Here is a 58,662-nt window from a genome sequence, read left to right on the forward strand (position 1 = left end):
TTTTCTCTAATGCTGCGTACACGCGACCGGACTTTCCGGCAGACTAGGTCCGACGGGATTAGTCCGTCGGACAAGCCGATCATGTGTGAGATAATCCGTTCGTTTTTCTGGAAAGTAGTTTGCCGGAAAGTCCGGTCGTGTGTACGCGGCATTACTTGATGGGTTCTTACAAACCAATATGGACACAGATGGTCCTTTTCATTCTATGTGAGAGTACTATATTTTGAAAATTGGGTAAGTGTTCAGGGCATGTTCCAGGGTTGATTCAGCTAACTGCGTGTGCTTAAAGAGGAAGTAAACCCTGATGGGTTTACTTCCTCTTTCATTCCCTGCAAAGGCAAAGCATAATGGACTACTATGCATCGCATAATAGTCCATTATGTGTCACTTACCTGACACAGGAGCCAGCAAAGTCACCGCTGTCCCCTGTAGTCCGCCGCATCCATCTTCTTGGTAGGGTCTCGCAGCTCCGCCGCTGTCATTCGGCGAAGCCGCGATGACGTCACTACCGCGCAGGCAGCTCCGTCGTTGAGAATGCCGCACTCAGTGCGCCTGTGCGCCGCTGTCTACGGTGCATGCGCCGTAGACAGCGGTGCCTGTTTTCGGGCAAATATCTCCTAAACCATATAGGTTTAGGAGATATTTCTTGGACCTACAGGTAAGCCTTAATCTAGGCTTACCTGTAGGTCAAAGTGGTTTGTAAGGGTTTACAACCACTTTAATGTAAAATTAAAATTAAATGAAAATTCAAGTTTAATGTGCTATTATGTTGTATAGATTCTTATTTTATATTTTGTTTTGTATACAGTTTACTTTGCTCCTAAACTCCAGAAGAAGCCGCGGACTTGGCGAAACATGTTGAGAATGTAACATTTGTTTTAGCATGAAATATGTTTATTTAGTCATGCACTGTTAAATGAAACCAGAATATGGCTATTGGTTTTTAATCAGTTTTTAATGGAATAAGTAAAATAGATTATTCATTTTTAATCGTTTGTAGTAATTGAGCACCCAAAAAGTTAACCTTTTATGTTTATGTTCATATCATATTTTTCTTGTAGCACTGTTACATAAAATATACAAAATTAAAAAAATGTATATATTTTAGGTTTAACTATCTTCATGTGTAGAAGAATCTTAATGGAAATGTCTAAAAATAGAAATGTTGCAATACAATAAATAATTGTTCTTACGTTTAGATATGTTTTAACCACATGCCGACCGACGCATGATGATGTACATCAGCACAATGGCATGGCTGGGCAAACGCCCCCTTTAAATCGCGGCATTGTGGGCGTGTGCACGCGCCCCGTACTCCGTGACCTCGCCCGCGATCGTGACACAGAGCGGCAGAATGGAGAGATGACTATGTAAACAAGGCAATTCCCTGTTCTGCCTAGTGACATTATTATTATTATTATTCAGGATTTATATAACGCCAACAGTTTGCGCAGCACTTTACAATATGAGGGCAGACAGTACACTTACAATACAAATCAATACAGGAGGGATCAGAGTGACATGGTGACATGACAGGGATCTACTGCTCCCTGTCATCGGGTGCAGTGATCGCTGTCATGTCAGTGGTAGCCCATCCCCCCCACAGTTAGAATCACTCCCTAGGACACACTTAACCCCTTGATCGCCCCCTAGTGTTTAACCCCTTCCCTGCCAGTGTCATTTACACAGTAATCAGTACATTTTTATAGCACTGATCGCTGTATAAATGACAATTGTCCCAAAATAGTGTCAAAAGTGTCCACTATAATGTCGCAGTCACGTTAAATAACGCGAATCGCCGCGTTTTCTAAAAGTTAATAATAAAAATTCCATAAATCTATCCCCTATTTTGCAGACGCTATAACTTTTGCGCAAACCAATTTATATACGCTTATTGTAATTTTTTTTTGGTACCAAAAATATGTAGAAGAATACTAGGGCTGTGGAAATTAAAGATTAATTCCTCAATAAATTTTTTTGATCAATCAAAATTCTTTTGATTGGTACTCACCTCTGCTAGAAGAATACATATCGGCCTAAAGAGAAAGAAATTAGTTTTTTTATATATTTTTTTGGGGGATATTTATTATAGCAAAAAGTCAAAAATATTGCTTTTTTTTTCAAAATGATCGCTCTTTTTTTTTGTTTATACCGCACCTGTTTGGGTGCCGCGCAATTGTCAGTTAAAGCGACGCAGTGACGTATCGCAAAAAGTGCTCTGGTCAGGAAGGGGGTAAATCCTTCTGGGAGCTGGAGTGGTTAAAATACATAGAATTTTTTTTTTTTTGGGGGGGGGGGGTAAAAATACCACTAAGGAAAGCTTTGTTATGCACCTTTCCTCTTTTAAAAACTGTATGTAGTACTTTAGGTTCCAATTGCAAACCTTACATACCAGAATAAGGATCCTTTTTTTTTTTTTTTTTAAGTTGACAATTCTTTTTAGTTAACTTCAAAAAGATTTAAAAATTACAGTCACATGGCTAAAATAACGATCCTTATCCTGAGTTATTTCAAAATTCATACTTTTCAGTCTCACCTTAGTATTTAGTGTTTAACTGGTCATACAAAAGGTCAGGGAAATTTTTTTTCGACAGCACTTCCTTCTTGAAAAAAAAAGATCATCGGATGTTGCACTTTGATTTTTTTGCTAAATGTTAATTTCTTCAACTCAATTTTGAGGTTTAAAGACTGGGAAGGTGCTCCTTTATATTACAAACACATTATAGTCCCTGAGCGTGCCAACAAGTTGTTATTTTCCCAGATTCCCAACTGAACAGTCTTCTGGTGTTTAGTGATTATTCTAAACATCATATTCTCTTATGTTTTAATCTGTTTTAATAATTTTGATGTTGTTTTGATAATCATTTTCAAACTTTACACCTTCAGGAAATGTCCTAGTAAGAAAGCTTTTAAAATTAAACTTTGGCCAAATTGCTTGTTGGACATACCATTCCAAAACCATGGTCATTATTATAGTTGCCCCCGTTAGGCTTTAACCGCCTTCAAACTTCAGGGAAGGCTTTCCATAAGGTTTTGGAGAGTGTCTATGGGAATTTGTGTCCATTTAGTAAAAAAAAAAGGAATTTGTGAGGTCAGGGACCCATGTTGGATGAGAAGAGATGGCTCAAAATCAGCATTCCAATTAAAGAGTTAAGTAGGGGTTGAGGTCAGGATTTGTGTAGGCCATTCGAGTTTTTCCACACCATACTGGTCAAACCATGTCTTTATGGAGTTGGCTTTGGGTAACTGATCTTAATAAGTTAAAGTAGTACCAATATATATATATATATATATATATATATATATATATATATATATATATATATGTATATATTTTGCCATAAAATTTAGCATATTCACAATAGTAGACTGACAGGGCTCTGCAAAAGCAGTCAAAACCTGAATTTCTGTCGGTGGTTTGAATTCCAAAAATGGTACTACCTGTCTGGAGTTTGCATGTTTTCCCTGTGCCTGCGTGGGTTTCCTCTGGATACTCCGGCTTCCTCTGACACGCCAAAGACATGGTGGTAAAATGTAATTGTCTCCTCTCTAACTTGGCCCTAATATGTGTATTTATGTATGTGAGTTAAGGACCTTAGATTGTAAACTTCTTGAGGGCAGGGATTGATATAAATGTTCAATAAATATGTAAAGTGCTGCGTAAATTGACAGCACTATATAGGTACCTCTGTTATAAACAATAATAAAATAAATTTGTTAAATTTGACAATTTTGTGTTAAAAAAAATAAATAAATACATTTCTTCCTTTTCCCAAGAATTGTGGGGAAAAAAACTACAATTTCAAAAAACTCACCATGCCTCTTACTAAATACCTTGGAATGTCTACTTTCCAAAAAGAGGTAATTTGGGGGGTATTTGTACTGTCCTGGCATTTCAGGGCCTCAAGAAATTAGATAGGCAGTTTTTTGGGGGTATTTGTACTGTCCTGGCATTTCAGGGCCTCAAGAAATGAGATAGGCAGTCTTTTGGGGGTATTTGTACTGTCCTGGCATTTCAGGGCCTCAAGAAATGAGATAGGCAGTCTTTTGGGGGTATTTGTACTGTCCTGGCATTTCAGGGCCTCAAGAAATGTACACACCTGGTGTGATCAATTTTTAATGATTTGCACCATAGCTTGTAGACTCTATATAACGTTCACACAGACCAAACAATACACACTCATTTGGGTTATTTTTTACCAAAGATATGTAGTAGCATAAATTTTGGTCCAAATTTATTAACAAGTATTACTTATTTGTAAAATGCTATAATAGAAACTAAAAAAAGTGTTTTTATATATATAGCGGCCATAACCCTCAATGGGGCGGTCTTGACTTTTGGGCTTACCGGTTACCTCCACTTGGCTGGTTCTTCCACGTCTAGGGGTTCCCAGGGTTGGCACCCAACAACTTTGGACCCTGACACCATAAAAGTCCTTTAGAAAGGTTTTTATTTGCAGGGGTAACATCCAACAAACACAGTCTCATATGGGAACAGAGGGCAAGGGTGAAGAAACTCAGGCACCTTGAACTGCTAATCACTAGAAAGTCTCTAATACAACCCAGAGAGTAGCCACTCGCAGCTGGGCGCTTCAAGGCTGAACAAATCTCTACCCAGAGATTATGGCAGTCAGCACTTTAATCCAGAACTTGCAAGGTCTCTAACCTTGAACACATTGTATCCAAAAGTGAACGGGAACCTTTCTTCAGTACCTGGAACGTTCTCTGTCTACTTGGCAGTACTGGGAAAGCGTGGATCCGTTAGTGTCCTTGACAACTCAGTAACCAGGCACTTCTTGGGATGCCAGCTTGTTGGCCCGCCTCCGAAGAGTCCTCCCCTGATCGCTTACATGAGCTGTGGTGCCCCTCCAAGTTGAGAGCGCACCTGGACCCCTTGAATCCTCCCTCAGTTACTGCACCTCGGACCAGCCGGTTCCGAGACTCAGGAACAGATGGATCCTTACCCCAGACCATGCGGGTCTAATGGGGCTAGTCAAACTGACCATGTTGCGGGGCAGCACGCGCTCCCGTGACCGGGACCCCTCATGGGGCTACCCTGGTCCAGCTTCAGGAACAGGCCGCTTTGGCCTAACGAACGACACGTGACTCCAGCCTCTTAAGTACCCTTCCCCAGACTCCTCAGCGGGGCCAGACTCACCCACTGATTGGCTCCGAGGAACGCTGATACCCAAAGCATCCAACCAGGCCTGGTTCTGATCCTGTCATGTGTACCTAACTGTACACAGGACCAGGCAGAACCCTAACACAGCCCAGCCAAACTGAAGCCAAAGTTAAACCTACACAATCAACCCTCAGAACCCCTTTACTGTTCTGAGGAAAAAACTACATTTGCCCATAACGGACACTTTGTCAAAAGTGTAGCAGCTGCATATAGATACATACATATATATATATATATATATATATATATATATATATATATATATATATATATATATATATATATATATATATATATATATATATATATATATAAAGGGCAGCCATCAGAAATTGTGGGGCCCCTTACACAGCTTTAGGCCTGGGCCCAGCCTGACCACCAACATTCCCCAGGGTCCCACCCACCGGCCGCCCCCACAGAATCTGCCCACTAGCCCGCCCACCAAGTCCACCATGTACACAGAGAGACATGTACACTAGGGTTGCAACCTCATCCCTTTAAACATGAACAGATATGATTCACACAGGTTCTGTGGCTGATTAAGGTGGTAATGAAACTCACTTGGTGTCTTATCTGCATTGAATTAGCCTCAGAACCTGTGTAAATCATATGTGTTCAGGTTTAAAGGGATGAGGTGGCAACCCTAATGTACACATAGAGAGACATGTACACACAGAGACACATGTACACACACACACAGCCATGTACACACACATGCACACACACACACACAGAGACATGTATACACACACACACACACACACACACACAGACATGTATACACATGTACATACACACAGAGACATGTATACACACACACAAAGACATGTACATACAGAGACACATGTACACACAGACGTACATACAGAGACACATGTACACACTGAGACATGTACACATACAGAGACATGTGCACATAGAGAGACATGTACACACACAGAGAGACATACATACAGAGACACATGTACATACAGAGACATGTACACATAGGGAGACATGTACACATACACAGAGACATACATACAGAGACACATGTACATACAGAGACATGTACACATAGAGAGACATGTACACACACAGAGAGACATACATACAGAGACACATGTACATACAGATACATGTACACACGCAGAGAGACATGTACATACAGAGACATGTACACACACACAGAGACACGTACACACACAGAGACATGTACATACAGAGACACATGTACACACACAGAGACATGCACACACAGAAAGACATGTACACACAGAGACACATGTACACACACAGAGACATGTACACATAGAGAGACATGTACACACAGAGACATGTACACATAGAGAGACATGTACACAGACATGTACACACAGAGACACACACTCAGCTCATGACAGAGCAGCAGCCTGTGGCTCATCCCTATACAGGAGCTCCTCTGGAAGGTGCCCATCAGTGCAGCCTCATCAGCGCACATCAATGAAGGAGAAAAATTACCTGTTTGCAAAATTTTATAACAAAATATAAAAAAAAATGTTTTTTTCAATTCAGTCAATAATACCCCCAGTATTGGTGTCAGAGACCACAATTATCCTCAGGATTGATGTCAGTGTCTGCAATAATAACCTCCAGTATTAGTGGCACTGCTGTTACCCCCCCCCCCCCCCCCGCGCACTGGTGCTTAGTAAGAATGCTATACAACCTCCCTACTGGTGGTCAGTCATTTTTAATTCTACCCCTCCCCCAACTATTTGTGATCAGGGCAGTGGCACAGAAATGTAACCCCCCTACCCTAGGTGGTCAGTGCACTCAGCGGCAGTGAAAGGTCAGCGCAGTCAGTGGTTGTGAAATTTAACCGGAACACCACCTTCCTTGCATTGGTAGTCAGTGGCAGTAAAGTTTGTATCTGCAGAAAAAGGTTTAACCACTTCAATACCGGGCATTTTCACCCACTTCCTGCCCAGGCCAATTTTCAGCGCTGTCACACTTTGAATGACAATAGCGCAGTTATGCAACGCTGTACCCAAACTAATTTCTTATCATTTATTTGAGACAAATAGAGCTTTCCTTTGATGGTATTCAATCACCACCGTGTCTTTTATTTTTTGCTAAACTAACGAGAAAAGACCGAAAATTTCATGCAACTCTGTACCAAAATTACATTTTGATTGTTTTTTTCCCCCCCACAAATAGAGCTTTCTTTTGGTGGAATTTGAACAATTTTGAAGAAAAAATACAATATTTATTACTTTTTTCCATAATAAATATCCCATTTAAAAAAAAAGAAAAAACTATTTTTTCCTCAGTTTAGGCCGATACGTATTCTTTAGGGCTGTTACTGATAAAAATTTTCGTGTTCGATTCATCGTTTTTTTAATCGATTAAACGACTAATTTCAATTAATTATAAGGCACATACAGATCCAACTACTTTTAGCTGATCTCCTTGCATTGCAACTCTGCATTAGTCAGTGGTAAATGTGGTATACACTGTATACAATCACCTGACACTAGTTAGTTTCCACAATCCATGACTTAACTTCACAGTTCACACAAATACGTTTTAAATTCAAACTGTAGCACTGACATAAGTCATTTTTTGTTCCACAGTAGTGTGTCAATCCCTCCACCTCCGGTCTAACTAATCACTCTCACCTTATGGCATAGACCCCTGTGCAAACAGGTGGTCATGCAAGCGGGTATCAAAAGGGTTAACACAGGCCATAAACTTCTCTCACGTCTCTTTAGATCTCAGCAAGGATGCCAGGTCAAGGGTAGAGAGAAAAGATCTAAGTGCTCACCGCTTAAATATAAGATTTCATTTTTGTGTTCAAACACAAACTACTCACATAAATATGATAAAAACACAGCATATAAAGCCAACAATCGTGTTAGTTTCGTAGGGCAGCAGCGGGTGACCTCATGCGTAGCTCCTCCCCGTACGCGTTACGTCCAATCAGAACGTCGACGTCACCGGACTCCTCCCCCCTTCCCTTCGTTAGCAGACGGAGGCACTTGGGGAAGGGGGGAGGAGTCTGGTGACATCGATGTCTGTGACGTCACCGGATTTCTGATGGAACTCCCTGAAGACCCGGAAAGGTGAGAGAGGTGAGTATCGATCAAAATAATTTTGATCGATCAAAAAAATGTATCGATTAATCGAGGAATTAATCTTTAATTTCCACAGCCCTAGTATTCTTCTACATATTTTTGGTACCAAAAAAAATCCCAATAAGCATATATTAATTGCTTTGCGCAAAAGTTATAACGTCTACAAAATAGGGGATAGATTTGTAATTTTTATTGCTTATTTTTTTTTTTTACTACTAATGGCAGCGCTCTGCGATTTTTATCATGACTGTGACATTACGGCCTACAGATCGGACACTTTTGACACTATTTTGGGACCATTCACATTCATAAAGCGATCGGTGCTATAAAAAAGGCACCGATTACTGTATAAATATGACTGGCTGAAGGGGTTAAATGTGTGTTCTAGGAAGTGATTCTAACTGTGGTGGGAGGGGACTGATGAGGGCAGGAGGCTGGAACATAAGGAACATATGATCAGTTCTCCTCTCCCCTGACAGGACTTGGATCTGTGTGTTTGCACACACAGATCCACATCCCGGTGTTCTGCCAAAATCTGTCCCCCCATCGGATAGTGTCCGCAGTATGGAGGACAAGGAGACTCCGAAAGTCTCCGAAGATGAAAGGCGCCTGCGCACTGAGTGCAGGTTCAAGCCCCACCATCCAAGTAGACATACGGTGGCACTTAGTAACAGGGCCCCTCACGGGTTTGCTTTGCTCGCCGCGCTTCAGGCATGGCCCCGCTTTTTTATTCTAACTCTATGTCCACTTGGATGGTGGGGCTTGAACCTAGACTCAGTGCGCAGGTGCCGTTCATCTTCGGAGACCTTTGGCGTCTCCTTGTCCTCCATACTGCGCAAGTGCAGTACAGGATGGACACTATCCAAAGGGGGACAGTATCTGACACAACACCGACTCTGTTACCGGGCAATCATGGGTGCCCGGCGGACATCATGGCCACCGGGCATTGGCATCGGGTCCCCAGCGATGCGGCGCGTGCGCTCTCCACAGTGCCGGGAAGCAAAGGACGTCACATGACGTCCACCCGGAGGGAGGAACGATTCCTTCCGCCATCATTTTACAATACGGCGGTAGGGAACTGGTTAACCTCCGCACACAAAAATACTTCTTTAAAGTAAGAGCTGCAAATATGCGGAATAGACTTCCCAAGAAAATATTTTTAGCCAACTCAGTAACGGTGGAAATTGGTCCATACTGCATTTTTATATCTCTCTGGCGGGGAATTCTTCCTAATAGAGTTGCTGATTCTTATAAAAAAAATTCATATTATCAATAAATAACAGGCTCAGTACCATAATGAGGTCTGAGGGCTCCAAATGGAGGATGGAAGTCAGGTTGTACATGGTGTCACCCACATTCCTCTAAAATATGCCAATCTGCGATAAACCATCTGGATTTAATTCCATTACTTGTGCCAGACATTCTTTCTCTAACACCACAGTTTATAATGAACAAAATCATAGTGAATACCAAACCTATCAGCAGAGACTTTCAATTGAGCTTCAAAGGACATCAAAACATTGGATTTTTTGCAGTAAAATAAACAAGGCATATCAGCACTTAGCCAGAGTATTGAAAACCAGAGATGGTTAATCACGCATCTCTCCTGTTGCGAAAACCTTCCCTAATCTGATGTTTTGGTAATTAGTTATTTGGATGTCAAAAAGTCCGTCATCATAGACTTTAACCTCCTTGGCCTGAGTGTGGACCGGGGGTTCATTTTCAGTACCAAAAGGCTAAGAGCCGGTTCACACAGGGGCGACACGACTTTCAACACGACTTTTGGAGGCAACTTGTACACGACTTGGGCCCGACTTGGGGCGACTTACAACATGACTTTAAGTCGCCCCAGGCCAGGCGACTTTTGCCGTGGCCAATCAGAATGAGCTCTCAAGGGGGAACTCCACGCCAAATAATAAAATAAAAAAAACGGCATGGGTTATCCCTCCAAGAGCATACAAGGCCCTTAGGTCTGGTATGGATTTTAAGGGGAACCCCCTACGCCGAAAAAATGGCGTAGGGGTCCCCTCCATATCCATACCAGTCCCTTATCCGAGCACACTACCCGGCCGGCCAGGAAAGGGGGTGGGGACGAGCGAGCGGCAGCGACGAGGCAACATCTCCTGGAGAGAAGAACAGAAGACGGCGGCGACAGCGGCGGCAGCGACAGAAGACTGGGCCACCGCCTGTAAAAGAGCTAGAAGAAAGCGCGGTGGCCCGGCAAGAAGAACCGAAGATGGGGGACAAGACTCCTGAAGTCGGAAGAAGAGGGCGGCGACAAAGAAAGCCGGGCTCCTCCGCTAGTAAAAGAGCTAGCAGATGATAGTCTGGCGAGAAGACCCCCGAAGACGGAAGAAGACCCCCGGAGCTGTGCAATAAACTATTTTAACCCTTGTGTGTTGTGTTTTTTTTTACATTTTTTTCACAGGTGAATGGGTAGGGGTACATTGTACCCCATACTCATTCACATAGGGTGGAGGGCCGGGATCTGGGGGCCCCCTTATTAAAGGGGGCTCCCGGATTCCGATAAGCCCCCGCCCGCAGACCCCGACAACCAACGGCCAGGGTTGTCAGGAAGAGGCCCTTGTCCTCATCAACATGGGGACAAGGTGCTTTGTGTGTATATATATATATATATAGCGATCTGGTGGACGCTGTGGCTTTATCTGTATGAGAAGCGTGAGAACATATGCTAGTCTTAGCGGAGGCTGTTGCTTGAGCCTACTAGCAGGGAGAAACAGGAGACATGTCATAAAGGGTTGTGGATCCGGCTTCTCTATTAATTCTCTTTATAATGAAAATGATAGTTTAAACTCAGAGCACTTTGATTAGCGGGATTGGGATTCCCTCTGGCAAATAAATGAAAGTAATTATGATATATTCGCTGGATACTATGAGTACTGTGAATGTTAGCATATTATTAGAGATCTGACATCCCCGCATCGGTGTAGTGTGTGAGGGGAATAAGACTGTTTGTCCTTTTCTAGTTTTTAGTTTTGTTTTAAATTCTTCTGATTCTTTATTTTTTAATTCCTCTGAGAAATGAAGTGTGTTTTAAAAATAGCATTCGTAAAAGCCTCTGACAGGTGGCCTGCAAAGAGAGCTGCGTATAGAATATAGGTGGATTAATCACTATACACTTATATATGTCTATGAAGGGTTAATAGCATACGTATTAAAAAGTAGTCAGGACTGATTGCCTCCACCCTCAGATGATGTCAACACGACGAAACGCGTCAGGGTGGTAGTACACGCTAGCAGCATAGAGGAACTGACAGGAGGGAGGAAGAGACTCACAGCTTTAACCGTGAGCTATTATGTGGTGACGGCCAGTGGCGGCTGATGCTAATACTTCTCCCCGTACCTGACTGTGATAAAGAACTATGCACGTTGAGTGAAACAATGTTTTTAAAGGATTGTTTTTTGTGAGTGCAATATTTTTCATTGAAATAAATTGTGTTTTTACGAGACAGTATTACGCTATGTTTGTTTCCCGCAATTGCTTTTTTCCGAGATCTTGAATTACCCGGCACTCATGAAGAGGATGAGATCCAGCCGATGAGGAGTAATATCTGAGAGCCCGTGTAACCAGGCAGATCTGGTAAGAATATAACTAAAGGGGGTCGCCTCATGCCTGGGATTGCACCCCAGCAAATTTGGGAACACTGCATTTCACTGTTGGAAGTTTAATCACGTTAAGGAAGGATTGCATCGTATACCCCTTATGATCTGTGCCAGGATACTTTGTTTCAGTTTTGCTTCTTATTCTTTCTATGGACTGGAATAGATAATTCTGTTTCAGTTCCTCTTTCACTGAAACCATCTTGATTATTCAGTATAATCTGGACATATGGATAGTCATCATGGACAATAACTATTTTGTATGACTATATTTTGGAGTATATACATGTTTTCCGTAGAACAATAGTTTGCACTAGAACAAATAACATATATTTTTCTCTATAGAGTAATATGCGCTGTTGTTTCTACGGGTGAATTGATTTATTCATTTATCTTGTAGATGTCTGTTTGATGTTTTTTAGTGGTTTTATTTATTTAATGCCTTTTAAAACAGCTGCTTAAATTCCACAGCTCCCAGGTAGAAAGCACACCATTCAGTGTTAAGCGCCTTTTGTTTGCTTGGCTAACGGGTGGAGGTTACCCTAAGCAAAGGTGTATATTTATATAATAATATATATATATACAATTTTGCCAAGGTTCACCATCACTGTCCTATGCTGTAAGGAGGTGTTTTTCTTAGGAAAATGGTCAGAGACTCAACACTAGGGATGAGCCGAACACCCCCCAGTTCGGTTCACACCAGAACTTTCAAACAGACCGAAAATTTGTACAAATTTTAGAACCCCATTGAAGTCTATGGGACTCGAACGTTCAAAATAAAAAGTGATAATTTTAATGGCTAATATGCAAGATATTGTCCTAAAAAGGGTTTGGGGGCCAGGCTCCTGCCCCAGGGGACATGGATCAATGCCAAAAAATTATTTAAAAAGGGACGTTTTTCGGGAGCAATGATTTTAATGACGATTAAAGTGAAAAAAAAGTGAAATTTTCCCTTAAATATCATGCCTGGGGGTGTCTATCGTATGCCTGTGAAGTGGTACGTGTTTCCCGTGTTTAGAACAGTCCCTGCACAAAATGACATTTAACGGAAAAAAATTCATTTAAAACTGCTTACGGTTTTAATGTAATGTCAGGTTCCGGCAAAACGGATGAAAATCATTAAGAAAAAAATGGCATGGCCCATTACCAGCCCCTTTGGGTCTTGTACGGATATTACGGGGAAATCCGTACCCAAATTAAAAAAAGGAAAGACGTGGGCCCCCAGGCCCTATATACTCAGAACAGCAGTATACAAGCAGTGCAAACAAGACAGGGACTGTGTAGGTTTGTTGTGTTAAGCAGAAACTGTTTGTAATTTTGAACTGGTACATTTTTAAAGTGTAGCTCCAGTCAAAAAATCTATTTTTAAGCTTTTTGGATAACATAGGGAAGGGTTATCACCCCTGTATAATTTTTTGGCCCGTCCATCTTTTTCATCTCACTTCCTGTTTTCTCTTCCAATTGCAAGTAGGAGACGTTTGTAAGTTGGATGTTTGAAAGTAGGGGCCTGCCCTATATGCTCTGCAGAAATGTGGGCTTAAGGTGTTGGTGTTGCCACAACACTGTAAGCCCTCAAAGTGACTCTTGGTGGGCGCTGGAGCGCCCTGCTGTGAACGATTATATCAAGAATTGTAATTACATGCCCCTGTTAAACAGGGGCTGAAAAATTGGGCCTTAGGCACTGGTGCTGGTGCCACGACACTGCAACCTCTCCCATATATTCTAGTTGGAGTGCAGGAATGAGCCCTGCTGCAAAGCATTGCATCAAAATTGTAATTACATTCCCCTGTTAAACAGGGGCTGAAAAATTGGGCCTAAGGCACTGGTGCTGGTGCCACGACACTGCAACCTCTCCCAGATACTATAGTTGGAGTGCAGGAATGAGCCCTGCTGCAAAGCATTGCATCAAAAATTGTAATTACGGTACATGCCCCTGTTAAACAGGGGCTGAAAAATTGGGCCTTAGGCACTGGTCCTGGTGCCACAACACTGCAACCTCTCCTAGATACTCTAGCTGGAGTGCAGAAATGAGCCCTACTGCAAAGCATTGCATCAAAAATTATAATTACACGCCCCTGTTAAACACCACTCCTTCTGTGACTGACCGAAGCCTCAGCAACACGTTGTCCAGGACCAAGAGTTTGTAATCTCCCAGTCTCTGGGAACGCGTTGCACAGACCTTTCTGCAAGGCCTCCCGGAGATGTCTCATCCTCTGCTCCCTCTGCGACGGCAAGATAAGGTCCGCAACCTTACCCTTGGATGAAGGAGAGTGACCAGCCAGTAATGGTCCCTCTCCTTTATCCGAAGAATACGAGGATCCTTCCGCATGCTTTGCAGGATCAGGGAGGCCATGCAGCATAGGGTAGCTGAGGCATTTGGTCCGGAGTCTTCTGGATCACTAAGGACAACATGATCCGCAGCCACCTCCTCCCAGCCACGTACCAGTCCACGGGTTTCTTCGGACTGTAAATCATCCCTAAAAGACTGCTGCTGCTGATGCTGAGTGCCAGGTTCCACCTCCATGCTGACACAATCCTCCCCCTCCTCCTCAGCCTCTTCCTGTGGGGTGGGTAGGACAGCAGGAACACTGTCTGGATAAAGGGGGCCTTGCCTCTGTTCTGCCTCAAGTGCCCTGTACATTATTCCACGCAGCGTATGCTCCAACAGGTGGACAAGAGGTACAGTGTCACTGATGTATGCACTGTCACTGCTCACCATCCTCGTGGCCTCCTCAAATGGTGACAGGACAGTGCATGCATCCTTGATCATGCCCCACTGGCGTGGTGAAAAAAACGAGCTCCCTTGACCCTGTCCTGGTGCCGTAGTCGCACAGGTACTCATTGATGGCCGTGTACAGCCGCTGCAGCATGGCCAACATTGAGTTCCACCTGGTGGGCATGTCACATATAAGGCAGTTCTTGGGCAGGTTCAACTCCTTTTGGAGCTCAGCCAGCCGAGCACTGGCATTAAATGATCGGCGGAAATGCACACAGACTTTCCTGGTCTGCCTCAGGACATTCTGTAAGCCCGGGTACCTGCCCAAGAACCGCTGCACCACCAGGTTAAGGATGTGAGCCACACAGGGCCCATGGGTCAGTTGTCCCTGTCGGAGGGCAGAGAGGAGGTTGGTGCCATTGTCGCAAACCACCATTCCTGGCTTAAGCTGGCGTGGCGTCAACCACCTCTCGGCCTGCCCCTGCAGAGCTGACAAAATATCTGCCCCAGTGTGGCTCCTGTCACCCAAACAAAGCGCAAGCACGGCATGGCATCTTTTTACCTGCGTACTTGCATAGCCCATTGAACGCCTACGGAGCACCGCTGGTTTAGAGGACAAAGCACTGGAAGAGGCCATGGAGGAAGAAGAAGAGGAGGGGGTGGAGGAGAGAGGTGTGCCACAACCAGTAGTAGCATTTTGGAGGCGTGGTGGCGGAACAACCTCCAACACTACTGCACCTTGTCCTGCATCCTTCCCAGCTGCCAGAAGAGTGACCCAATGGGCCGTGAAAGATAGGTAACGTCCCTGTCCATGCCTGCTGGACCATGAGTCAGCGGTATAATGCACCTTACCGCTGATCGCCCTGTCCAGCGAGGTATGGACATTGCCTTCCACATGCCGGTAGAGAGCCAGAATCGCCTTCTGTGAGAAAAAGTGTGGTGTTTGGGGACCTGCCACTGAGGAACCGAACATTGCACAAACTCACGGAAGGGGGCCGAGTCTACCAACTGAAAAGGTAGCAGTTGAAGTGCTAGCAGTTTAGACAAGCTAGCATTCAACCGCTTGGCATGTGGATGGCTGGGAGTGAACTTCTTTCGACGGTCCAGCAGCTGGGGCAGGGAAATTTGCTTGGTGCAATCGGACGTCGGTGTACTGCTGTGACACACCTAATTCTACACCTTCATTCCTCTCAGTGCAGGTTTCAGAGAGGACTGAAGGTCTAGTGGGGTTGGAGATCCCAGCTGATGAGGAGCAAGGAGACAGGGGCGTACCTAGAGCATTTGGCACCCGTGGCGGATCCTATATCTGGCACCCCCCCCCCCCCACCATAAAATGTAAAAACACCCACCGTGTCCCCTGCATACCTCTGCATCCTTCAATATCTTTTTATCACTACTGTGTACCCCCCCTCTCCACAACTGCACCTCTGGACCCCTTTAAATTACACAGCACCCTGCACCTCTGGACCCCTTTACATTGCACAGGACCTTGCACCCAAGGACCTCTTTACATTACACAGCAGCCTACACCTCTGGACCCCTTTACATTACACAGCAGCCTACACCTCTGGACCCCTTTACATTACACAGCAGCCTGCACCTCTGAACCCCTTTACATTACACAGCAGCCTGCACCTCTGGACCCCTTTACATTACACAGCAGCCTGCACCTCTGGACCCCTTTACATTACACAGCTCTTGTACCTCTGGACCCCTTTACATAACATAGCACCCTGAACCTCCTGACCCCTTTACATTACACAGCGCCCTGCACCTCTGGACCCCTTTACATTACACAGCACCCTGTACCTCTGGACCCCTTTACATTACACAGGACCTGGCACCTAAGGACCTCTTTACATTACACAGCAGCCTGCACCTCTGGACCCCTTTACATTACACAGCTCTTGTACCTCTGGACCCCTTTACATAACATAGCACGCTGAACCTCCTGACCCCTTTACATTACACAGCCCTTGTACCTATGGATCTCTTTACATTACACAGCACCCTGAACCTCTGGACCCCTTTACATTACACAGCCCTTGTACCTCTGGACCCCTTTACATTACACAGCACCCTGCACCTCTGCACCCCTTTACATTACACAGCCCCTCACAGCTCTGGACCCTCTGCATGTTACACAGATCCCCTACAGTGCAGACCCCCATCTACAGTGTAGACCCCCCTACAGTACAGAATCCTCCCCTACAGTGCAGACCCTCCTACAGTACAGACCCCTCCACCCTATAGCGCAGACCCCCCCTACAGTGCAGACCCTCCTACAGTACAGACCCCTCCCCCTACAGCACAGACCCCCCTACAGTACAGACTCCCCTACAGACCCCCCTACTGTGCCGAATCTTCCCCTATAGTACAGACCCCCCTACAGTGCAGGACCCCTTCTACAGTGCAGGACCCCCCTACAGTGCAGGACCCCTACAGTGCAGACCCCCTACAGTGCAGGACCCCCCTACAGTGCAGACCCCCTACAGTGCAGGACCCCCCTACAGTGCAGGACCCCTTCTACAGTGCAGGACCCCTTCTACAGTGCAGGACCTCCCTACAGTGCAGGACCCCCCTACAGTGCAGGACCCCCCCTACAGTGCAGGACCCCTTCTACAGTGCAGGACCCCTACAGTGCAGGACCCTCTACAGTGCAGGACCTCCCCTACAGTGCAGACCCCCTACAGTGCAGACCCCCTACAGTGCAGGACCCCCCTACAGTGCAGAACCCCCCTACAGTGCAGGACCCCTTCTACAGTGCAAGACCTCCCTACAGTGCAGGACCCCCCTACAGTGCAGGACCCCTTCTACAGTGCAGACCCCCTACAGTGCAGGACCCCCTACAGTGCAGGACCCCCCCTACAGTGCAGACCCCCTACAGTGCAGGACCCCCCTACAGTGCAGAACCCCCCTACAGTGCAGGACCCCTTCTACAGTGCAGGACCCCCCTACAGTGCAGGACCCCCCTCACAGTGCAGGACCCCCCCTACAGTGCAGACCCCCCTACAGTGCAGGACCCACCACAGTAAAGAACCCCCCTACAGTGCACAGCCTCCCCTAAGGACCCATAGTGTACCTCGAGCCCAAGGCAGCGGCATTGCAGGGGGGAGGTGTGGGCAGCACCCGAGTGAAGTGTCACCTGTCGGCTCAGTGATCCGGGACCCAGCGCAATAATCCCCTTCTCTCTGTGGTCGCGTGACTCACGTCGCGCTGTTCTGATCAGTCTTGGGCAGCGGCTGTCACTCACAGCCGAGCAGAGTGAAGCCGCCTCCCCCTCCTTGTCTACACAGTGCTGTGCATAGAGGAGGGGGAGGCGGCTTCACTCTGCTCGGCTGTGAGTGACAGCCGCTGCCCAAGACTGATCAGAACAGCGCGACATGACCACAGAGAGAGAAGGGGATTATTGTGCCGGGTCACTGAGCCAGCTGATGTCACTCCACTCGGGTGGTGCTCGCACCCCCCCCCCTGCAATGCCGCCCACTGCCAGTGCCTCGGGCTCTCTCTATGTGGGCTGCGAACCTGAGGCACGGCGCTGTCTGACACTTCAGTTGCGGGTTGGGGGGGGGGGGCGCTGGCCTGACACCCCCCCAGTGTGTGGCACCCGGGGCGGGACGCACCCCCGCCCCCCCACTTAGTACGCCCCTGCAAGGAGAGGTCCGCTTTGTTCTTTGGTGGGGGTCTTTAAGGTATTGCCAATGAGCTGCATGGCAGGTCAACATATGTCTGGTCAAGCATGTGGTGCCTAAGCGGCTGATGTTTTGGCCATGCGATATACACTTGAGACATATGTTGCAGAGAGCAGCGGTGTGATCTGATGTACTCATCTCAAAAAAGGCCCACACTAAAGAACTTTTTGAATATCGCGCAGAGGCAGCGCCCTGCACAGTAGGAGCTCTGCGGTGTGATTCAGTCGGTGTGCTGCCCCTAAGCTGGCCCCCGGAGGGCATCCTTCCTCGTTGGAGATGTGCCTCCTCCTCCTCCTCTCTCCTATCAGGCACCCACGTGGAGTCGGTGACCTCATCGTCCCCTCCCTCACTGGAGCAAACCTGGCAGTATGTTGCAGCTGATGGAACATGACTGCCAGATTGCTGTTCTTCTTGAGCATCCTCTCTCTCTGCGCTCACGCCACTGCCTTCCTCTAGCTGGGTATCATCATCAGAGCATTCAAAACGCTGGGCATCCTCCTGGAGCATGTATCTAACACTGTGGTCAAACAGTTCGGGGGACTCCTCAGGAGGACATGGTGGGTCTAGGAAGGAGTGACTGATGACATTGAGACAAGGGAAGAGGATGCATTTGCAGCTGCTTTGCTAGTACCCTAGGCCTGGGTGAGAAAGGATGAGGAGGATGAGGAGGGCTTGGTCATCCACTCTACCAAGTCTTCAGCATGATGCGGCTCAACACGTCCAGCTGCCGAAAATAAGGACAGGCATGTCATATGGCCACGAGCTGATGATGATGCACTGCGTCCACAATCAGCACTGTTGTCTCTAGACACAGAGCCTGCTTGCCCTCTTTTATTGGCTCGTGACTGTCTGCTTCTCCTTTTTGGCCATTCAGACATAGTACTGGCCTGCAGGCAGATGGGAAAACCAGCAATTGGGTAGCTTTAGGTGCACACTGAGCAGATGACACAGTACACCGACTGTAATTACTGCAGCTGCCTGCGTTACAGAAACAGAACAACACCAGCAATAAAGGGTATCTTCAGGTGTATACTGTGCTGGAGGCACACAACACCCACTTTAACTGCTGCAGATGTCTGTATTACAGAACAACATCAATAAGGGGTATCTTCAGGTGTATACTGTGCTGGAGGCACACAACACCCACTTTAACTGCTGCAGATGTCTGTATTACAGAACAATAGCAATAAGGGGTATCTTCAGGTGTATACTGTGCTGGAGGCACACAACACCCAATTTAACTCCTGCAGATGCCTGTATAACAGAACACCAGCAATAAGGGGTAGCTTCAGGTGTATACTGTGCTGGAGGTGCACAACACCCACGTTAACTGCTGCAGATGCCTGTATTACAGAACACCAGTAATAAAGGGTAGCTTCAGGTGTATACTGTGCTGGAGGCACACAACACCCACTTTAACTGCTGCAGATGCCTGTATTACAAAACACCAGTAATAAAGGGTAGCTTCAGGTGTATACTGTGCTGGAGGCACACAACACCCACTTTAACTGCTGCAGATGCCTGTGTTACAGAACACCAGTAATAAAGGCTAGCTTCAGGTGTATACTGTGCTGGAGGCACACAACACCCACTTTAACAGCGCTAGGTTTTCAAGCCACAAAGACACTGTCCCTGCCTATCCTGCTCTTTCCCTGACCGCCGCAACACACTACACAAGGCCGCCACGCTGGCGGCCTTATATAGTGTGGGGCGTGTACTTAACCCCCCTGAGCTATAATTGGCCACAGGCCAATCAATGCAATTTGGTCCACCACAAAATGGCCGCCAGCCGGAGCCCCAATTACAAGGACATTTTGTTTAGAGTTGATGGGGAGGCTAAGAGCAAAAGCTGTTTGCAGAGACGTCTGCGGGGGACAGAGCAGAGTCGGTTTTCACAGCTTTTCCCCGCCGCACCGATCATTCTCGGGAGATCGGGAGGTGATTGTGGGTGCCGTCGCAGAAATGCGGGACTCTCCCACACCTCGCGGGAGACTTGAGATGTCTGAGGATGTCAACATACTATATTTATTTATATACGTTCCCTTTACTGCTAAAATTACTGTGAAATTCAAGAGGTAGCTGGAGTAGTAAGATGTCCGCTTCCTTCTTCTGACTGTAGGTGTTCTGTCAGATGAGAAAACCCGGTGGAACGCATGCGCAGCTGACGGAATGTCTCATCCGCTACCTAATCTGGTGTGTCACCGATTCTGACGGAACACTGGCCATAGGGACCTGGGGGGGAACCCAGAGATCAGCGGACCTGTCATGGGGGAGAAGCTGGAGGAGGTCTCCCCCGAGTGAGCTGTGACTCACAGCCTGTAGGAGACCCCATCTCTTGATCTTAGAACAGGTGACACCGACTGCCACTGCCTAACACCTGGAGGGAGTGATGATATCCCCCAAGGTAGGAGCCCCCCTCTCCTGTCCACTTGGCTTTGTCCCCCCCACCTTTCTGAACCCCCCTCCTGTACACCTGTCTTCACCCCCTCTCCTGTCCACCTGGCTGCACCCCCTCTCCTGTCCACCTGGCTTTGTCCCTCCCACCTTTCTGCACCCCCTCTCCTGTCCACCTGGTTTCACCCCCTCTCCTGTCCACCTGGCTGCATCCCTCTCTCCTGTCCACCTGGCTACACCCCCCTCCTGTCCACCTGGCTGCACCCCCTCTCCTGTCCACCTGGCTGCATCCCCCTTTTCTGTCCACCTGGCTGCACTCCCTCTCCTGTCCACCTGGCTGCATCCCCCTTTCCTGTCCACCTGGCTGTACCCCCCTCCTGTCCACCTGGCTGCACCCCCTCTCCTGTCCACCTGGCTACATCCCTCTTTCCTGTCCAAATGGCTGCACCCCCTCTCCTGTCCACCTGGCTTTGTCCCTCCCACCTTTCTGCACCCCCTCTCCTGTCCACCTGGTTTCACCCCCTCTCCTGTCCACCTGGCTGCATCCCTCTCTCCTGTCCACCTGGCTACACCCCCCTCCTGTCCACCTGGCTGCACCCCCTCTCCTGTCCACCTGGCTGCATCCCCCTTTTCTGTCCACCTGGCTGCACTCCCTCTCCTGTCCACCTGGCTGCATCCCCCTTTCCTGTCCACCTGGCTGCACCCCCCTTCCCTGTCCACCTGGCTGCACCCCCCCTCCTGTCCACCTGGCTGCACCCCCTCTCCTGTCCACCTGGCTGCACCCCCCCTTGTGTCCACCTGGCTGCACCCCTCTCCTGTCCACCTGGCTGCACCCCCCCCTCTCCTGTCCTGTGCAGCCAGGTCTCTTTATGACCACCCCATTGCAGATTTACTGCTACAAGGCAGCCTCTCTGTGCAGAATCACCTATATATACGTGATTCTGCATTTCTGGGTTTGGTGGCGCGGGTGTGCGTTGCCGACGGCTCGCTCCCACTGTGATTTTACACAGCGAGAGACGTGGACCTGATGTATGCCAGGACCGGCAGATCATTCAGTACTTTGACAGAATGACAGTCAAAGTAAACAAGGCAGACTATCATTCCGTGAGTACAGAAGACATGGATCCCGTGTTCCTGTGAAGCACAAACAACGATCTATGTCTGCCAGTAGTAAAAGCACCTCCCCCACAGTTAGTAAACACTCCCTAGGCGCACATTTAACCTTTTGTTCGCCCCTGATGGTAACTTCTAACCTGGCAGTGTCATGGGTACATTGAAAGTGTATATTTTTTTAGCACTGATCAATGGATTAGTGTCACTGATCCGCCGCCATTGCTTGGAATTTAAAAAAAATAATAATTAAGAAATAACTAGAAATATAGATACTATAACTTTTGCACAAACCAATCAATATACGCGCATTGGGATTTCTTTCACCAAAAACATGTAGTAGTAGTATACATATTGGTCTAAATTGATGAAGAAATTCGATTTTAAAATGTTTTTTTATTGGATGTGTTTTAGAGCAGAATGTAAAAATATATATACTTTTTTTAAACTTGTCAGTCGTTCTTTGTAAATGAAAACCGCGGAGGTGATCAAATACCACCAAAAGAAAACTATTTGTGGGGAAAAAAAGGACATAATTTTTTTTTGGTGGGATGATTCAGACTCCAGAAATATTTAATGATCATCTATGCAATGATGTCATGTAATGCAAATCAACATTTCGTTTTACATATTTTTTTCAGTTCGTATGTGTGTTCTTTTAACTGTGTTTTTGACATCCTTATTCCTCATACTGTAGACCATGGGGTTCAGCATTGGCGTTACTACCGTATATACAATGGACAGAGTTTTGTCTATTGCAGGAGAGTATATAGAACGGGGGCTCAGATATATAAAAAGAAGGGTGCCATAGTAGAGAACCACCACGGTTAGGTGGGAACCACATGTGGAGAAAGCTTTACTTCTTCCTTGTGAGGAACGGATCTTCAAGATGGTGGAAATTATTTGGACATATGAAATAACAGTCAGGCAGAACGAAGACATGCCAAGGATTCCTGCGGAGATGTACATGCCTATCTCATTAAGTAAAGTGTCTCTGCAGGCCATTCGAAGGAAAGGTGGCACCTCACAGAAAAAGTGGTTGACGTGGTGGGACTTGCAGTAGGGGAGTTGGAAGGTGAGGACAACATGGATGGCAGAGTTCAGAAAGCAAATACTCCATGACACTGCTGCTAATCTCACACACAACATCTTATTCATGATGGTGCTGTAGTGCAATGGTCTACAGATGGCAGCAAACCTGTCATATGCCATGACAGCTAGAATTATACACTCTGTTCCTCCTAAACCCAAATGAAAGAACATTTGCACTGCGCATTCCAACAATGAGATGCTTCTGTCCTTGACCAAAGTGTTTATGATAATTAGAGGAACAATAGTAGAGGAGAAACCAATGTCAATAACGGAGAGGTTGCTCAGGAAAAAGTACATGGGGGTCTGTAGCTTTGGGTTGATCCTCACCACAATGATCAGTAGAAAGTTTCCTGACAATGTGATTATGTACATCACCGAAAACAAAAGGACATAGATTGCTTGGAGAGATGGGATGTTAGATAGGCGAAGGAGGATGAAGTTTCCTGTAGAGGTTTGGTTGACTTCTTCCATAACATTCTAAGAGAAGAAAGAGATTAAGAATTCAGATGCATCTATATTGGTATTCTTTAAAGGGCCAATCCACCCAAAAGTGATATTTTGGTTGCCAATGGAGTGCATCAACCCCTGGTATCTTCTACTGTATCATGGGCGTCTGCAGGTGTGGACAAGGGGGGTCAAGTGCCCCCCCCCCCCCCCCCCCCCCCCCGGAAGTAGGTGCACTGCACCCAGGCGCCACAATCTGAGGCAATCTGAGGGGAGCTAAAGCAGTCAGTGCTTCTCGGCTCCTATTGCAGGATCTGCACACACACAGATCCTCTCTGTCTCCGGAAGCTTAAGGCAGCTCTGTGGGTGGGAGGGGCGCTGATGGCATCCCCCACAGCAGGAGCCCGGGAGGAAGAAGCTCTACCATCTTGCTAAAATGAAGTCAGTAAACAGAGGGGATTGTGCAGGAACTGCCCTTTGGGGGTGACATGATTGTACTGGGGGGCAGGCTGCTACTTCCCCCCACGTCATATGCAGTGCAGTGACCACCATGTGATCTATTGTACCCACCATATCATGTGCCTCTTTATCCGCTGATGAAGGCCCGTTTAGGACGATACGCATGCGGGAGGACCCTGGAATGTCACTGCAACCACCTTACTGCATTGTTTAAGTGAACTTCGTTCATCCATGCTTATAATCCAGCACTAGTTGTAGTGCTCTGTATGTGAGTACCTGTCTTTTGGCAATAAAATTCGTTTTTTTATCTATACGGTCTGCACTATATATATTTTTCTATTTTATAATGTCCATGTGGGGAGTTTGAGCCATCATTGATGACAACACTGTGATATCCAAGGAGCTGAGTTACACCTTTTTGATCCACCTGAATCCTGGTATATGACCACTGGCAGTGGTGAATGCTCCATTTGACCTATCTGTTCAGTCAGGGGTCAATTCTTTAAGGTGAGTGGTTTGGCTGTCTGGTGGTGGGAGCACCTGTTTTCTGGTGATTAAGGATATCTGTATACATTCTATCCACTGAGAAGAATGAAGGATTGTCGATCAGTACCATCATAGACTGTTCATTCACTTTGTATCATTTTCCTTTTCATGTTGTTGTTTATCTTGAGAGACTTTATATAGTACTAATAGGGGGGTTTGTTTCAGCGCTGCACTGCTCTGTTTATGATATCATGTGCTGTGCCTACCATGTAATACGGAGTGTGTGCCCTCTGTTTAATGTGCTGTACCCCCTCATGTCATCTGCTGTGCTGTACAGTGCCCACCATGTAATGCGGAGTAGTGTGCCCTCTGTGTAATGTGCTGTGCCCACCATGTCATCTTCTGTGCTGTACAGTGACTACCATGTAATGCAGAGTAGTGTGCCCTCTGTGTAACGTGCTGTGCCCACCATGTCATCTTCTGTGCTGTACAGTGACTACCATGTAATGCAGAGTAGTGTGCCCTCTGTGTAACGTGCTGTGCCCAACATGTCATCTTCTGTGCTGTACAGTGCCCACCATGTAATGCAGAGTAGTGTGCCCTCTGTGTAATATGTTGTGCCTACCATGTCATGTGCTGTGCTGTAAAGTGGCCACCATGTAATGCGAAGTAGTGTGCCCTCTGTGTAATGTGCTGTGCCCACCATGTCATGTGGAGTGGTGTACCCATATGTAATGTGATGTGCTGTGCCCACATGAGGTGTGGTGTGCCCACTGTGTAATGTACAGTGCCCACCGTGTAATGTCCTATGCCCACCATGTAATGCGGAGTGGTAAAAAAAAAAGTAAGAGTAAGAAGACTAAGTAAAGAGGGGTCTATTCTATGGTGGGACCTGGCCTGCTCTAAAGGGGGATCTATATGGGGAACCCTGGCCTGTGTTTTATGTAATAATGAATGACTAAGCCCCTCCCCTTCATGACATTGCCAAAAAGGGGCAGCGAATGGGTGACCTTAAAATGATGCCCCCGCCCTGATAAAAGTTCTGCGGATGCCCATGTACGGTACGTCTTTAAAACTTTCACCCTGTTCTTGTACACCTTTGTTTAAATTATTCCTGCCCACCAAAGATCAATTAGTTAATTAAGTTTGCCCTTTTATGTTTGTATGTTTTTACTTGATAACCTATTTGAGCCTACTGTATGTTTATTCCAGTGTTTAAAGAGGGATTCCACCAAAAGACAGCAGCTATAAATACTACAGCTGCTGACTTTTAATAAATGGACACTCACCTGTCCCGGGTTCCAGTGATGCCGGCAGCCGAGGCCGATCGATCGCTCGGCTCTCGGCTGCTGTCGCCACCATTCTAGGTGAGGGAATCAGGAAGTGAATCGGCTTCACTTCCCGGTTCCCTACTGCGCATGCGCGAGCCCGCCGCGCAATAGGAAATCTCTGCGCTGTCACTGGGACCCATGTGTGTCCCAGCAGACAGCGCGGCAGGGCAGGAAATGGCGTAGACTCCCACGGGAGTCTATGCCCGGAAGTGGGTGAAAATACCTGTCTTTGACAGGTATCTCCACCCCCCTCCCCCCTGAAAGGTGTCAATTGTGACACCGGAGGGGGGGAGGGATCCGATCAGTGGAGGTTCCACTTTAGGGTGGAATCCCGCTTTAAGTTAATTTATTACTTATTGACTCACTACCTCTGCTGGAAGTCTGTTCTAAGCATCATCTACTCTTTCAGAAAAATACTTTTTTAGTTTTGTTTTGAGTTTTCCCGCATTCTTGATCTCAGCTACATACTGAGAATACTGAACTTTATGGTATAATATTCATGACTTGCCCAACAATTTCCAGTATCTACCAAATTCTTTTGAAGAGTATCTAAACCAAGAAAATAACATTTTAATATTTTACATCTTATGAGTCCTTAACCGATTCAGCCCCGGAAGATATTACCCCCTTCCTGACCAGAGAACTTTTTACAATTTGGCACTAGCTTTAACTGACAATTGTGCGGTTGTTTGACGCTGTACCCAAACAAAATTGGCAAACACAGGGCGTGATAGGTTCCAGCGCCTATTGGCCTTTATAAGGACGGTAACCCTGTTCACTGGTTGCTGCATGATCGTCAGCCCTCCTGTGCTCCTGTGTATGCTGTTATTGGATTTCCTGTTACTGACCCAACTTGCCTTGGACCTGCCTTGTCTCCACTCCTGGCTCTGACCCAGCTTGATATACTGACTTTGCTACTGCCTGATTACCTGTGTATGACCTTGGCTTGTTCCTGACCCTGCAACCTGTCTCTGTTCCTGACTGACCTACCATGCATGACCCTTAGCCTTGCTCCTGAGTCTGCTTTCCATCTTGTTCTGTTGTCAAGACCCACCTGCTACTTCTGAGAGACATCTGCCCTGTAGTTATTCCTGCTCTGTCCTGCCCTCATCAGGTGATCATCATCTCAGCTCTTCAGGCTAGCACTGCTGGCAACCTGTGCTACTTTGGCCATAGCACCTCCTGTCCCAACCTTTAGGGATGCTCTGCACTCCGCTGAAAGGGAAGCCCTCTCAGCTCTTCGGCCTCCAACCAGGTACGTAAAACAGTGGAAGTTCCATGTTCCTGTGAATGCAGCAGAACTTTCATCAGTGGTCCTAGTAACCAATGGCAAGGATGATGACAGCTCAGCGAGAGGAACCTGTACTGGAGACTGCATGAGGAGGGTTTTGGTTGAAATTGAGACCAAAGAAAAGTTCTGCTGACCTGAATCCATTGCACACATTGAGGATGTGCCACTGATTCTGTTGGGTTCTTAATGCTATCTGTGTACCAGCTGGATAGATAAACCACCTCTATTACTTCTGCTTTCTTCAGGTTGTTAATCCAGAATGTCATCATTGCATGGGAAAAGAGGACCATTTTTCCAATTCCACCCCTGTTCCAGGGACAACTTTCTAAGTAAACAATGCCATTAACTTTCCAGACATTTTCTTTCATTTCCTTCCTCCATTTCCTTTTGTGTCCCCAGAACATTAGGTGAAGATAAAAAAACATTAGGACTATATATAAACTTGTAAAATTCATCAGTTTTCCTTTAAAATACATATTAAAGATAATTCTTTGAAAATAATAATACTATAAAAATAATACCTTAATTATTTACTATAAAAAAAGCAACACAGTTAGAATGTTGTTATCGGTATTAGAAAAGTTATTTCAAGTATCTGTATTTTATCTCAGCTTTCTAGATAGACATTGGCCATTGGTGAAGATAATATGCTCGGGAACATTAATCATTGGGCAGATTTGAATTTCTATCTTCTTTATATCCTTATTTCCATGACTATTGGAGAATTTTTCATTATTTATCAGTTTCCTTTAAACTTTATAACATGAAGGCGATAGATGAATTTAGTTGGGCACAAGGCAACTGGAAACAGGTAAGACGCAGCCTTATATAACACACATTTGGTCCCTCGGCTCTGATGTTGTATTCTTAGCTCCCCAGTTGAGTTGGTCCTTTGTGAATATCCAGAGTTTTAGCTGTTTGCTAAGTGTTGCAAGAAAACATTTTTCCATCTAAACTTTATTTTTTCTTAAATTTCTTACATTTTCTTAAATTCTTATTTTTTCTTATACATGATTTCTTTGTTTTAACTATCTTTGGGTTCTGAAACTCCAGCCAAAACTTTTTTTTTTTTTGTATTGGATAGAACAGGAAATAGGTAGAATATTAAATCCTAAACTTTATTCTCTAAACTCATTATTTGGACCAGTTCAATACAATACACAACAAAAAATTCCCCAAAACACTTAAAGGCTATGTTCACCTTGCCTCCGCTCTAATTCATCCCAAAGGTGTTCTATCAGGTTCAGGACTTTGTGCAGGCCAAGTCAAGTCAAGTTCCTCCACCCCAAACTCGCTCATCCATGTCTTTATGGACCTTACTTTGTTCACTGGTCCAAATCATTTGGTGGAGGGGGGATCACGGTATGGGGTTGTTTTTCAGGGGTTGGGCTCGGCCCCTTAATTCCAGTGAAGGGAACCCTTAAGACGTCAGCATACCAAGACATTTTGGACAATTACATGCTCCCAACTTTGTGGGAACAGTTTGGGGATGGCCCCTTCCTGTTCCAACATGACTGCGCACCAGTGCACAAAACAATGTCCCAATACTATTGGTAATATAGTGTATATTTCAATGTAAGAGCATTGGGGGGCATGGCTTGGTTGAAGTCCCGGCTGAGGTTGCAACTCCATTCACCTCTCTAGGACACCTTATATGTGCAACTTCCAGGGGCTGCCCCCTTTTTTTCTTGAACCCTTGCAGGAGCCAGGACAGTCTCCATCTCCTGTCAGCACTCTAACAGCAGCTGTGGATGTAGCTCTTGAAGTCATCTTTACAGGATGCCCACTCCTAGGGAGAGTAGCAGCAGTGCTGAACTTTCTCAATTTATAAACAATTTGTCTTACCGTGGACTGATGAACAGCAAGGCTTTTGGAGATACTTTTATAACCCTTTCCCTCTTTATACAAGTCAACAATTATTAATCATAGGTCTTCTGAGAGCTCTTTTGTGCGATGCATCATTCACATCAGGCAATGCTTCTTGTGAAAAGCAAACCCTGGTGTGTGTTTTTTATAGGGCAGGGCAGCTGTAACCAACACCTCCAATCTCATCTCATTGATTGGACTCCAGTTAGCTGAAACCTCTCTTCAATTAGCTCTTGGAGATCTCATTAGTCTAGGGGTTTACATACTTTTTCCACCTGCATTGTGAATGTTTATATGGTGTGTTCAATAAAAACATAGTAACATTTAATTATTTGTGTGTTATTAGTTTAAGCAGACTGTGATTGTCTATTGTTGTGACTTGGATGAAGATCAGATCACATTTTATGACCAATTTGTGCAGAAATCCATATCATTCCAAAAGGGTTCACATACTTTTTTTTTGCAACTGTATAATTTTTTCCCCACAATTTTTATTTTATATATACACTCACCAGTGCTGTACAGCATCATCATATGACTGGCATGCCGATGATAAGCGATACTGACTGGTGACAGTATGTAAAAAAAAATTATAATAATAATTTTTCAATAAAAATAATAATTAATCATTTTTGTCTTTTTTAAAAAACATTTTTTACTAATTTTTTTCTTTACAAATTTTTTTCCTACTTCATAGGAATCATGTGATTCCTGTGAAGCACAAAAAACGATCTATGTCTTCCAGTAGTGAAAGCACCTCTCCCACAGTTAGTAAACACTCCCTAGGCACACATTTAACATCTTGATTGCCCCTGATAATTGTATTAGTCTCACTGGTCCCCATAAAAATGTCAAACGTGTCAGGTGTCTGATTTGTCCGCCGCAATGTTGCAGTCCCGCTATAAGTCACTGATCGCCGACATTACTAAGAACATTATTATTATTATTTTTTTTTTTAAATAACTAAATATATACAGTACTATAGGAGAAAATATTTTTGCTTATCAACTAGCATAGATCCTACACCACATCCCTTGATAGATAAATATAAAGTTCAAAGAATATTTTCTATTTTTCTAAAAATTATTTTGTTGTAAAAACCCCAAAAATCCCAAGATATTCTTTGAACTGTATAAATATATCCCATAGCTTGTAGACACTATAACTTGTGAGCAAACCTAAAAAACAAAAAAATCAATCAATATACGCGTTTGGTATTTTTTTTTACCAAAAATATGTAGCAGAATACATATTGCTCTAAATTGATGAAGAAATTAGATTTTTAAATTTTTTTTTATTGGATGTGTTTTAGAACAAAAAGTAAAAAATATTGTCGTTATATATACAGTCGTTCTTTGTTCCTAGTGCAAAAAATAAAAACCTGCAGAGCTGATCAAATACCCTTCAAAGAAAGCTCTATATGTGGGGAAAAAAAGGACATCTTTATCAAATTTTATTTGGGTATAGCGTTAATTGTCAGTTAACCACTTCAATGCAGGGCACTTTCGCCCCCTTTCTTCCCAGTCCAATTTTCGGCTTTCATCGCTCTCGCACTTTCAATGACAATTGCGTGGTCATGCTACACTGTACCCAAATTAAATTTTTATCATTTTGTTCGCACAAACAGAGCTTTATTTTGGTGGTATTTATTCACGGCTCCGTTTTTTATTTTTTGCGATATAAGCAAAAAAACAATATTTTCTTTTTTCTATTTTAAAAGAAATCCAATAAAATCAAATTTTGTCCTAAATTTAAGCCAAAATGTATTCTGCTACATGTTTTTGGTAAAAAAAATTCCATTAAGTGTATAATAATTGGTTTGTGTGATCACGGACATATGTACGCAAACGATCATGTACAGATGTGTGCAGGTGATCACGTACATATGTGTGCAGATAATCATTGGAACATGTGATTTTAGTGGGACATATGTGGGGGACATGTGTTTTTTTATTTGGGGACATGTCTTTTTATTATTTGGGGACATGTGTGTTTTGGGAACATGTGTGGTGACATGTGTATTGTGGTGACATGTCTGTTTACACTGTAGGTTTATACTAGACTAGTGATCAGTGAGTAAAAAGCTGTAAAAACAGCTCATACTCACTGATCACCAGCCAGCTGCAGCGATCTGCTCTCCTCTCCTCAGCGACGACTTCCGTGTGAGGAGAGGAGAGCCGATTGCCTAGCAACCGGCTGTTTGTTTACATCACATGACGGCCGTGATTGGACACGGCCGTCATGTGATCAGGAGCGATCCCCCTCCTTCTGATGGACGTTCAGGAACGTCCATCAGAAGGAGGCGGCTCCCACCCAGCCGTATATGTACATTGGCCGGGTGGGAAGTGGTTAAAGCAACGCAGTGCCGTATCACAAAAAATGGTCTGGTCAAAAAGGGGGGTAAACCTTCCAGAGCTGAAGTGGTTATGGATGATACAGAACTCCAGAAACACTTAATGATCATCTATGCAATGATGTCAAGTAATGCAAATCAACATTTCGTTTTACATATTTTTAAAATTCTTATGTATGTTCTTTTAACTGTGTTTTTGACGTCCTCAATCCTTATACTATAGTGTAGACCATGGGGTTCAGCATTGGCGTTACTACCATATATATACAATGGAAAGAGTTTTGTCTTTTGCAGGAGAGTATATAGAACGGGGTCTCAGATATATAAAAAGAAAGGTCCCATAGTAGAGAACCACCACAGTTAGGTGGGAACCACATGTGGAGAAAGCTTTACATCTTCCTTGTGAGGAACGAACGGATCTTCAAGATGGTGGAAATTATTTGGGCGTTTGAGATAAGAGTCAGACAGAACAAAGACATGCCAAGGACTCCTGTACATGCCTATCTCTTTAAGTGAAGTGTCTCTGCAGGACATTCGAAGAAAAGGTGGCACCTCACAGAAGAAGTGGTTGACGTGGTGGGAGTAGGGGAGTTGGAAGGTGAGGACAACATGGATGGCAGAGCTCAGAAAGCAAATATTCCATGACCATGCTGCTAAACTAACACAACATCTTATTCATGATGGTCTACAGATGGCTGCAAACCTGTCATACGCCATGACAGCTAGAATTATATACTCTATTCATGATGGTGATGGTCATGATGGTGTAGTAGTGGAATGGTCTACAGATGGCAGCAAACCTGTCATTCGCCATGACAGCTAGAATTATACACTCTGTTCCTCCTAAACCCAAATGAAAGAACATTTGCACTGCACATCCGAACAAGGATATTTTTCTGTCCTTGACCAAAGTGTTTATGATAATTAGGGGAACAATGTTGATTTTTATTTTTTTATTTTTTTATTTTAACAATTGTAATTTTGTGAAATCATTACCATCATCAGCATTTTATGCCTGTGTGAAATTTTTTAGAACATCTCAGGAAAAACTGGAGAAATAGAATTCATACATATAAATTGTTGGTCTTTGCAGGAAAACACCCCAATTTTGCCACTCGATCCACTCTGGCACTGCGGTACCTTAAACTCGAACGAGGCCTCCAGCTGACATACTTGCTCGGAGACAACAAACCAATGATCGCAGTGCCCCCGTTAAGCAAAATTCCAGCTAAACCACCATTAGCTGGATTCCCACCAACGGGACCCATACCACCGATGGGTCCCGAACTCTTCCATATCTGGGGTCTCTTCCTTCACCCAACACCCCGCCTCTGCCATGACATCCACCGCTCTGTAAAAGCAAACTCATATGGGTTAACACCAAAAAAAAAACATACTCACCACAATCAGGGAGGGAGAGAAGTTCATTCCTACTTCCACACTGATCTGGGGAGGGACCCACACTTCCTAAATGAACTACGCTCCTCCCCATCCCATTTTCACCCAATCCTCATTCTTCTTACATCCTACCTGCATCCATTTCCCCCACTGTTAACCCTGTCATGTCTGCCCTTCGTCTATTTCTTTTATTTCTTTGACTCTGGGCTTCTCTTTACATGCTGGTCAAAGCCTGCTAATTGGGGAATGATGGAGTAGCAGTATACTTGATTGGGTACTCATGTGTGCTCTTCTCCTGTTAGCACGTTCACAGTGTGGCACACAAATGTTGGCCAACAATTGCGAACGTAGTGACGTACAAGACGTACATGATATCTCCAATGCCATCGCTAGTTTTACTGAGCACTTCTGGTTCGTACTTGATTCCGAGCATGCCTGGACTTTTGTCCAACGGACTTGTGTACATACGATTGGAAAGTCTGACAACAAACATTTGTTGGTGGAAAATTTGAGAACCTGCTAGCCAACATTTGTTGGCAGAACGTCCGACAACAAATGTTCGATGGAGCATACACGCGGTCGGACTTTCCGTCAACAAGCTCACATCCAACATTTGTTGTCGGTGTGTATGGGGCATTAGACAGACAGCTCTATGGGGGGATTTACTAAAATGGGTGCACACAGAAACTGGTGCAGCAGTGCATAGCAACCAATCAGCTTCTATCTTCAGCTTGTTCGATTCAGCATTCACAATAAAACCTGGAATCTGATTGGCTATCATGCACGCATGCATGATTGTGTGCACCAGTGATGGAGTAGAGCTCTAAATGGCTCAAAGTGTCAACCCTCCCTCGGCCTATCTGTGCTTTGCTGTAAAGGATATTACCAGAAAAAAAGAATTCAAGTATTTAAACTTATTGTATTTAAATTTTATTTAATGGTTTTTGAAGTGTATGCCTTTTTTTTTTTTTTTTTTACATTTGGGGTAAGTGGGGAAGGATTGAAACTCTTGTTAAGTTTTAACTGCTATCCAGGGGCTCAGTTAAAGAGATTTAGCCTCACTTCCTACTCTGCTGTCAACTGTTTAACCAGACAGGAAATAGAAGAAAATCTGTGACATGGACCTGGATGACAAAAAGAATTTGACAGAGGTTCTAGCCTTCCCCTGTCCATGTTGCTGTTGGAGACTTCTCCTCAGTTCTTGTCTTGTAAAACATTGTCAGCAGGACAGGAAGGCAAGGGAAATCTCTCCAATGGAGCCCGTCCATTAAGGGTGCATGGGCACTGCCCCCTCTCTCCAGCCACTCCCTATATGCAATGGATAGATTCATGCATAGCATGAATTTGTCTATGGCCACTGCTGCCACTCCCTATTCATGCGCCCTGCCCTTTTAGGACACCGGGCACCTGAATTACAGTGGCGGGGTGTTTTTTTGAAGCACCTGATTAGAGCCATAGGCTCTAATGGGCTTAAAAAAAGGTGGACTCGTGGCACAGAGCATAGCGCTTGGAGCCCACCCAGGTGTGTTAGAAAAGCAAATGATTATTCGCTTTTCTAACACTGAATTGCCTCTCCGCCAATCAAGAAGTATGGGCCTGTTAGCCGTTTACTGATTGGCTGAAAGGTCAGGCGCTCCTGTTGGATGTCTAGGAGGAGGGGCGGAGATGCATGGCGGAAGCCGCCATGATCTCAGAATGGAAAAGGACACAGAGCCGCCACAGCCTGTCTCCCTGCTACTCCCAAATACCTGCCGCAGCCTGTCTCCCTGCTACTCCTAGATACCTGCTGCAGCCTGTCTCCTTGCTACTCCCAGATACCCGCCACAGTCTGTCTCCCTGCTACTCCTAGATACCTGCCGCAGCCTGTCTCCCTGCTACTCCCAGATACCTGCTGTAGCCTGTCTCCCTGCTACTCCCAGATACCCACCGCAGCCTGTCTCCCTTCTACTCCCAGATACCTGCCGCAGCCTGTCTCCCTGCTACTCCCAGATACCTGCCGCAGCCTGTCTCCCTGCTACTCCTAGATACCTGCCGCAGCCTGTCTCCCTGCTACTCCCAGATACCTGCTGCAGCCTGTCTCCCTGCTACTCCCAGATACCCACTGCAGCCTGTCTCCCTTCTACTCCCAGATACCCACTGCAGCCTGTCTCCCTGCTACTCCCAGATACCCACCGCAGCCTGTCTCCCTGCTACTCCCATATACCCACCGCAGCCTGTCTCCCTGCTACTCCCAGATACCCACCACAGCCTGTCTCCCTGCTACTCCAAGATACCCGCCGCAGCCTGCCTTCCTTCTACTCCCAGATACCTGCTGCAGCCTGTCTCCCTGCTACTCCCAAATACCTGCCGCTGCCTGTCTTCCTGCTACTCCCATATACCCACCGCAGCCTGTCTCCCTGCTACTTCTAGATACCCGCCGCAGCCTGTCTCCCTGCTACTCCCAGATACCCGCCGCAGCCTGTCTCCTTGCTACTACCAGATACCAAATGCAGCCTGTCTCCCTGCTACTCCCAGATACCCGCTGCAGTCTGTCTCCCTGCTACTCCAAGATACCCGCCGCAGCCCCTTCTCCCTGCTACTCCCAGATACACGCCGCAGCCTGTCTCCCTGCTACTCCCAGATACCCGCCGCAGCCTGTCTCCCTGCTACTCCCAGATACCCGCCGCAGCCTGTCTCCCTGCTACTCCCAAATACCCGCTGCAGCCTGTCTCCCTGCTACTCCCAGATACCCGCCGCAGCCTGTCTCCCTGCTACTCCCAGATACCGCTGCAGCCTGTCTCCCTGCTACTCCCAAATACCCGTCGCAGCCTGTCTCCCTGCTACTCCCAGATACCCGCAGCAGCCTCTCTCCCTGTTACTCCGAGATATACACCGCATCATATCTCCCTACTACTCCTAGATACCCGCCGCAGCCTGTCTTACTGCTACTCCCAGAAACCCACCGCAGCCTGTCTCCCTGTCCAATGTGCCCGCCAATTGGGTAAGTGGTGGTTGACTAGCAGACAGTGGGGGGTTGAGGATCAGCGGAGGGGGGGTGGGTGGTTGTTTTCTGCCCCCCCAAACAAAAAACCACCAGCTGCCACTGACGGAGCACCAGATAGCAGTAAAAACCTTAAGGGGTTTCAAACCTACTCTGTCCAAAACTAAGAAGAAAACATTTTTGCTGGACATACTTTAATGAATAAAAAAAATTTGTCATGTTTTATTTCTCATGTGTATTCTTTTAATTGTCTTTTTGACGTCCTCATTCCTCATACTGTAGACCATTGGGTTCAACATTGGAGTCACTACTGTATAAAAAATGGACATAGTTTTGTCTAGTTCAGGAGAGTATGTAGAGCGGGGTCTCAAATACATAAGAAAGATTGTCACATATAAGAGACCCACCACAGTCAGGTGGGAACCACATGTGGAGAAAGCTTTATATCTTCCTTGTGAGGATCGGATCTTCAGGATGGTGGAAATTATGTGGACATATGAGAAAAGAGTCAAGCAGAAAGAAGTCATGCCAAGAGTTACTGCAGAGATGTACATGCCCATCTCATGAAAAAAAGTGTCTCGGCAGGACATTCGAAGGAAAGGTGGTACCTCACAGAAGAAGTGGTTGACATGGTGGGACTTGCAATAGGGGAGTTGAAAGATGAGGACAACATGGATGGTAGCATTCAGAAAGCTAATACTCCATGACCCTGCAGCTAAACTGGCACACAACATTTTATTCATTATGGTGCTATAGTGCAATGGTCTGCAGATGGCAGCAAACCTGTCGTATGCCATGACACCTAGAATAACACACTCAGTTACTCCTAAACCCAAATGGAAAAACATTTGCACTGCACATTCCAACAAGGAGATGTTTCTGTCCTTAATCAGAGTGTTTATGATAATTAGGGGAACAATAGTGGACGAGAAACCAATGTCAATAATGGAGAGATTGCTTAGGAAAAAGTACATGGGGGTCTGTAGCTTTGGGTTGATCCTCACCACAATGATCAGTAGAAAGTTTCCTGACAATGTGATTATGTACATCACCGAAAACACAAGGGCATAGATTGCTTGGAGAGATGGGATGTTAGATAAGCCAAGGAGGATGAAGTTTCCTGTAGAGGTTTGATTGACTTCTTCCATAACATTCTAAGAGAAGAAAGAGATTAAGAATTCAAATGCATCTATATATCTTTAAAAGGCTAATCCACCCAAAAGTGATATTTTGGTTACCAATGGAGTGCATCAATCCCTGGCGTCTTACTGTATACTGTATGTCTTTAAAACTTCAACCCTGTTCCTATACACCTTGTTAGTTTAAGTTATTCCTGCCAACCAAAGAACAATTAGTTAATTAAGTTTTCCCTTTTTCGAATTTTTGTATGTTTTTACTTGATAACCTATTTGTTTGAGTATAGGCCTACTGTATGTTTATTCCAGTGTTTAAGTTCATTTATTACTTATTGACTCACTACCTCTGCTGGAAGTCTGTTCCAAGCATCAGCTACTCTTTCAGGAAAATACTTTTTTTAGGTTTGTGTTGAGTTTTCCTGTGTTCTTGATCTCAGCTACATACTGAGAATACTGAACTTTATGGTATAATATCCATGACTTACCCAACAATTTCAAGTATGTATGAAATTCGTTTGAAGAGTATCTAAAGCAAAAAATAACATTTTAGTATTTTGCACCTTATGAGTCCCTAAATGAGATGGTTGTATTTGATTTTTTTTTTCCAGACATTTTTTTCCCTTCATTTACTGTTGGTGGTTGTGTACTTAACACACTTCCATTCCCTGGGTGGTTACCCTCACTATACCATTGTATCTCTGGAGGGATCCACATAGGCTAGGCTAGTAGTTTACAGGAGGAAAACAACACTTTAAAGCCCCGTACACACGAGCGGACTTTTCAACATCCAAAGTCTGACGGAATGATTCCAGCAGACTATTCGATCGTGTGTGGGCTGCAACGGACTTTTGATTCGCAAAAGTCTGACAGACTTTAGAAAATGGAACATGCTTCAAATTTTTCCGACGGACCCAGTTCCTACCGAAAAATTCGCTCGTGTGTATGCTATTCCGACGGACTAAAACCGACGCTAGGGCAGCTATTGGCTACTGGCTATGAACTTCCTTATTCGAGTCCAGTCGTACGTCATCACGTTCGAATCCGTCGGAGTTTGGTGTGATTGTGTGTGGCCAAGTCCGCTCATTCGGAAAGTCCGTCAGAACTCTGTCAGAACTCCGGCAGAACTCCGGCAGAACTCCTTCGGAAGTCTGTCGGACATAAGTCCTGTCGTGTGTACGCGGCATAAGTTCAGCTCTCAGGAAAAGACAAGGACATTTATGATATTTCATTATTTGCTGAATATGTTCTTAGCCTGAAAAAAAGAAATCTAAGTCATCAATCATATCTAGGAGATGTCTCGTGGAAATATATAGTAGGTTTAATTATCCTTTAACTTCTTCCTGCCCAGGCCATTGTAACATGACGTTCAGGTGGGAACCCTAATGTTCTGAGGGACATCATATGACATCCTCCCAAGAATGAGCCCTGTGTGGCCCCTCCAGGCTGCGCTCCAGCGTGATCTGATCAATGTACCGGCCTGCTGCCAATACCACATGATCTCTGTGACCACAGCAGATCACATTAAAGTTGTAAACAATGAATGGCTTCCTTTCATGCTGTTCATTGTATACAATTGTGTTGCTAGGTGTGAGAGTCCTTCAGGTGCCTTTTGCCAAACTCGACTGTTAGGTGCCTTTCACTGAGCAGTGGCTTCCGTCTGGCCACTCTACCATACAGGCCTGATTGGTGGAGTGCTTCAGAGATGGTTGTTCTTCTGAAAGGTTCTCCTCTCTCCACAGAGAAATGTTGAGCTCTGTCAGAGTGACCATAAGGTTCTTGGTCACCTCCCCCACTAAGACACTTCTCCCCTGATCGCTCAGTTTGGCTTGGCGGCCAAAAACATGTTTTTCATCCTATCTTATGGAAAGTATTCATAAGATACTCATTGCCTTCTTAGCAACCAGACAGAAAGGCAATGACAACTTAGTGCACTTTGCACCAGCAGTCCCCGGTTCAAATCAGAGTTTAGTTTGTATAATGGCCTGCTGCCGATACCACATTATAAGAATGGCCTGCTGCCGATCCTTATTAAAGTTTGCCCTTATATGAGAGTTCCCTCCAGCCCCCTTATATCAAGATCTCCACCTGAGTTCCCCCCTACATCACAGTCTCCATGATGCCCTGTACACACAGTCAGGCTTTGCGACGGAAAAGGTCCAATCGGATTATGTTGTCGGAAAATCCGATTGTGTGTGGGCTCTATCGGACTTTTTCTTTCGGAAATCCCGATGGAAAAAGTTTGAGAACGGGATCTAAAATTTTCTGACAACAAAATTCGATCAGACTTTTTCAGATCGTTTGTAGAGAATTCCAATGGACAAAGTACCTTGCATGCTCAGATTAAATTACGAGACCAAAGCTATTGGCCACTAGCCTCTACCTAGTCCCGTTGTATGCAATGAACGTCACCTCGTTCCGAACGATCGGATTTTCCGAAAACTTTGTCCGACCGCGTGTATGCAACACAAGTTCGGCCAAAATCCATCGGGAAAAAATCTGACGGATTTTGGGGTCGGAATGTCCGACCGTGTGTACAGGGCATTAGAGTTTCCTTCACATTAGAGTCTCCATCAGAGTCTTCCTTACATTGGCATCCCCATCGGAGTCCCATTTACATCAGAGTCCTCATCAGAGTTTGCCTTTTCATTAGGGTCCCCATCAGATTCCCTCTTACATTAAAGTCTCTATCAGAGTCTGTCCTTAACGTACAGCATGGCTGTGGCAGCAGGGTAGGAGCCAGAATGCGGGAAAGGTTTGAACTGAGTGTCAGGGGACTAATCGGAGAAGGACTGGCACATTAGCGCGGTCGCACACGCAGGGTGTGAGAAAGTTCCAGCACCTATTGGCCTTTATAAGAACGGTAGCCCTGCTCACTGGTTGCTGGATGATCGTCAGCTCCCCTGTGTACCTGTGCTCCTGTGTATGCTGTTATTGGATTTCCTGTTACTGACCTGGCTTGCCTTGGACCTGTCTTGTCTCCACTCCTGGCTCTTATCTTGGCTTGGCATACTGACTTTGCTACTGCCTGATTACCTGTGTATGACTTCGGCTTCCTCCTGACTGACCCTGCAACCTGTCTCTGTTCGTGACTGACCCACCGTGCATGACCCTTGGCCTTGCTTCTGAGTCTGCTTTACATCTTGCCCTGCTGTCAAGACCCACCTGCTACTTCTGAGAGACACCTGCCCTGCAGTCATTCCTGCTCTGTCCTGGCCACATCAGGTGATCATCATCTCAGCTCTTCAGGCTAGTGCAGCTGACAACCCGTGCATCTTTGGCCACAGCACCTCCTGTCCCAACCTTTAGAGGTGCACTCTGCTGCAAGGGAAGTCCTCTAACAAGGTACATGACAAGGAGGAAGTTCCATCTTTCTGTGAATGCAGGAGCACTGTCATCAGTGGTCCTAGTAACAAATGACAAGGATGATGACAGCGCAGCGAGAGGAATCTGCACTGGAGATTGCATGGGGGGGGGGGGGAGGGGTTTAATTGAGACCATAGAAAAGTTATGCTGACCCGAATCCTCAATCTGTGCACTGTATGAGAGAACAGTGGGTCCCATCCCCCTTGAGGCCCGTGTACCCAGCACACATTGAGGCTGTGCCACTGCCTCTGTTGGGTTCTTAATGCTATCTGCGTACTAGCTTGATAGGTAAACCATCTCTATTACTGCTTTCTACAGGTTGTGTCACGATCTGGAGTCAGGCTCAGAGACCAATAGCTATAGCAGCAGAGCAGATATTCACACAGGTCACCCTGGCTGATGGCACGGGTTCACCTGAGGTGCGGGGTCTAAGCACTAACCGGTATTCACCAGAGCTCCCAAAGGTGGAGATGGGCTTGGCTGCGTGTTAGTGCTAGGTCGCGGTCCTCAGGATAGCCCCACCAGGAGGTGAGCAAGCCGGGGTTCAGTAGCGGATGAACAGGTAAGGATCAAACTAGAGCGTGGTCAGTAAGCAAGCCAAAAAGGTCGGTAACGAGTTGTTGCAGATTGGGATCAGGCAGAAGCGTAGTCGTGGAACAAGCCAAGGGTCGATAACAAGCAGTAGTAAATATAAGCGGCAGCAGCGAAGACGGGAACGAGATACAGGCTGGAGATGGCACAATATTCTGGCAAGGAGGAAGTGCAGAGACATGGCTTATATAGGAAGTTCATGGGAGGAGCAAAGGGTTCAAGGTTCAAGGCAAACAAGATTCAAGACATGATCACTAAAGGAATTGTCCAAGGAGCTGTCCAAGGAGCTGTCCAAGGAGCTGTCCAAGGAGCTGTCCAAGGAGCTGTCCAGCATTCCAGGTGGCTCAGTAAGCAGAGTCACTGCCAGACACACCAGAGGTCCCAGGTTCAAGCCCAGGTCCTAACAGTACTCTCCTCCTCCCAAGATGTCCACTGGACGTCTTAGGGCCCGGTTTGTGAGGGAACCTCTGGTGGAATTCTCTTGTTAATCTAGGTGCATTAACATTCTATTTCCTTTGGGCTTTATTAGTTTTAGAAGTTCCAGTTGTTGATACTTTCATCGCTCGCAAGGCTCTTTCGAAAGTCTTCAGGTCCTGCTTACGGACTATGGTGCCATTTGAGGCATAGGTACAGTCAGGAGGTAGCGGGGTCACCGGCACAGGAACTTCAAGCGGGGTCACCGGCACAGGAACTTCAAGCGGGGTCACCGGCACAGGAACTTCAAGCGGGGTCACCGGCACAGGAACTGCGACTGAGGACACCGACACTGGAACTGCGACTGGGGACACCGACACTGGAACTGCGACTGGGGACACCGACACTGGAACTGCGACTGGGGACACCGACACTGGAACTGCGACTGGGGACACCGACACTGGAACTGCGACTGGGGACACCGACACTGGAACTGCGACTGGGGACACCGACACTGGAACTTCGACTGGGGACACCGACACTGGAACTTCGACTGGGGACACCGACACTGGAACTTCGACTGGGGACACCGACACTGGAACTTCGAGCTGGATAGCAGGCAGAGATTCAGGGACAGCAGGAAGGATCCTAGAAGTACCCACTTGGAGAACCTTTGGCCGAGGTGGGCGAATTGGACAGAGAGAGATAAGATGCCCTCTCCCCCCACAGTAAAAACAAAGACCACAGTCTCTCCTCCGCTCTCTTTCACCTTGAGATAGCTTGGGCCGGATGGCCCCGATCTCCATGGGTTCCACGTCTCCCAGGGAAGGTGTGCTTGTGACATTAGGAGCGTCTAGGCTTTGTGGGGTAAGGACTTCAGCTTCATGGCTTGGAACATACTGTGATGGCATGGAGTCATATCTGTACCAGGTACTCCTGTCCCTGGATGCCCGCAGGCCACGTGAGCAAAGAGCAGACTTGGGAACTCTGGTTTTCTTAGAAACAGGAATGTAAGAGTCCAGAGCAAACATGAATGCCTCCCAGCTATCCAAGACTGGACTCCTTTCCTGTAAAAGCTGATGAGCCCATGTTTTGCATTGTCCAGTGAGCAGGTTGATGGAAGCACGAATCTTAATATAGTCAGTGGCATAGGTTCTAGGCTTAAGGGAAAACAAAAGCTCACAATCCATCTTAAAACAAAAGAAGGATGCACGATTACCATCAAACTTCTCAGGCATCAAGACAAACGGTTCTGGAAATACCGGTTCCGGGGTTGGGTGTACTGTGCCTCTAAACAAGCGGATTTCTTGCTGCAGCTCAGCAATTTGCTGCCTGAACGGAGCCACGGCATTTGCTATAGCGGCCTCCATGTTTTTGGCCAGAATATTATGTCACGATCTGGAGTCAGGCTCAGAGACCAATAGCTATAGCAGCAGAGCAGATATTCACACAGGTCACCCTGGCTGATGGCACGGGTTCACCTGAGGTGCGGGGTCTAAGCACTAACCGGTATTCACCAGAGCTCCCAAAGGTGGAGATGGGCTTGGCTGCGTGTTAGTGCTAGGTCGCGGTCCTCAGGATAGCCCCACCAGGAGGTGAGCAAGCCGGGGTTCAGTAGCGGATGAACAGGTAAGGATCAAACTAGAGCGTGGTCAGTAAGCAAGCCAAAAAGGTCGGTAACGAGTTGTTGCAGATTGGGATCAGGCAGAAGCGTAGTCGTGGAACAAGCCAAGGGTCGATAACAAGCAGTAGTAAATATAAGCGGCAGCAGCGAAGACGGGAACGAGATACAGGCTGGAGATGGCACAATATTCTGGCAAGGAGGAAGTGCAGAGACATGGCTTATATAGGAAGTTCATGGGAGGAGCAAAGGGTTCAAGGTTCAAGGCAAACAAGATTCAAGACATGATCACTAAAGGAATTGTCCAAGGAGCTGTCCAGCATTCCAGGTGGCTCAGTAAGCAGAGTCTCTGCCAGACACACCAGAGGTCCCAGGTTCAAGCCCAGGTCCTAACAGGTTGTTAATCCAGAATTGTGTCATTGAATGGAAAAAGAGGACCATACTTCCAATACCACCCCTGTTCCAGGCCTTCTAAGTAAAGAATTCCATTAACTTTGCAGAAATTTTCTTTCACTTCCTCTTGTGTCTCCAGAACATTAAGTGAAGATAAATTCACCCTAACTAAATGAAGACATTAGGACTATACAGTAATACTGTAATTTTTTTTTTTATAAATTTTGATTTGACACACAAGCAATGTCTTGAGATACAGGTCACAACTGAGTATAAAAGAGGAGAGAAGCACCTCTAAGTGTAGCTATATGGTTACATTTAATGAACATTTAATCAACATTTAGCAACTCACATGATTAAAAGAGGCACATCTAAGTATGGCATCCGGGGTAAAGCTGTCCACATAGACCATCCTCCTCACCACCATCGATGTCATCCCTTCAACGCTGCACTCCATAAGCGGTTCAAACTTCGCTTTCAGATCGCTCTACTGCAGGGTAGTCTTCCCGGTCACAATTGTGGACTGACAGCAGTGAGAGACGGCAGTGTGGGGGATGGTCTATGTTATGGGTCTGCAAACTGTGGCCCTCCAGTTGTTCTGAAACTACAATTCTCTTCGCGCCTAACCATGTCTGTGAATGTCAGAATTTTACAATGCCTCATGGGACGTGTAGTTCTGCAACAGCTGGAGGGTCGTAGTTTGGATATCCCTGGTCTATGTGGACAACATGACCCCAGGTGCCTGCATACTTAGATGTGCCTCTTTTAATCATCAACCATGTGAGTTGTTAAATGTTTTACCTTCAATAAATGTAACCACATTGATACACTTAGAGGCGCCTCTCTTCTTTTTTATACTCTGTAGCTGTCAGGAACCATGAATCAGACTGGGACAGAAGTACAGTTAAATCACACTTGTTTAATAATAATAAAAAAAAGTAAACAGACTAAACGTAGTCAAAACATAGCCAGAGTTCAGGAACCGGAACAGATAGTCAGACAAGCCAAAACGTCAGGGAGCCAAAGATGAGCGTAGTAATACAGCAAGCAGGATCTGGAGCCAGAAGGAATGTCAGCCAAGCAAGTCTTTAACAAGAACACAGGAGAGCGTCTCTAGAAATGTGACCAAGGCGAAGGCAGAGATCATCTGGACTGGACGGCTTAAAGGGGTTGTAAAGGTTCGTTTTTTATTTTCAACATAGGTTTCTCTAAGCTAGTGCATTGTTGGTTCACTTACTTTTTCCTTCGATTTCCCTTCTAAATGTTTTTTTTCTTTGTCTGAATATCTCACTTCCTATTTCTCCTCAGTAAACTTCTCACCATCATCCGAGCTGGTGGTTAGTCAGCCAGAACAGCTTACTGAACAGCTTACTGAGGAGGAACAGGAAGTGAGAAATTCAGACAAAGAAAACAAAGAAAAAAATCATTTAGAAGGGAAATCGAAGGAAAAGGTAAGTGAACCAACAATGCACTAGCTTATAGGAACCTATTTAGAAAATAAAAAACTAACCTTTACAACCCCTTTAAGTAGCCAGAGTTCAGGAACCGGTACAGATAGTCAGACAAGCCAAAACGTCAGGGAGCCAGCGATGAGCGTAGTAGAACAGCAGGATCTGGAACCAGAAGGAATGTCAGTCAAGCAAGCCTTTAACAAGAACACGGTAGAGCGAGATGTAACCAAGGCGAAGGCAGAGATCATCTGGACTGGACGGCTTAAGTAGGCAGGACTGACGAGCAGGATATCACCAACAGGTGAGTCACTGTGGAGAGATAGGAGCTGGCAATTAGCCGACAGCTGAGCGGCCAGCTTTGAGAAGCAAGGGCTGAGCCCAGCCCTGACAGTAGCTCCTGCTGGAGTTTGCTTCTAATCTCCTTGTGGAGGCTGCCATTTTTTGATGGACATTTTATGGTTACACAATCTATAACATTGCTATAATCTTAATAAATATGGACTATAAACTGAAGGACTTATGAATAAATGGTTGTGGAACAAATCATTTTGGTTTCCATTATTTCTTATTGGGATATTTTCTTTGATATACAAGTGCTTTGGACTACAAGCATGTTTCTGAAATGAATCATGCTTGCAATCCAAGGATTTACTGTATATATAAACTTGTAAAATTCATCATTTTCCCTATAAAACATAGAAAAGATAATTCTTTGAAAATAATACTAGAAAAATAATACCTTAACCACTTGCCGCCCGCCCTATTACAAATTGACGGCGGCAAAGTGGTTTCATAATCCTAACCGGACGTCATATGACGTGATTAGGATTATGAGCCGCTGCGCGCCCCCGGGGGCGCGCATCGCGGCGATCGTTGTTGCGGGGTGTCAGTCTGACACCCGGCAACTACGATCTCGGTAAAGAGTCTCCGACGGAGACTCTTTACCATGTGATCAGCCGTGTCCAATCACGGCTGATCACAGTGTAAATGGGAAGAGCCGGTGATCGGCTTTCCCTCACTCGCGTCTGTCAGACGCGAGTAGAGGAGAGCCGATCGGCTGCTCCTCTGACAGGGGGGGTCTGTGCTGATCGATTATCAGCACAGCCCCCCCGAGGATGCCCACACTGGACCACCAGGGACACCACTAGACCACCAGGGAAAAGGTAATAAAAATCCATAATCCTCCCTAGACCACCAGGGTGCCAGTCAGCACAATGGGTGCCAATCAGTGCCCATAATGGATGCCAATCAGTGGCCACAATGGGCATCACTGATTGGCATGCATTATTGTTTGGCACTGATTGGCATCCATTACTATAACACCGATGCCGCCTATGAGTGCCCACCTGTGCCGCCTATGAGTGCCCACCTGTGCCGCCTGAGTGCTCACCTGTGCCGCATATGAGTGCCCACCTGTGCCGCCTATCTATGCCCACCTGTGCCGCCTATCTATGCCCACCTGTGCCGCCTATCCATGCCCACCTGTGCCGCCTATCCATGCCCATCCGTGCCGCCCATCCGTGCCGCCCATCCGTGCCAGCTATCAGTGCCAATTTGTGCCACCTATCAGTGTCCGTCCGTGTCGCCCATCCGTGTCGCCCATCCGTGTCGCCCATCCGTGTCGCCCATCAGTGCCGCCTATCAGTGCCACTTCATTGGTGCCACATTGGTGCCCATCAGTGCCACCTTATCAGTGCCCATCAGTGTAGCCCCATCAGTGCCCATCAGTGAAGGAGAAAACGTACTTATTTACAAAGTTTTGAAACTGAAACAAAAAAAAACATTTTTTTTTCAAAATTTTCGGTATTTTTTTATTTGTAGCGCAAAAAATAAAAACCGTAGAGGTGATCAAATACCACCAAAAGAAAGCTCTATTTGTGGGAAAAAAATGATAAAAATTTCATTTGGGTACAGTGTAGCATGACCGCGCAATTGTCATTCAAAGTGCGACAGCGCTGAAAGCTCAAAATTGGTCTGGGCAGGAAGGTGTTTAAGTGCCCTGTATTGAAGTGGTTAATTATTTCCTATCAAAAAAGCAACACAGTTAGAATGTTGTTATCGGTATTAGGAAAGTTATTTCAAGTCAGTATTGGTATTTTATCTCACCATTGGCCATTGGTGAAGGTAATATGTTGGAGAACATTAATCATTGGCCAGCTTTGAATTTCCAGCTTCTTTATATCCTTATTTCCATGACTATTGGAGCGTTTTTCAGCATTTATCAATTTCCTTTAAACTTTATAACACGAAGGAGATAGATGAATTTAATTGGGCACAAGGCAACTTGAAACAGGTAAGACGCAGCCTTATGTAACACACATTTGGTCCCTCGGCTCTGATGTTGTATTCTTAGCTCCCCAGTTGAATTGGTCCTTTGTGAATATCCAGAGACTTAGCTGTTTGCTAAGTGTTGCAAGAAAAGTTTTTTTCCATCTAAACTTTATTTTTTCTTGTACATGATGGTTTTAACTATCTTTGGGTTCAGGGAGGCCCGGAGTGGATGGACGGCAGGGAAAGTAAAGAAGGGCCAGGCATGACAGGGATGGATAAGGTCAGAGGAAGGGGTTAAAGTGGGAGAAGTATTAGGGGGAGGAGTAAAGAGGAGCTGGATGTGGAGGGGAGGAGCCGGATACAAGGTGGAGGGGGCGGAGCAAGTGGTCAGTGCGGAGAACAGACAGAGAGAGGAGGCAGTTTTTACCACTGCTCCTCTGTAATGGCCGATATCGACACTATCCTGGCTGGTTTGCGGCGGAAGGCGGAGGAGAGGGGACCGGAGTGGCTGCGCAGACACTTAGGAGAGCTGACGGAGGCAGCAAGAGCAGAACAGGAGAGCGGTGAGTGGATCCAGCGCGCGGAGGTCGCGGCCTCTGGCGTGCTTTTCTCCAGGGCCTGCTGCTCGCCCACCTCGTGTTATGATGAGCCCTGGGGAGGACCGATTGATCCCCCCAGTGAAATGCACACAGCAGGACACTGCGGGCCTGGGGCGGTCCACACGCCACCGGCCTGTGTCGGGGGGCGGGGCTGACAATGCACGAGGCGAGGGCCCCACGCTGGGGAGAGACAGAGGAGAGAGGGGGCATCTTCAGCAGGGCCCAGTGACGCTGGAGGGATGGCTGTGGGGGATGGATCCTCCATGGAGATATTGGCTAGAGGCAGAGGGAAAGCAGCACAGCCTGTGCAGGGACGGTGACGGCCTGCAGGTTGCTCCGCGCATAAATCCAGAAAGGGGCACCCGGGCATCTGATTCCCCAGGGGCTGGCTGGTGCAGACCGCTAGTCTGCCATGGATATCTCAGCCGGAGGGGCGGCGGCACCATTGCGGGCTGTGGCATCGGCCTGCGGGGTCTCTTCCCCGGGGGGCTTACACCCCCGCCTACCTGGGACCAGGATGCTAGGTCTGAAGGGGAGGTCTCAGACGAAGAAGAACTACAGGAGCCATCAGGGGATGTCACCGGTCCGGCTGTGGAGAGAGTTCCTGGACAGCCAAGTGAGTCGCAGGAATCCATATCGTTGCCTCATGCATTGCAGGGTTTGTTGGGGGTGGTGCAGGCGGGTACGGGGAGGTCGGGGACGCCTGTCAGGCAGGAAAAGGGGGGGGGGTCCGGGCGGAACCCGCTGCACAGATGCAGGATTTGTTGGAAGGACTGAGGGCATTGGTGGGGAGATTCGAGCGGAGGCAGGGACGGCTGAATCAGGTGGCCCCGTGGTCGGCTCCCCCAGTCTGGGAGCTCGGGGGGGTTCCTGGGGCGGACAAGATGGGAGAACTAGAACTACTGTTGTACGAGGAGGATTTTGATTTTGTAGAAATTACAGAGACTTGGTTTGACAGCTGTCATGAGTCAAGTAATTACCAGACCATTGTTCCTAATTTTTACGAACAGTCTACTGACTGGAATGGTACCAGCTGATTGGAGAAAAGCCAATGTAGCACCAATATTTAAAAAAAGGCCCAAAATACATCCCTGGAGTTAGCAGTTAGCCTAACATCAACAGTATGCATGCTCCTGGAGGGGATGATAAGGGACTATATACAAGATTTTAGTAATGACAACCATATGATTAGCAGTAATCAGCATGGATTCATGAAGAATCGTTCTTTCCAAACCAATCTATTAACCTTCTCTGAGGAGGGGAGCTGCCATCTAGATAAAGGAAGGCCTGTAGATGTGGTGTATCTGGATTTTGCAAAAGCATTTGACACAGTTCCCTATAAATGCTTAATGTACAAGGTAAGGTTCGTTGGCATGGACCACATTGTGAGTACATGGATTGAAAACTGGCTACGGGGCAAGTTCAGAGGGTAGTGATAAATGGGGAGTACTGGGAATGGTAAGGGGGGAAGTGGGGTCCCCCAGGATTCTGTCCTGGGACCAATCCTATTTAATTTATTCATAAACTACCTTGAGGATGGAGTAACCAGCTCAATCTCTGTATTTGCAGACGACACTAAGCTAAGCAGGACAATAACATCTCTGCAGTAGGGATGGCCTTGCGGTTCGCCCGGTGGTTGGTTCGCGGTGAACTTTACTCGTTCGCGATTCGCCAAACCGGTGGACTTCTGGTGCTGTTCTTGCGGCGGACATATGCGCTTACATTGTGAAGAACTTTGACTTATGATGACACATCCATCATTGGGTACAGGACAGCCAATTGAGACATTTCAGCACACGGACAATTGGACATTCTCCCTACCTTATAAATAGACCTGATCTGGCGGCCATTTTACATTTTGTCTTTTGTCAGTGTAGGGACAGGACACTGTGTGGAGCAGGGACAGTCAGTTTAATCACTAGCTATTACTATTAGGTCCACAAAAGTCCTTTTAAAGACTGGTATAGGTGTACAGTATATAGGTTTGTAATACACTTAGAATATACTTTCTTTCAAATATACAAAGTATATTCTGGTGCTCTGCTGCTGACTGCTGTGCTGCTGAGTGCACTGCTGACCGATTTTGCAGTTGTCTTTTGTCAGTGTAGGGAAAGGACGCTGTGTGGAGCAGGGACAGTCAGTTTAATCACTAGCTAGACATGTGCATTCGTTTTCGTCCGAATGCTTTTTCGTCCGAATTTCAGCTATTTTCGTTTTCGTTTTGACAAAAGCACAAAATCCGAAAAACGAAAGATCCGACATAAATAAATGCTTTATTTTCGTTTTCATTGTTACAACAGTTCGATATAGAATAGGAGATTCGACATGACTCTGACAACAATCTGTCTATAGAACCTGTGGTCGAATGTGCCTAACCTTACCTCTATTAGTCCAAGATTATATAGAGAAAATATTCGACAGAGAAAAAAGATTTGACAGAGAGAAAAGATTCTGCAAGTTACTGTCCTAAAAAGTGTTTGGGGACCCGGGTCCTGCCCCAGGGGACATGTATCAATGCAAAAAAAAGTTTTAAAAACGGCCGTTTTTTCGGGAGCAGTGATTTTAATAATGATTAAAGTGAAACAATAAAAGTGTAATATTCCTTTAAATTTCGTAGGGGGGGGGTTGTCTATAGTATGCCTGTGAAGGGGCGCATGTTTCCCGTGCTTAGAATTGTCCCTGCACAAAGTGTCATTTATGCAGGAAAAAAAGTCCTTTAAAATCACTCGCAGCTATTATGAATTGTCGGCTCCGTAATACAGAGAACACTCATTGAAAGTCATTGATAAAAAAAAAAATAAATAAATAAATAAAAAGCGTGGGGGTCCCCCAAATTCAATTACCAGGCCCTTCAGGTCTGGTATGGATATTAAGGGGAACCCTGCCTCAAATTTAAGAAAAAATTTGACGTGGGGTTCCCCCTAAAAATCCATACCAGACCCTTTATCCGAGCACGCAACCTGGCAGGCCGCAGGAAAAGAGGGGGGGACGAGAGAGCGGCCCCCCCTCCCTCCTGAACCGCACCAGGCCACATGCCCTCAACATTGGGAGGATGCTTTGGGGGTCTGTGACCCCTCAAAGCACCTTGTCCCCATGTTGATGAGGACAAGGGCCTCATCTCCACAACCCTGGCCGGTGGTTGTGGAGGTCTGCGGGCGGGGGGCTTATCAGAATCTGGAAGCCCCCTTTAACAAGGGGACCCCCAGATCCTGCCCCCCCCCCTGTTTGAAATGGTAAGGGGGTACAAAAGTACCCCTACCATTTCACAAAGAAAGTGTAAAAAATGGTTAAATAAAACAAACACACTTTTGAAAAATTCCTTTATTAAAAATAAAAAAATAAAAAAAAGATTCCAGCGGCGGTAATCCACTCTTGCTATCCAGCGACGGACGGTCATCTCTCCAGCGATGTCTCATGTCATCCAGCGCAGCGAATCCTCCGTCCTTCTTCTGTCTCCGTGGAGGAGACACTGCAAGGATTCCGGCGGCTGACGTTTCTTAAATACGGAGGGCGGGGCCACCCGTCACCTGACCCCGCCCCCCTCTGACGCAAGGGGAAACCCGGGGTTCCCTGTGACGTAGGGGTGACCCGCACCCCTCTGATGTAACACAGGCAGGTTTCCGTTACATCAGAGGGGGGCGGGGTCACCCATACGTCACGGGGAACCCCGGGTTTCCCCTTGCGTCAGAGGGGGGCGGGGTCAGGTGGCGGGTGGCCCCGCCCTCCGTATTTAAGAAACGTCAGCCGCCGGAATCCTTGCAGTGTCTCCGTGGAGGAGACAGAAGAAGGACGGAGGATTCGCTGCGCTGGATGACATGAGACATCGCTGGAGAGATGACTGTCCGTCGCTGGATAGCAAGAGTGGATTACCGCCGCTGGAATCTTTTTTTTATTTTTTTATTTTTAATAAAGGAATTTTTCAAAAGTGTGTTTGTTTTATTTAACCATTTTTTACACTTTCTTTGTGAAATGGTAGGGGTACTTTTGTACCCCCTTACCATTTCAAACAGGGGGGGGCCGGGATCTGGGGGTCCCCTTGTTAAAGGGGGCTTCCAGATTCTGATAAGCCCCCCGCCCGCAGACCTCCACAACCACCGGCCAGGGTTGTGGAGATGAGGCCCTTGTCCTCATCAACATGGGGACAAGGTGCTTTGAGGGGTCACGGACCCCCAAAGCATCCTCCCAATGTTGAGGGCATGTGGCCTGGTACGGTTCAGGAGGGAGGGGGGGGCGCTCTCTCGTCCCCCCCTCTTTTCCTGCGGCCTGCCAGGTTGCGTGCTCGGATAAAGGGTCTGGTATGGATTTTTAGGGGGAACCCCACGTCAATTTTTTTTTAAATTTGACGCGGGGTTCCCCTTAATATCCATACCAGACCTGAAGGGTCTGGTTATGGATATTTAGGGGGAACCCCACGTCAAATTTTTTCTTAAATTTGAGGCAGGGTTCCCCTTAATATCCATACCAGACCTGAAGGGCCTGGTAATTGAATTTGGGGGACCCCCACGCTTTTTTATTTATTTATTTATTTATTTTTTTATCAATGACTTTCAATGAGTGTTCTCTGTATTACGGAGCCGACAATTCATTATAGCTGCGAGTGATTTTAAAGGACTTTTTTTCCTGCATAAATGACACTTTGTGCTGGGACAGTTCTAAGCACGGGAAACATGCGCCCCTTCACAGGCACACTATAGACAACCCCCCCCCTACGAAATTTAAAGGAATATTACACTTTTATTGTTTCACTTTAATCATTATTAAAATAACTGCTCCCGAAAAAATGGCCGTTTTTAAAACTTTTTTTTGCATTGATACATGTCCCCTGGGGCAGGACCCGGGTCCCCAAACACTTTTTAGGACAGTAACTTGCAAATTAGCCTTTAAAATGAGCACTTTAGATTTTGAACGTTGGAGTCCCATAGACTTTAATAGGGTTCTAAAGTATGCTATATAGTTAGCTCCGTCGAATCTTCTTTATACATTCGACAGACACCATAAGCCTTCTAAGACAGATTCGACCGTAATTCATGTGGATTTTCGGACGAATGCAATTTTTGAACGAAAAACGAAATAAATAAAAACGAATTTCGGGAGTAACTAAATAAATTAAGCTTTCGGACGAAAACGAAATTCCGAAACGAAATATTTTACTCTGCACATGTCTATCACTAGCTATTACTATTAGGTCCACAAAGGTCCTTTTATAGGGTTGTACACGTATAATATACTTTCTTTCAAATATAGAAAGTATATTATGGTGCACTGCTGACTGCTGTGCTGCTGAGTGCTGACCGATTCTGCAGCTGTCTTTTATCAGTGTAGGGACTGAGGGATAGTTTGGTGTTTGGAGCAGGGACAGTCTGCAAATCGCTAGCTACTAGGTCCACAAAGGTCCTTTTAAGGACTGGTATAGGTGTACAGTATATAGGGTTGTACACGTATAATATACTTTCTTTCAAATATAGAAAGTATATTATGGTGCACTGCTGTGCTACTGAGTGCTGACCAATTCTGCAGCTGTCTTTTATCAGTGTAAGGACTGAGGCACAGTTTGGTGTTTGGAGCAAGGACAGTCTGCAGATCATTAGCTACTAGGTCCACAAAGGTCCTTTTAAGGACTGGTATAGGTGTACATTATATAGGGTTGTACACGTATAATATACTTTATTTCAAATATAGAAAGCATATTATAGTGCACTGCACTGCTGTGCTGCTGACTGATTCTGCAGCTGTTGTTTCTCATTGTAGGGAGGGACAGTTTGGTGTTTGGAGCAGGGACAGTCTGCAATTCACTAGCTACTAGCTTAGGTTCACAAAGGTCCTTTTAAGGACTGGTATAGGTGTACTATTTGGTGTGCAGTATATAGGGGTGTAATACACGTATAAAATATTTGCAAATATAGAAAGCATAGTATAGTGCATTTCCACTGTGCAGCATTGTGACTGCTGAGCGGTTCTACAGCGATACTACAAAGAGTGACAAACGCAATTAAAAAAAAGTATTATTACTGGTATGATAGACCAGTGGCCCCCCCAAAACGACAGTTTGAAGCGGGGTGCTATATACCTTCTTCCACATACATACTGCACTTCTCTAGAGACTTTTGTCACAGGGTCATTTAAAAAATGACAGGCAGAGGAAGAGGCAGGCCCTTTCGCAGGGGTGGTAGGGGTAGGGCAGGAGCAACAGGCTTGAGCCAAAGTGGGAAATTGCAGAAGGTACGTTCAATTACGTCAAAGGACGCACCAGACTTGGTTGAGTGGCTCACTCAGCCTTACTCTTCTGTACCCTCCTCATCCTCACGATCTGCAACCTCTTCTTCACTCTCTGCTGTGTGCACCCCCATAGACACTACCACCATATACCCTCCGCTTGAGTCACAGGAATTATTTTCCGATCCATCACAAGACATTGACAATAATTTAGGGGCGCTCTGAATAAATTATTCTAATTATTGTAAAATTGTTCAAAATATATCAATAATCAAAAACAACAAAAATAACATTAATAAAAAATGTTAGAATCGTGATCTAATCACCATGTAAAAAAAACACAACAAAAACACATAAATTGCAATAAGGACTAATAGACATTCAATCATATGAAAAGTCCCAATATACGTGTCTTTATAAATTCCTTGATGGAAATTCTCGGATGACCCAAGTGCAAATACAAGTGTTATAAACTGTGGTATTGCAGCAGATCCAAAGGGCTTGCGACTCCCTCCACCAAGAAAACAGCAACACACCACTCGTGAATATACAAGTCCAAACTGCTTACCAGATTTGTTTGACCACTTTAATTAAAAAGTAAGTCAAACAGCGCCTGTACAGGTAATGCCTGCTCATATAGATCCTGGTGGAAATAACAGACTTCACAGACTCAGGCGGGATATATATAAAAGAATACAAAAGGATCCATAGCGTGATACTGATTTTAATAAAAAATATAAATAAAAACAGACAGCCAAATGGCTCCTTACGTGGTCGTGTACCTGACCCGGCACTGGGGCTACTCGCCTTGAGAAAAACACACTCCGAACGATCAGCATATTCCTTCCGCAATCGCTGGTATGGCGTGCGTTCCAGGCCGTCAGACCGACAACCAGAAAGCCGGAAATGGCATCAGAAACGTGACCAGGTACCGCTCCGACGTACGTTTCGTTGTTAACGTCCTCAGGAAGCATACCAGGTCACTAATGATTAGCGCTTATATCGAATCATTGCAAGGCTAGAGCCAATAGAGGGAGCAGGTGATGCGCAGCCTCAGTGTCGCTCAGACGGCACGATAAAGATATGCAGTTAATAACATTCCTTTCCATAGTACAAAAAATACAAAAGATATAGCGCATATAATTTTTCATCCAAATAATAAAAAACATATGAAATTTTTTTAAAAAAATATATAAAATACAAAACAGAATTCCAGCAAACAACCTTTGGTGACAATAAATTGATAGGATGTAAACATCAATTCAAAATAAAGCATCATAAATAAATAGATAATGGACTAAAAAAAACAAGCTCAAAAAAAGAATAGACTTCCTAAAAAGGAAAAAATTGACAATACTCCACCCCCAACGAACAAAAAAAATGAAAAAATATATATACATATACCTCCACCAAGGAGGTACATAACATATATATAAAGACGGGAAGGGCTAGATATTCTTCCAGTAACTAATCCAAAACAATCCTTCTCAAAAAAAGGGGAATGGAAAGAGCATAAAGGAACTAAGGCATGTAAAAAAATATAATTATAAAAATAAACAAAATAGTTCCTCTCTCACCAAGGAGAGGGAAGGGAAGGCAGGAGAATGGAAAATGACCTCAATCCATATACCTCAAAAGAAAAAAGAAAAACCAGGGAAAGAATCCAAACTATCCCTAATCCATTAATCATTGGATAGAAAACAGTTTAGATCAAGTTCAATATTCATTCCCAATGGTTGTAACGTTTGTAATTGTCTAGTTGTGCGGCCTACATATTGCAAAGAACACGGACATTCTAGAACGTATGTCACATGATCTGAATTACAGGTAATGAGAGGTTTGATCTTAAATTCATCCCCCGTCACACATGACACAAAATTGGGCACTTTTTTAGGTGTCCCAGGTCCCCTTGTGACTTTACACGCACGGCATCTGGTACAGAAGTGGAAACCGGATCCATCCAAAAAAGTTCCCAGCTTCCTTGGAGGATCTGGCACATTTCGGGCTATCCGATTTCTCAGGACTGGGGCCCTCCTATAGATAAATCTGGGTTTATATGGAATGGTGGATGCAAGATCTTTATCTTTCAATAGGATAGGCCAATATTTTTTTGAAAATGGTTTCTATTTGCCTAAATTGTCTATTAAATCCTGTTACAAAAGCTAATTCACCCTTAAATATGGATTTAGGCTTGGGAGTTAATAAAGATTGTCTTTCCATCTTAACCACTTTGTTTAGATCTCTACTTAAGGTCTCTGAACTATATCCTTTTTCTAAAAATCTCTCTGTCAAAATTCCCACCTGTATATAGAAATCAGCTTAGTTCGTACAGTTTCGCTTGAGTCTCATATATTGCCCCTTCGGGGCTGCTCCAATCCACTGAGGGTGATGGCAACTGTGCGTAGTCACATAGCCATTCCTGTCAGTGGCCTTAATGAAAGTTTTAGTTTGGAACCCCCATCTTTTTTCGTGATGGTGAGATCCAAATAATTTACCTCTTCCATACTTAATTCCGCTGTGAATTTTAGACCATATTTATTCCCATTCATTGTTCCCAAGAATGAAGCAAAGCTGGTTTCATCGCCTTGCCAGAACAGAATTACATCATCGATGTATCTTTTATAGAACACCAAAGACCTATTCATATTAAGGAAAATATTCTCAGATTCACATTTGTTAAGTACAATATTTGCTATACTCGGAGCATAAGGTGCCCCCATGGCTACCCCCCTATCTGGTTATAGAAATCATTATTTGCCCAGAAAAAGTTATTAGTCATAGCTAGCTTTAGCCCCTTTATTAGAAAATTAATTTGTAATTTTTTAATTTTTCGACTCTTTATTTAATGCCCATCTAAGTACATCCAGTGCATCATTATGTTGTATATTTGTGTAGAGGGATTCAATATCCACTGTTATCATAATGATATCTTCTGCAGCAACCAATCCTTGTAGAGAGATTATCAAATCTCTACTATCTTTAAGATAAGAAGGACTTTGGGGAACTAGTGCTTTAAAAAAGCCATCTAGATATTCCCCTAATCTAGAAAAAAGGGAATCCATCCCGCTAATTATTGGTCGACCAGGGGGGAAATCTTTATTCTTATGTACTTTGGGTAATATATACATCACCGGAATCTTGGGAGCATTTGGAATGAGATACTCAGCTTCTTTCTGATTTAAAATTTGTTTATTTTTCCCTTCTAACACCCAATTGCTAAGTTAATTCTTTAGGTTTTGGGTAGGGTTTCACATAAGTAGTTGAATCATCTAAGAGTCTTCCCATCTCTTGATAATAATATTCACGTGACATTATCACCAACCCCCCTCCTTTATCAGCTGGTCTTATAACTTTTTTTATTTCCATATCTCTCACTTCACTCTGTACCATATTTTTGAAAACTTCAATATGCTGATTTGTGTTCTTTTTAGGATTAAAGACTGAATTGTTCCTCAATCCACTATGGACATAGGAACAATCAGCCTCCAAAGGAATAGAGCCAACACTCATATTGTTGGCAAAATGTTTCTTGATGTTTAGTTTCCTAATATATTTTTCGATGTCCACAAATACCTTGAATTTATTAACATCTTTAACGTCTTTATATATATGTTATGTACCTCCTTGGTGGAGGTATATGTATATATATTTTTTCGTTTTTTTTGTTCGTTGGGGGTGGAGTATTGTCAATTTTTTCCTTTTTAGGAAGTCTATTATTCTTTTTTTGAGTTTGTTTTTTTAGTCCATTATCTATTTATTTATGATGCTTTATTTTGAATTGATGTTTACATCCTATCAATTTATTGTCACCAAAGGTTGTTTGCTGGAATTCTGTTTAGTATTTTATATATTTTTAAAAAAATGTCATATGTTTTTTATTATTTGGATGAAAAATTATATGCGCTATATCTTTTGTATTTTTTGTACTATGGAAAGGAATGTTATTAACTGCATATCTTTATCGTGCCGTCTGAGCGACACTGAGGCTGCTCATCACCTGCTCCCTCTATTGGCTCTAGCCTTGCAATGATTCGATATAAGCGCTAATCATTAGTGACCTGGTACGCTTCCTGAGGACGTTAACAACGAAACGTACGTTGAAGCGGTACCTGGTCATGTTTCTGACGCCATTTCCGGCTTTCTGGTTGTCAGTCTGACGGCCTGGAACGCACGCCATACCAGCGATTGCGGAAGGAATACGCTGATCGTTCGGAGTGTGTTTTTCTCAAGGCGAGCAGCCCCAGTGACGGGTCAGGCACACGACCACGTAAGGAGCCATTTGGCTGTCTGTTTTTATTTATATTTTTTATTAAAATCAGTATCACACTATGGATCCTTTTGTATTCTTTTATATATACCGCCTGAGTCTGTGAAGGGGGACGTATTATCCTGTGTTATTTCCACCAGCATCTATATGAGCATGCATTACCTGTACAGGTGCTGTTTGACTTACTTTTTAATTAAAGTGGTCAAACAAATCTGGTAAGCAGTTTGGACTTGTATATTCACGAGTGGTGTGTTGCTGTTTTCTTGGTGGAGGGAGTCGTAAGCCCTTTGGATCTGCTGCTATACCACAGTTTATAACACTTGTGTTTGCACTTGGGTCATCCGAGAATTTCCATCAAGGAATTTATAAAGACACGTATATTGGGACTTTTCATACGATTGAATGTCTATTATTCCTTGTTGCAATTTATGTGTTTTTGTTGTGTTTTTTTGCATGGTGATGAGATCACGATTCTAACATTTTTTATTAATGTTATTTTTGTTGTTTTTGATTATTGATATATTTTGAACAATTTTACACGTTTAGAATAATTTATTCAGAGCGCCCCTAAATTATTGTCACTATTCAGTAAGGTGTTTTTCTCACTTCACTTTATAGGTAGCAGCTTTTTTGTGTTTTTTCTTTATTATTTTTACATGGCGAGGAGTTTGCGCAGTTGAGGTTCAATTGCTTTTTCACATCACAAGACATTGTCGATGCACAGCCACTCTTGGCATTGGATCAGGAAGAGGAGGTAGCAACAACCGCCACTCAGCAGTCTGACAGCAGTACCCAGATCAGCCCAAGGAGGAGGTCGGTCCCCTGTGTTGCTGCAT

General features: G+C 45.3%; 2 protein-coding genes across 2 annotated transcripts; both read right to left on the bottom strand.

The window, feature by feature from the left end:
- Positions 1-22,217: 22,217 nt before the first annotated feature.
- On the bottom strand, positions 22,218-27,694 carry LOC143942866 (olfactory receptor 5V1-like). Its single transcript, XM_077464271.1, has 2 exons — positions 27,432-27,694; positions 22,218-23,376 (listed from the first exon to the last, which is right to left on the bottom strand). The coding sequence occupies exon 2, from the start codon at positions 23,368-23,370 to the stop codon at positions 22,432-22,434; it is 939 nt and encodes a 312-aa protein (XP_077320397.1). The 5' UTR covers positions 23,371-23,376; positions 27,432-27,694; the 3' UTR covers positions 22,218-22,431.
- A 6,098-nt stretch (positions 27,695-33,792) lies between these two features.
- Positions 33,793-46,741, bottom strand: LOC143942867 (olfactory receptor 5V1-like). The gene is made up of 2 exons (XM_077464272.1): positions 46,583-46,741; positions 33,793-36,661 (listed from the first exon to the last, which is right to left on the bottom strand). The coding sequence occupies exons 1-2, from the start codon at positions 46,583-46,585 to the stop codon at positions 35,723-35,725; spliced, it is 942 nt and encodes a 313-aa protein (XP_077320398.1). The 5' UTR covers positions 46,586-46,741; the 3' UTR covers positions 33,793-35,722.
- Between the last annotated feature and the right edge of the window lie 11,921 nt (positions 46,742-58,662).

The sequence above is a fragment of the Lithobates pipiens genome, unplaced genomic scaffold (assembly GCF_037356315.1).
Source record: "Lithobates pipiens isolate NorthernLeopardFrog02 unplaced genomic scaffold, aLitPip1_a1.2 Scaffold_30, whole genome shotgun sequence".
Taxonomy (NCBI): domain Eukaryota; kingdom Metazoa; phylum Chordata; class Amphibia; order Anura; family Ranidae; genus Lithobates; species Lithobates pipiens.

Excerpts from the sequence above, each read along its gene's own strand:
- LOC143942866 (XM_077464271.1), bottom strand. The coding sequence starts at position 23,370 with ATGGAAGAAGTCAACCAAACCTCTACAGGAAACTTCATCCTCCTTCGC.